The sequence below is a fragment of the Euprymna scolopes genome, chromosome 19 (assembly GCF_053919585.1).
Source record: "Euprymna scolopes isolate OS-2025 chromosome 19, ASM5391958v1, whole genome shotgun sequence".
NCBI lineage: Eukaryota > Metazoa > Mollusca > Cephalopoda > Sepiida > Sepiolidae > Euprymna > Euprymna scolopes.
In genome coordinates, this window is record NC_136500.1 from 131,717,569 (window position 1) to 131,789,657 (window position 72,089).

The window sequence follows — 72,089 nt, forward strand, 5'->3', positions numbered from 1 at the left end:
CGAAACTTGAAATTACAATTCAATGAAAATAATTGTTTGAATTTTCTGCGAACTGCTTTTCCTGTCGCCATGTTAAATGTCGATTTCGAAAATCGTTTCGATTTAATCTTATAAACGTTTATTTGTAGAAAACAAGTTGCAATACAAGTATTAGTTGAATTTAATTGCTTTTTGGGGTTCTTTTTTTTATTATTATTAATGGGGCGCGTCCAACCCATTGTTTCTCTTTTGTTTTGATATAAAAATGAGTTTACAATCAATATTTGCATACAACACCAACAATTTCTGGGTTTGTACTGTAAACATAGATTAGAAAAAGTTGTCAAAAAAAAAAAAAAAAAAAAAAAATGGTTAACCTGTACGGACAGGGTCCCGACGTCCCGCCTCGTTCTGAGTTGGAGGAAAAATCGTCTGACGTGTCGAGGCGACAAATTACCCCTTCAATAAAGTGCCGAGTTGTTAACTTAAGAAAAAAATAAAACATAAAAAAAAACAGTTCAAATAATTAGATTTTTTTTATTTTTACACTTCAAATTAGAATTAAAAAAAAAATAAACAATTCAAATAATTAGTATTTTTACTCCCTTATAAATTCCACAAATAATTACAATTTTTGGTATATCGAATTTTTTTTTAATTCGACAGTTCAAATAATTAGAATTATATATATATATATATATATATATATATATATATATATATATAAACACTTCAAATAATTAGAATTTAAAAAAAAAAAAAAAAAAAAAAAAAAAACTTCTGTCGTATTGCGCCCTTGCTTGGTTGTATTTTCTTTTCGTTCCGACACTGACTTTCATCTATCTCCACAATTATTCCGGAGCCCCTTAATTTTCTTGGGGTTGCTAATAATTTTTCCATGGGAAGGGCACCTCCACCAATAATTTTCGTTCCTTCTTTTCGTAAGATGTTATTTTCTCGTAAGAAAAATTTCGCCTCATTGTAACAACTCCAAAATTTGCTCATACTTGTCAAATCCATGCTGAAGGGGTTTTAGGGTTAGGGTAATTTTCTGCCTCGACACCGCTTATGTCAGATGGCTTTTCCCCGAACTCAGAACGAGACGGGACGTCGGGACTCTATCCATACAGTTTAACCAAACAAATATATAACAATTAAATGTTATCAAAGACAAGATGAGTTACTTATCTACCTAAATGGATAATTTTTTAGTGTTTTTATTTAATGTAACGACTTTTCATTATATTTATTTAATTTTTTTTTTTTTTTAGTAATTTTGAAGGTGATATAAAGGGGGAGGACTTTTTATTTTTCCTATTAGTTACTTATTTATTATTTATTCATTATTTTTTTAATTGAATTTTTGGGAGTTTGATTAGCCAATGAAAAAGCGCTATCTAAATAGAAGCAGACGGCATTCAAATTGGAAGAAATCGACTAAACCAACAAAACAAAAAAAAAAAAAAGAAAAGCTGACAAACTAATATATTTTCAAACTCGCCAAACAGAGAAATGCCAGGCAAGAAAATAAATCGATACATGTTAGAAAAAGAAATGAAAATATCGATGCAGACAATCTCATATTGTCACAAGAAGAAATTGCTGTCCCCCCAAAATGAGGAGCAACAATTGTAAACACTAATGTTTACTTAAAAAGATCGTATGTAAAGGATGGTTTATCCTGGAGATGTACAAGTGGACAGTGCCACGAAAAGATCTTGACTGAACAACTAGCAGTGTCAGAAATCGCCAGTAAAAATCTGCGGTAAACACTGTAATATTTAGACTTACTATCCTTCGAAGTTTACAACTTCTTGAAAAATGTAATTCAAAACCTAATTTTTCTTTAATTAAAGGAGCAAAAACCAAAATTTAAACAAATAACAGGTTTAATAGCAAATTATGCAATATTTGTTTTTAAATCGTTTTTTTTTAAAAGTAAATCAACGAAATTTTACTTCCTTTGATTATAAAAAATATATATAAATTCAAAAAAAAACTTACCTATAAAAATTATTGTTCATTGTTAAGAATTTATCCATATTTGTACTTATATTCCATGTCCTTTTTAAATAAAATACTTTTTTAAACAAGGATAAAAAAAAAACCCCAAAAACACGAACTCACATTTTTTTTTTAACTGTTCAAATAAAGGGAGACAGGTCTGATTTTATTCATCTTGATATTTCGGTACCTTAAAGGGACATAATTTATATGTCTTTATAATGTGCGCTGTAAACGCAAATTAGTATTTTGGTCCTCCGTAGCCAAAAAAAAAAAAAAAACTGAACACATTCACTTATAAGTTTTTATTGTTAAACTAAAAAAAAACAGTTGACCTATTTTGAAAAATTTTTGGATTTTTATTACTGTACACATAGATTCGAAAAAGTTGTCAAAAAACAAATATATAACAAATAAATGTTATCAAAGGCAAGATAAGTTACTTTTCTACCTAACTGGATATGTTTTCAGTGTTTTTATTTGATGTAACATGTTTATTCAGCTCGAAAAACATACTGTGTTTACCGATGTATTGGAAAATTCAAAATGGCACCCGATTCTCTCTTTAACACGGTAAGTTTGGGAAAAGGTGCTATAAATATAAAATGAGACAAAATACTGTTAGAAACTCACTCAATATATATTACCATGACATAAGTTGACATATATTCGGTGGGATTTTAGTAGTATTTTGTCTAGTTTATTATTTATAACTCCTTTCCCCGAACTTACCGTGTTAAAGAGAGAGTCGGGCGCCATCTTGAATTTTCATACATCGGTAAACAATGTATGCTTTTCGAGCTGAATAAACATGTTACATTGAATAAAAACACGAAAAATATATCCAGTTAGGTAGAAAAGTAACTTATCTTGCTTTTGATAACATCTATTTGTTATATATTTGTTTTTTGACAACTTTTTCGAATCCATGTGTACAGTAATACAAACCCAAATTTTTTATTCTCTTAATGAAATACATGAGTTTTGGATTGATATATTTTAATACTTCTTTATGGACTGAATTTTTTTATATATCTAATAAAAGAAAACATTGAATGAAATAGAAAAAAATTGTCGTAAGCGCCCATATTTACTTGACATTCTAAGCATAACATAAGCTTCCACTTAAAAAAAAATCAACGTGTTTAAAAAAAAAAAAAAAAAGGTTTTAAACTTTGGATTTTACAGGTAAATTTCCGAAAAACACTTCTTTTTTTTTGGTTTTAAATTTGAATATATTATTTATTGATCCTTTATCTTCAATTTGTGATATATAAAACTTTGGTGAGTATATTTAATGTAACATGTTTATTCAGCTCGAAAAACATAGTGTTTACCGATGTATTGGAAAATTCAAAATGGCGGCCGACTCTCTCTCGGAGACGGTAAGTTTGGGAAAAAGTGTTATAAATAAAAACCCGTCAAAATACTGTTAAAAACCCGCCGAATATATGTCAGCCTATGTCACGGTAACATATATTGAGCGAGTTTCTAACAGTATTTCGTTTTTTTTTGTTTTTTTTTTATAACTCATTTTCCCAAACTTACCGCCTCAAAGAGAGAGTCGGCTGCCATTTAAAATTTTTCAATACATCGGTAAACACTGTATGTTTTTCGAGCTGAATAAACATGTTACATTAAATATAAACACTAAAAACATATCCAGTTAGGTAGAAAAGTAACTTATCTTGCCTTTGATAACATTTATTTGTTTTTTTACAACTGTTTCGAATCTATGTGTACAGTAAAACAAACCCCAACAAGTAAATAAATTTTAGTGTTTATAAAATGGTAGGTGTGCATTAGGCACCTCCAAAAGTCACCACAGAAGTAAAGTACCCCCCATATGTAAAACGATGTAACTTTATTATAAATTAAGGTGCTAATGCACTTACTTCTCCGCGCTATTTTTTAAATCGTATTTCCAAGTTTAATTAAAGTTTTATGATATGTTTTTTATTCACTTGTAAGGCTAAAGTACAGAATAGGTACAAAACATCCTCCCCATGTTAAGAATGGCTTTTTAAATAATAACATTATTATTTCAGCATGGATCAATAAGTGCATGCATGACTGCATGAGTACCTAAATTAATATTATCAATATAACATTTGTACCATTTAAAAGAAGGGCAAAATAAACTAGTAATAATTAAAAAAAAAATTTTTCATCGTACGAAAATAATGAAATTGCGAGACGAAAATCGTGTTTACATAATTAGCAGTGGGCACTTTAAAATAACGTTCCCATGTAGTAAGCATTTCGAACCTGAAAACATACCCGTATTTAATAAATCTAGCAAACATCAACTAATGGTCAGATTTTCGTGAAATTTTCGATACTTATCCATTTTAGAATGAAATTACATATAAAATGCAATTTCTGTAAAATATATCAGGGGAATATGTTTTTTTTTAGTGCGTGTCCCACCCCCTATATTTATTTTTTTCGAAATTTGAACAAAATATATTTAAATCTATCGAAACGTCTATTTATTATGAAACCTAGGTACGGGCAAAATGAATGCCTATGCTCAAAATGTATAAACAATTTCGACCCCTCCATTTACTTAAAAAAAATTCATCAAAAATCAGGACATTAACCAATTTTAATGTCATTTTAAGTGTTTATCAAATAATGATCGCGAAATATAATAAACTAATTATTTTTATTTTAATCTTAGTGGAAATGTATTATTTTGTTTAAACAAAAAATACCTTTACTAAAGTTATGGTTTTCAGTAGTAAATAAAAAACGCAAGAATTTATTTTTGCTTTTTTATGTAAATAAAGCATCGTAATTTGCAACAATAATAATAAAAAATAATTTTTACAGGAACATTACGAAAAATATGGATGCACGCATGGGGGGGGGGGGAAGAAATCTGACACCCCTACTTCCTTTTACTATCATGACTTCATTTTGAAACGTTTCAATTGGCTGAAATTTTGGGTTTTCTTATAATCGTGTTTACAAACCTTTATTTGTTACATTTTTGGCGAATGGTAAATTACTTGCTTTTTGAGGGCTAATTAAGTTATTGTTTGCACAAACAAGTTTTTTTTTTTTTTAATTTATTTAATTCAACATCCTAGGACTTTATTAATAATCTTTGAAATAGACCCAGAAAACTAATATTTATCTTTTAAAGGATTTTTACAATGAATTTATTTAACTTCAAAATTTAACTGAATTGATAAGCTCGCCGTGAAAAAGTTTTCACACCTTTTTTTTTTTTTCAGGTGTACTAATACTGGCAAATGGAGGTTGTAGTCCGAAAATTGCCGCGAAGTTCGTTGGAGCAGACTGAAAAAAAAGGATTCACTAACGACACAAAACAAGATGTAGAAAAAAAATATTAATTATTAAAACAATAAAATTTACAAGTTTGCAAAACTTATTGTGTTTGCGGCTTTAGAGAAAGTCTAGCTATAAAGTTCTTTTACGTCCAAAGAATTAGACGGCTCTTGTAATGTTCGTATAGACACAAAATTTTAGGAGAGGAATTTTCCTACCTGTTGCTTCATGGACGAGCTGTGGTTAAAAGAGGAAGAGACTATTGTTCTAAAAGCGAACCCGATAAACGGGGGTCCCTGATTGGTTAATTAGACAGACCCTATTTTTAGATTGTTAGTGTATTAAAGGGAGGAAAGTGGGAATGATACCCCCCCCTTTTTATAGTACACATATTTTCTTCCTTTTGGAAATTAACTTTGTCTTTAATCTTTCAAATACAATCAAAAAGTAGTCGGACACCTACAAAAAATTATGATAAATCGGCTTTCAAAACTATGTCCCCCTATTTTTGCTCGCCTATTTTTGTCCGTACCTAATGAAACATAAGAGTTCAAATAAGTAAAACATATTTATTGTTAAAAAAAATTAAATACACGTAATCAACAAAAACTTACCTTGAAGTACCAATTAAAAAAATGATATAAGTTTTTTTTAATAACGTTTTTTTTTCGAATTAATATAGACTATAATCAGTTAAGTTGCCAAGAAGAAAATACTTCCTAAAAAATTAATTAATTTTAAAAAGATTAAAATGATTAAAATTCCGTTATATCAAGATGTTTCCTTACAGCATAGATTTTTAATTAATTGTGTTTAAATTTCTTTTTAAATATTAAGTTTTTAATGGCTTTTGTCAGCCATTTTATCGCCAGATTAAAACCGATTTGAAAATATTATTGCACAAATATTAAGCATTTTGTAGCCCCCCTCATATTTTGCTTGTCTCTTTTTACGAAACAAAATATGGAAGCCGGTAGTTAACCAAATCAACATTCAGTAAAACCGTATTTCATATTTAATATACAATTGTTTATAATATTATTAATCATTAAACTGTGTAAATCTTAAAACCTAACAAAATTATAACAAAGATTAATTATTAATTGCAGTTTGACGAAGATAAAAAAAAGGTTTTAAAAAAATCATTAAGTCGCTTCTGCTTTTCCATAGTTCGTATAGTTAACACAAGTCTGACGTCATGGAAGCATGCATTTTTTTTTTTATATTTGTTTGGCAATGCCTATTGTGCATAATTTGAACCAGATGTAACTCAGCGTCCGATCAGCTTTGCTCGGAACATGACTTTGTGCATTCGGGTCTGATTTTAATCTGACGTTAGAAGTCAATCAGTCAATCAATGCGCTGGAAACCAGTAGACGAACTTTTGAAAACAAATTGGAAGATGCCCCCCCCCTAATATTTTAATTCAATATGCAACGAACGTTTGCAACGTATGTCCTGCTAATTATCTAAATATCTTCTCGAAAAAAAAAAAAAGAAAATGAATATTTCCTTTCTGGAGAAAGTATTGCTGACATCCGAAGCAATAGTAGCACACTGCCAAGAAAAGAATTTAATCGCAGAAAAAAATGCGTTGGCTGTGGCAAAACGTGCCTAATCGCAAAGCGAAAATCAGTGAAGGATGGCTGTGGGTGGTGAAACATTATGTAAAAGAATACCAAAACATGAGATTCATTTATGAGAAGCGGAATACGGTCTCCATTTTTTATTGAACTCCAGTTCCGTGTCAAACGGAAGTGAAGGTATATCCGAGACTTCTTTACTGAAGAGTTCTTTTCTTTAAGGGAAGGTAATGGCTCATACTATCACATCCCTCTTCTTTCAATAATTGAAATGGAAAGAGAAAAAAAGAGGAATTTATTTACAATGATGAGATAAAAAATAAAATAAAAAGTCAGTTAGTAACTTTCTCATCTCTGAATCTTTTGGGGAGACTGACGACACGTCCAGATCTGGTGGTTTGAACTGTCGTATGGTTGCTATAGGTGCCCGTGTCTGAGAATCCATCTACTAGTGCCATATCTATTCCAGGGCGATATACAATTGTCATATCATACTCCTGCAAATGTAGTAGCATGCGTTGGAGGCGAGGTGGAGCTGCAACCAAATTTTTTAAGTTGATCATTTCCAAGGGTTTATGATCACTTTCCACTTGGAACGCACTTCCATAGATATAAGTCCGAAATCGTTCGCAGCCGAAAACAACTGCAAGGAGCTCCCGTTATATGTTGGCATAGCGTTGTTCAGTTTCTGTTAAGGACTCGGATGCAAAAGCTATGGGTTTACCTCCTTGCAGGAGTGCGGCGCCGAGTTCTTTACTTGATGCATCGACTTAGATAACAGTTTGCTTGAAAGGGTCGAAGTATGATAGTAGCATGTCTTTGCAAATTAGATCCTTGATTTGCTGGAGGGATCTCTGGTGACTTTCTGTCCACTGGTATTCCACTTCTTTCTTTAGGAGATCTCTCAAAGGTGCTGTGAGATCGGACAGATGTGGAATGAAAGGTGCCATATATGTGATGATTCCCAACACCCTCTGCAGGTCGGTAGTGTTTGCTGAACTAGGTAACATTTTTATTTCTGTTACCTTGCTGGGATCAGGGTGCATACCATTCTGATCATAGATTGCGCCAAAAAAACAAATTTGTTTCTTATTGATGACATACTTTTCGCGGTCGAAGCACAGTCCTTCCTTTTGAGCAATTCTCATTAGAATGTGGAGGTTCCTATCATGCTCCTCTTCGGTTTTTCCAAACACAATGACATCGTCAACTAGCCTTAAGGTGCCAGAGCACTTCTCCAGAATCATGTCCATCCTCTGGGCAAACACATCCTGAGACATCACCAGACCAAAAGGCATCCGCTGGAAATAGAATCTTCCAAAAGGGGAGTTGAAGGTAGTCAACAGTTGTGAGGCTGCGTCTAGTTTGATGGGCCAATATCCATTCTTGGCATCCAACTTGGAGAAATATTTGGGACCAGAGAGTTTATGTGCAATTCTTCCATTGTTGGGGTCTTGTAATGGCATCTCATGATGGCCTTGTTTAAATCTTTTGGATCTAAACACAGACGGAGCTTTCCATTGCCTTTCCGCACATAAACCAAGCTGCTGACCCATGGTGTAGGCTCGGTTACTTTCCGTATGATGCCTTGTTTTGTCATATTTTCCAATTCGGTCTGGATTTCCTCCCTCATATGTATAGGACAGTTTCTTTGTGCATGTATGACAGGGGTGTTGTCTGGTTTCAGGACAATGTGAAATTCACCATAAAAATTGCCGATATTGTTAAAACGGTTTGGGTACATATTTACCAGATCCTGTATTGAACGTACTGAGACTGGTGTTTCCTGGATTGCACAGTGTAAAGTTAACAGTCTCAGGTCTCTGATTGAAGGTAGTCCTATGATGCTAGGCCCTTCTGTTGTCACTACAAAGAATTTGATGGTCTTCCATATCCCTTTGTGTGAACAAGTTATTTTAACGGATCCATGTTGGGTAATATGAGAACCCTTATAGGCTGTTAGAACAGTTGGTTCATCCTTTGTTGCACTGGGGAGTAGCTGTCCTACTGCACTTATTAGGTGTGGGAACATCTTTCGGAAGGTACGTAATGGAAGCATGTTGCCTTCGGCTCCTGTGTCAACCTTAGCTTTCAGAAAATGGGTGCCTGAGAGGTTGGGAAGCTTGATTACAAGGTCTGTGAAAACCTCTGTCCGACTGTCGCCTTGTTCTTGAATAAAGTTGAAAGACATTTGTTCAAACTTGTTATAAATCCCTTCATTATCCCTCTGAGAGGTATTTACCAAGTGCATACGGTTGCCGTGTTTCCAGTGTTTGTACTGGTCCATTTGTGCTTCTCCGTGTTCTGGTTTATTACCTCCGTCTTTCCATGTTGTGCGTGTCGGAAAACGTCCTGCTGCGTTTTTATTTTTATTTGCGCAGACCTTAGCCCAATGATTTTGTTGTCCACACGCGGAACATGTGGTACCCCATGCTGGACATTTTTGCCTCGGATGGGAGCCTCCGCATCTGTTACACTGTTTGTACTTGATTGCATCTATTTCATGCTTATTCTGCTCTAGTTCAGCCAACTGTCTCATGTGGGCTATGGAAACTTCATGTGTCCTACCACATAGCTTCCGGCAGTCTCAATTGTTCGCCTTTCGCTAGAAGCTGCTTTTGAAGTTCTGGGTGCTTTGTTCCTGATATAACCTGCTCGATGAGGCGTTCCTCCATTTCCTGGATATCCCGGTACTTACATTTCAATGCCTGCGATTTACACTGGGCCAGAAAGTCATCGAAATTCTCTGATTCCTTTTGATTATACTGGCATAGATAAAAACGAGCGATTCGGAAGTTTAATTGCGGCTGCAGTCTTTCCTCGAATTTTTCCCAAATTATTTCTGGATTATTCCTGTCGGCCTCGTTTTCGAATGGCCAAGTATTGTATCTTTTAAGGCCTTTTTCTCCGGACAGTAGCAGGATGTGGTCGACCTGTTTTTCCAACGAAATATTTTTAATTGAGAAGTAAAGATTACAACGTTGCTTAAATAATCGAAATACTTCGGTTAGGTCTGTGGACGACCAATTCATCGACGGATCGTTTATAGCCATTGTATTTATTTATTTCGTTTAGTTCCAGACGATATAAATTCAGTCTTCCGTTTATTTATTTTATTTTATTTATTTATTTATTTTTTAAAAATAAACTGACAGAACAAATATACATGTATATGTGTTTTCCGTGGAAAACTTAAAGTCTGAGAACTTATACATATACTTCCTAATGTATGTATATTTTTTCTTAATGACAGTAATATATATATATATATATATATATATATATATATTTATTTATTTTCGTTACATTTGAAACACGAAACACGAAAAACAATGCTTACTCACAGTTTGATGCTTGGCGCCAAGTATTAATTTTTCCCATGTGGTCTGAACGTGGCCAATTTTATTCATTTATTTATTTTATATTTCTTTTACTGTCGTGTGTATATAATTGGGACGACCTGTTTGTAAGGTTTCCCAAATGGGAAACACCACCGCTTGCCACCATGAAACATTATGTAAAAGAATACCAAAACATGAGAGTCATTTATGAGAAGCGGAATACGGTCTCCATTTTTTATTGAACTCCAGTTCCGTGTCAAACGGAAGTGAAGGTATCTCCGAGACTTCTTTACTGAAGAGTTCTTTAAGGGGAGGTAATGGTTCATATTATCACAGATGGCGTTTACACACACACACACACACACACACACACACACACACACACACACACACACACACACACACATGCACACACACACACACAAAACCCTTTTGTTGCAAAAAAAATTTCCTTTTGAAATTTATTATTCTTATTTTCTAGAAAAAAAAGTTACAAAAAAAAGCAAATAACAAACTACTTACCTGTTTCGTTTTGAACTGGATAAAAAAAACAATTGTACATAAAAAAAACTTATTTATTGAAAAAAAAACTAGGTTAATTTTTACGACGTGCCCCAACATATTTTAAGCACCCAAACGTCCCCATGTTTAGAACGGCTTTTGGAATAAACATCCTCCAACCTCGAAAACCGTTCTTCAAATGAGGGGGTTGGGGTGTGTTTATTCCGAAAGCTGTTCTTAACATGGGGAGGTTTGAGTGCTTATAATACGCTCGGGCACGTCGTAAAAATTGACCCAAAATAAATGAAGTTACCTTTTTCTTGAAAAAAAATTTCCCTTTGAAAAGAAATACTATTTATTGTCCTTTTTTCTTGAAAATAAAAATTACAAGAAAAAACCCCCCAACAAACTGCTTACCTAGGTGTATCAGAAAGCGGCCATTATAAATGATGATAAGAACTTTAATAATTCAACTTACTATCTTTTGAAGCTTATAACTACTTAAAATATGTAATTCAAACCTTTATTTTTTTTCAATTTAAGGAACAAACACAACATATAAAAATATAATAGGTTTAATAGCAAATTATGCAATATTTGTTTTTTTTAAATCGGCTTTCTTTTAAAAAATTCTAAAGAAAATCAACGTATTTTGACTTGCTTCGATAAATATATGTATATTCCAGCTGTCTATAATATGGTTGTCTTCAAGTCCAACGTGAACAAGTTTCTGATGAGCCGTTCCACTTAAGTTAACAAATTTACCGAACTTCCATTACTATCGATTACTATATTGTCCTTTTGACTACTCTACACTCTTTAACCCTTATCCTTGAGTGGCCTATCGGCCTTGATAAGTGGTGACGCCTATGTAAAATATATATATATAAATGAAAACAAATTACGTACCTATAAAAATACTATTAAATGGGTAGTTCCATTCTTCATTGTTAAGGATTTATCCATATTTATATTTTAAATTCCATGTATTTTTTTTTTAAATAAAAGGATTTTTTAAAACGAGGGTCGTAGAAAATCGCATTTTCGTAAAATGTTTTGCGCCATAAGATTAAAGGCTGCTACTGCTACATTGGAATTCATCAAATATGGATTCGTCAAAGGGACATAATTAATGTCTCTACTTTATTGCATGCTGTTAACCAAAATTAGTATTTTTGGTCCTCCGTAGGTAAAAATCACACATTCACTTGTAAGTTTTTCCACTGAAACAAAAAATCCAGTTGACCGATTTTCTTTTAATTCTCTTAATAAAATACACGAGTTTTTGATTGATATATTTTAATACTTCTTTATCGACTGCAATTTTTAAAAAAATATCTAAAAAAATAAAACATTGAATGAAATAGAAAAAAATACCGTCAGCGTCCGGTATTCTCTTGACAATATAACATGAGCTTTCATTTAAAAAAAAAAATCAACGTGGTTTAAAAAAAATGGTTTTATACTTTGGACTTTACAGGTAAATTTCCAAAAACACTTTTTTTGTTTTAAATTAGAATATTTTATTTATTGAACTTTTATCTTCAATGTGTGATATATAAAACTTTGGTACATAAATTAATTATTTAATTTTTAATAGACATTTAAAAATGGGGGGGGGATTTAAAAAACAATCTTTGTCTAACATATTACATTCGCTTTATTGGAAAGAGCATAACATTTCACTTTGACCCTGAAAATATCGAAAAAATTGAACTAATAGAAAAAATTTTAATAGATTTTTAAAGTTTAAAAATTGAAAAGAATTAACTCGTACAATTCAATTGATTTCATTACGTAAAAAAAAAAATGGCTGCATGAAGTCGTACCGGCATTTTTAAAACATTTTGTAAACACTGTTTTTTTTTAAAAATAAACAATAATATTTCTATTATGTTTTAAACAACTTTAATAGTTTATTTTGGAAGTCTATTCCATACAGAAAATAAACAACCCACTTTAAAAAGAGAAATTACGAATTTTTATATTGGATAAAAAACAATTTTGCATAAAAAAACTTAGTTATTAAAAAAAAAAAGAAATACATAAATAAAACTTGTTACGGTAGGTCGGTGTTTTTATTTATTTATTTATTTACTTATTTTTGTCTATTTCTTCTGTAAAAATATGTTCATAGGTTTCCTTCATTTTCTTTTTTTCACTTTGTTTTTTAGTGTTTGTTTAGGTGCGTCAGAAACCGACCTTACGAATGTGTCAAAAAATATGGAATAATTTAACCTCCTATCTTTCCAAGCTTATAACCACTTGAAAAATGTAATTCAACCCCTAATTTTGTTTTTAATTAAAGGAGCACAGACAATTTTTTTTTAAAAAATAACAGGTTTAATAGCAAATTATGCAATATTTGTTTTTTTTTTTTTTTTTTAAATCGGTTTTCTTTAAAAAGATTTGAAGAAAATAAATGAAATTTAACTTACGTCGGTTATAAAAAATCGATATAAATTCCAAAAAATTACTTACCTATAAAAATCAATGTGTAGTTCCATTATTCATTGTTAAGAATTTATCCATATTTATATTTTAAAATCCATTTATTTTTTAAATGAAATAATTTTTTTAAACGCCTATTTGAAAAACGCACGATGACGCAAGTAGTTTACGTTTTTATCCCAAACTGGAAGTAGTTTTTTTATTGTTTTGAACTACGGATGCGCATGAGGGAAGTAAAAACCACACGTTCGCGTTAGTCGTCTAGCCATGTTCGTGAAGAATATGTGTTCCCATAGTTTTAAAATAGTCAAATTTTACTTCTAAGATTTTGCCTGTAAAAAAAACAAAACAAACACTCATGGAATTTTTTTTTCTTTTCTCGAAGAAATACATAAATTTTTGATTTATTATATTTTCATTCTTTTTTGTCGAGTGAATTTTTTTTAAATATCTAAAAAAAACAAAACATTGAATGAAATAGAAAAAATTGTCGTCATCGTCTATTACTTACTGGACAATATAAGCAGAACATAAGCTTCCAATTAAAAAGAAAACAACGTGGTTTGAAACTTTGGACTTTACAGGTAAATTTAAAATAACACTTCTTTTTTGTTTTAATTTACAATATATTATTTATTGATCTTTTATCTTCAATTTGTGATACATAAAACTTTGGTACATAAATTAATTATTAAAATTTTAATATACATTTCAAAATAGGGGGGGGGTGAATTTAAACAAAAAAAACCTTTGTCTAACATATTACATTCACTTTATTGGAAAGAGCATAAAATTTCACATTGACCTTGAAAATAGCGTAAAAAATTAACCAATAGAAAAATTTTGATAGATTTTTAAATTTAAAAATTGAAAAAATTAACTCGTAAAATTCAATTGATTTCATTACATAAAAAAATGGCTGTATGAAGGCGCACCGGCACTTTGTAAACACTGTTTTTTTTGTTTTTTTTAAATAAAAATATTTCTATTTTTTAAACAACTTTAATAGTTTATTTTGGAAGCATATTCTGTACAGAAAATAAACAACCCACTTTTTAAAGAGAAATTACGATTTTTTTTTCATATTTTAGTCGCAGTTTTGTTTAGGGGTGTCAAAAATTCCCCCAAAATTCTGATACACCTAAGTGAAGTGAAGTGTTTGTTACACTTTTGGCAATGGGCGGCGCTCAGCGACACTCGCCTGTTGTCGTTACGTTCCAGGCAAAGCCGATCGGACACTGTGTTACGTCTGGTTCAAATTATGCACAAGTACCATAAAAAGATATGACACTGTTGCATTACATGGACGGCGCCATTGTTAGGGGCTGATAATGTAAAAATTTACCAAATTATCTTGTTTGTTATTTATTTTCCGTGTTGTTTGGCCTTGAAGAAATTAGGGATATCAGCCCCTAACAATGGCGCTGTCCGTGTAATGCAATTGAAAACCAAAAGATTTGCTGTATAATATATAATTGTCAAATTGGACAATTTTTACATTAGGTCCACCTCCACAATTTTTTTTTTAAATGATGATTTAGATAGATTTTCGAATGCTGAATATGAAAATCGCATTGAAATTTTGCGCAAATAAATAGTTATTGAGATATAAAAAACTGTATTATACATTGTATTCTTTGGCGGCCATCTTTTTTATGCGCGCCATAAACAAATCTTCTTATCAATGACCGACACTGCCATCTAGCGAAAACAAAATGCACTTTTCTGAGACTCCCCCTTCTCTTTCACCCCTGCCACCTAGCGGGGAAAACCTGTACGAGAGTGCCCACCCCCTAAAAATGCGTGTTTTACAATTGTTTTAAAACTTTTTTTTTGACGATTATTATAGATTACAGATCTACTGAAAAAAATTTTGAAAAAAAAAAAAAAAAAAAAATTAATGAATTTTAAGAAAGGGGTTCACTTTCTCATTATAAAGTTCTACTCCATTGCTCCCTGACTTACGGTCCATTTCTTTACCGATGTGTCACATAATTAGAACACCTTCCTCTTAGTCATTTAATTTATTTTTGTACAACATCATACTTAAGTCTGTAATTTATGATAATCGCCGGAAAAAAAAAAAAAAAAAAAAACTTAGAAAAAAGGTGAAAAACGCGGATTTTTAGGGGGTGAGAAATCTCGTTCAGGTCCACCAAAAATCCACTTTTCTGAGACTGGCACGCCACTGCTCCCCGTCCAAAGAATTGATCATTTTTTTTTTTTTTTTTTTTTATATCTCAATAACTACTTGTCTCTGCAAAATTTCATCTACAGCTTAGTTAAAAACCTATAAAAGTTATCATTTAAAGAAAATTGTGGTAAATAAAATAAATTAAAAAAAACATTCAAATTAAACACTCACCTTTTAAAATTACTTTTATTAGTTTCAGGTATGCTGAAAACGAATATCGCATGTAGATGATCGTTTCTCCTTTCGTTGAGCCTGTCAGATCGAACACGAATGAACGGACATTTTTTACACGAGGAACAAAATAATGATTACACCTTCTACAATAACAAATTCATTGCTTGTTTTTAGAAGTTGATTTTCTCTTTAAATAATTTCACGTTTAAATCGTGTTTTTATCTTTTAATTTTGATTCTTTTATATTTTCATATATTTTATTTCTTAATTACTTGGACATACATAACAAAAGTTGTATCAACAAACAAAGCAGATTTTCTGTTTTTCACACAAAAGAAACAAAATCATTGTTTGTTTTTAATTATTTGTTCGCATTGAATTCCTGGAATGAAAGGTAAATTTTTATTTTATTTTATTTTATTTTTTTACACTTCAAAAAGAATTCCATTAAATCACGGTACTTTTACAGTTTATGGCCGAAAATGGAGACGCCGTGTTTTTGGAGGGCACCCGTTATTAGAATCAGAGGGAGAAATCAGTATTTTAAAATATGACCGAAGTAAGTAGTAAATAAATAATTAAAAAAAATTAAACTAGTTATTAATTACTTCCGGAAAGAACTATGAAAAAAAAAAAAAAAAAAAAAGTAAATAAAATGAAAGAGAACATATATCCGATTTCCATTTAATTAATGAAAACGGAAAAGTTTTTCATGAAACGTATATATTTTTTTTATTATTAAAAACAGAAAATAAAAATGACGTATTCATAGTTATTTAAACTGGGTGAGCATTATTTGAAAACAAAAACATTTATCGTATAAAAATTCATCAAAATATAATTGTAAAGACATTTACTGAAAAGTCTGCGTAAGAAAATATAACTTTAATAAAACAATTTTGTATTTTTTTTTTTTTTGTTATTTATTTCCGAATTCGGTCATAATTTAAAATACTAATTTTGGTACTCCATGCTGAGAGTGATCCGGATCCGTGCTGAAATAATAATTTTATTATTTAAAAAGCCATTCTTACCATGGGGAGGGGAGGGTGGTTTGTACCTATTCTATACTTTAAGCTTACAATTGAATTAAAAAAAACATATAAAATTTTAATTAAACATGGAAATACCATTTACAAAATAGCGCGGATCACTCTCTGCAGTAGCACCCTAATTTCTCCCTCTGATTTTAACGACAGGTGCCCGAAAAATGTCGTTTCTATTTTCGGCGATAAACTGTAGAAGTACCTAAATCACATTTAAAATAATCGGAAACATAAAAGAAAAACGTTCATTTGTATTGCAATCTAATAAAATATATTGGGCTTTGCTTTACTTTGCCATCCATGTTGTTCTGCGAGACTGTGAACATGGCGGTGTATGCGAAAAAATCGTCCCCGGCAATGTTTTAACTTAAAACTTTTAAGTTAAACGTCACTGTTAGTTTTTTTTTTTTTTTTTTTTTTTTTTTTTTTTATAAAATAGAAGAGATTTTTTTTTTTGTTTCTGTTTTTTGAATTTCATTACACATTTTAAAATTTATTTAACCAAAATATATGCTCAAAAATCGTCCCCGTTTTTTTTTTTAATAAAGATTTTTCGAATCGCCTTTTTTGGAAATGAGATTTACAATAATAAATAAATAAATAAAGTTTTTTTCTTTTCTTTTCGAGATGCTTTTTTTTTCCATTTGTCACTCAGGTATTGAATATCTTTTTTACGATGCTTGATTAAAATACATGAGACATGTACAAAAAGAAACAACTTTTGGTTAAATAAATAAAAAAAAATTATATTATAAAAGATCGATAAAGTCTATTTTTACCCATGTGAAAGTTTTTTAAAAGTACAAATAAAGTTTACAGCAGTATCAGAAATTTGGGGGAATTTTTGACAACCTCAACACAAAACTGCGATGGAATATACTTCCACAATAAACTATTAAAGTTGTTTAAAAAATAATAGAAATATTATTTTTTAAAAAACAGTGTTTACAAAGTGCCTGCACGCGTTCATGCAGCAATTTTGTTTACGCAATGAAATCGATTGAATTTTACGAGTTAAATGTTTTTCAATTTTTTTCACTTTAAAAATCTATCAAAATTTTTCTATTGGTTCAACTTTTACGATATTTTCAGGTTCAATCTGAAATTTTATGCTCTTTCCAATAAACCGGTTGTTTTGAAAAATTCACTCCCCCCATTTTGAAATGTCTATTCAAATGAAAATAATTAATTTTCTCACCTCAAATTTATATATCACAAATTGAAGATAAAAGATCAGTAAATAAAATAAGCTAATTTAAAGCGAAAAAGTACACATATTTGCAAATTTACCTGTAAAGTCTAAAGTTTAAAACCCTTTTTTTTTACACCACGTTGATTTTTTTAAACCTTATAATCTTGCTATATTGCACAGAAAGTTTCTTTTAATTACGAAAATTATTTCTATTTTATTCAATTTTTTTTTTTAGATATTTAAAAAAAAATTCACTCCATAAAAAAGAAATAAAATATATTAAATCAAAAACTCATGTATTTCTTTAAGAGAATAAAAAAAAATGAAAATTTTGTCGACTGTTTTTTTTTTTTATCGGCAAAAACTGATAAGTGAAATGGGACTATTGTTCAACTAATGTGGCCCATATCTACTAACTTTTGTTTACAGCCAGCAATGAAATAGACACTAATTCTGTCGCTTACAGGCCACCATAGTTAATAACACTAAGAAAGGGAGACAGTTATCTCCCCTGTTTTCTAATTGTTACGAGCTGAAGTCGCAAGATTTTTTTAATACTAGCATAAAAAGTATATTATTTAAAAAGGACATGGAATACGAAATATAAATACGGATAAATTCTTAATGAAGAATGGAAGTACCCATTGAATAGTATTTTTTATAGGTAAGTGATTTTTTGGAATTGATACATACATATACTTTATCGACGCAAGTAAAATTTGTTGTATTTTTTAAAAATCTTAAAAAAAAAACAATTTAAAAAAGAAATATTGCATAATTTGTTATTAAACATGTTATTTTTATAAAATTTGGTCTTTGCTCCTTTAATTGAAAAAAAAACATAGGGTTTCAATTACATTTTTTAAGTAGTTATAAGCTTCGAAAAATAGGTCAAATTATTCAATTTTTTATATCACGTTTTTAATGGCGTTTTTGTGACATAATAGAAGAGCAGTCCCAGTGAGAGTAGAAAATATATTCTACAAAAATGAATAATATTTGATTATTGTTTTGCATGATTAGAATAAAATATATTTATTGATTTTTTTAATATATTTTTATAAACTAAAAACAAAATTTTAAATAGTGAAAAAACTGTAAACATTTTATTTTATGCAAAAAAAATAATCAAATATTATCTATTTTTGTAAAATAAAAACTGAAAAAAACGAGACAATAACAAAAACACCATTTTTTTCTATTTTTTTAAATAATAAATATTTCATAATATTTTTTTTTATAATACTAAAACAAAATTTAAAACTAAAAAAAACAACTGTTAAATAATAACATTTTTTTTTTATTATTACTTATTTTTATAAAACCTATTTTCTAAATAAAAATTTGATCAATACCGTAACCTTATTACATATTTCGGGTTTGTCTTACTGTACACATAGATTCGAAAAAGTTGTCAAAAAACAAATATGTAACAAATAAATGTTATCAAAGGGAGATAATTTACTTTACTATTAAACTGGATCATTTTTTAGTGTTTATATTGAATGTAACATGTTTATTCGGCTCGAAAAACGTGTTTCCCGATATATTTGAAAAATGCAAATGGCGGCATGCCCGCTGTTGAACACGCTAAGTTTGGGAAGACGAGTTTAAATAAAAAATATACAAAATACTGTTAAAAACTTGCTAATATATGTTACCGTTACATAGCCAGACATATATTCGGTGAGTTTCTAACAGTATTTTGTATAATTTGTTCGTTTGAACTCATTTTCTCAGACTTGTGGTGTTCAACAGCGAGCATGCCACCATTTTTCTTTTTAAAATATACTGATAAACACTATGATTTTCGAACCGATTACAGGTTTTAACGTGAGTAAAACCATTAAAACTTTTCCAGATAGGTAGAAGAGTAATTTATCTTGCCTTTGGTAACATTTATTTGTTATATTTTTGTTTTTTGACCACTTTTTCGAATCTGTGTATTGTAAAACATACACCACATTTTTTTTTTACTAAAACTTGCAATCCATCATTATCTAATGGTGGAACTGTTTTGCTTTACACTGGTTTTTACTCCCACCGGGACGGTTCTTCATCCGTTACACCAACTAATTCGAAGTTGGTTAAATTGTGAGACAACTAAGCATAAAAACTGCCTTTTTGATATTTAATTTTTTTTTTTTTTACATTTTTAAGTCTTTTTTGTCTACCTATTATGTCGCTAGATTTTTGATGTTTTAGTATTTTATCCAATTTTTTACATTTTAGAATGGGGATCTCTTTCTTTTATAAAGTTTATATAAAATGAACACCCATTTATTGGCCATCACCGGTTAGCAAAACCAAAAAAAAATTCTTAAATCTTTATAATCAAGCCCAGCATAGATTACCGCCTAAAAAATTCCAAATCTACTTTTTGAGGCTATTACGTTTCAACAGACTTTTAAAAGTTGTCAGCAAAGAAAGAATGGAAAAGATATAATAAATATTTAAGATATTAGACCAAGGGGTCATTTTCTTATATAAATTTAATGTAAAATGAGCACTCACTTCATGGCTAGTAAGGAATCAACAAGATATGTAGTCTTTTTTATTTTGTACAAAGAAATCACCACTTATCAAGGTTCAGAGGTCACTCGAGCATAAGGGTTAAAGAGTGTACAGTGATCAAAAGGACAATATCATAGTAATCGTTAGAAGTGTAAATTTGGTGAATTGGATTACTTGAGGGGAATGGCTTATCAAGAACGTGTTTACATTGGACTTGAAGGCAGCCATATTGTTGTCAGTTGGAAAGCAGGTGAATGTTCCACAGGTGAGCAGTTCTTAGAAAGAAGCTTTGTTCATGGAAGCTATGTTTAGGTTTAAGTGCAGATAAAGAGTGGGGGAAATTATTGATAGTGTGTACAGCCAAGTGAGTGTTTTTCGTGAATGTTTGGGGAGGGAGCTCATAGATTGGAGCTCAGGCGCCATGAAAATAATGATAAAACAGAGACATGTTTGCAATGTCTCTTCCATGAGAAAGAGGTTGCAGGGAAGAGAAAAAGGGCATTCCTTACTAGGCTATGAAGTCTGTGACAGGGCCAAAAGGAGCAGGTTGTCATATATGTTTTTGCTTACTCACGTTTTTTATTTGGGGGGGGGGGGAGGTGCAGAGCTCCCATGTGGTTAACTATTCTGAACTTTGACCAAACAATTTACAAGTCACTGTGACATATATTGGGTTGTTTTATACCCGCATTTTTTCTAACTTTTTATTTTGAGTGGTTATTGGAACTCCCCAATTTAACTAGTTCAGTCTTGTTCTAATATATTTGGCAGCATTACTTTTTCAATGTAAATAAACGCTTCAAAATAAGTTAAAAACAAAACTCTTCCAGGTAGTCAGAAGAGTTACTTGTCTTGCTTTTGATAACATGTGTTTGTTATATTTTGTTTTTCTACCACTTTTTCGTTTTTTTGGTCCATACTTCAAAATGCTGTTTTTGTTTATTAAATAGTTAAGTAAAAGTACACATTAGTAGACAAGGACCCCCTTCCCTATATTAAGAATGGTTTTCTAAGTATTAACTTTATCATGATTGGTAGGAGGATTCTTTATTTGAAATATGACAAAAAATAAAATAGATAAGTAAAAAATAAATTTGCCCTCTCCAAATCTAAATGTAACATAGCCATTAACCTCAAACAAAATCCTCAAAACTATTGTCAAAAACTTGTTACATCACGTCATCTCTAATGTTTCAACTTTAGGAAATTTAATTCTTTGTCTGTATTTTCTCAGAAAAGTTTCGATTGTTGCTATTTACATTCACCATCTCTATAACCGAGGATAGTGAGCACCGCAAATGTTTAGTGGGCATTTATCTTTCTACCACAGCAGCAATACAAGCTGCTGTGCCTTATCGTCATAAGGAGTTTCAGTTTTAAAAATAATTTCCTTCCTGTCAAGTGTCTATTCCACCACACAGTTTTGCTTGCCATTTATTTTAAGATTAAAATGACATTATATTTTCCTTTTTTCTTTTTTTACATGGAGGTCACCACTTATCAAGGCCCGGAGGCCACTCAGGGAGAAGGGTTATTGTGTGTACAGTGATCAATGAGATGCTATTGTAGTAATCATTAGTATTGGAGATTTGATAGAGTGTCTTACTTAAGAGGGCGGTTTGTCAGGAATTTGTTTATGTTGGACTTGAAGACGTCCAAGTTGTAGTCAGGTGGGAAACAGGCAAACAGAAGAGAGTTCCACAGTCGTGCACTTCTGAGAAAGAAGCTCTGCTCATGGAATCTACATTTGGATTTAGGCACAGATAAAGAGTGGGGAAAATTATTGACAGTAGTTTTAGCCAGATGGGTGTTTCTTGTGAAAGATTGGTGAAGGTGGACGAGAGATTAGAGCTCAGACGAGCCTTTTCCATGGAAATAACGATAAAACAAAGACAGGCTCGCAACGTCTCTTCTGTGGGAAAGAGGCTGCAGGGAAGAGAAAAGGGCATCACCCACTAAGCTACGAAGTCTATTTTGTACTCTGTCAAGGCAGGATAGGCTGTTTCTAGCAGCTCCTGCCCAGATGTGGCAGCAGTACTCCGTCCTTGGACGTACTTGGCTTTTATACAGAGAGAGAATTGCATCAGCAGTGAGATATCTTCTGGAACGGTAGAAGGATCCTACCATTTTCCCAGCGTCCTTGGCGACAGACCTGATGTACGTGTTCCATTTCAGATCAGGAGTAAAGGTCAAACCCAAAAGCTTGTCAAAACATGGAGCCTACTCAAGACGAGAGCCATCCATTTCAATTGATGCCAGATGGGTATCAGAGCGTTGATGATGTAGAGATAGAAGCTTGGTTTTGGATGCATTAAAAGTAACCAGCCACCTCTTCCCTCACTGTACCATGTGCGCAAGATCAGAAGAGAGAGAATTAGAGAGAACTTTGTCATTTATGGCCTTTAATGTGTTGCCATAGATGGTCGTGTCATCAGCATAGATGTCAACGAATGATTTAATTATGTGTTTTGGGAGATCATTGATGAAGATCAGGAAAACAGTTGGGCTCAGGATGGACCCCTGAGGGACTCCAGCATTAATACTGTGGGCCTCTGATTTCTGCACATCAGCCACTACTCTTATGAACCTATCGTAGAGAAATGATTTAATGAATGAGAAAACATTACCAGTGATTCCATAGCTGGAAATCTTGTGAAGTAGGCCTATATGCCATACCTTATTGAAGGCCTTCGATATGTCAAGAGCAATTGCCCTAGAAAGGAAACCTTTGTCAAGATTCACTAATTCTATGTGATATAACCGTTAGCACATTTGCTGTATATCTAGCAGAACGGAAACCATATTGCATGTCACTAAGAAGGTTGTTTCTGCTGAGGTGGTTGATTACTTCTTTATTTAATATGGATTCCAACAACTTACTCATGACACACAGGAGACTTATTGGTCTGTATTGAAAGGGAGATGACTTTTCACATTAATTCTTAAATACAAGGCATACTGATGAGGTTTTTCAGGGTGTTGGAAAGCACTTCTCTTTAAGGCAACGCTTAAACAGTTTTGTAAGTATGGGGGCAAATTGTGGTTGGAGCTTTTTCAGCACTATAACTGGAATGCCGTCAGGGCCAGTTGCTTTACTGGAATCAAGGTTCTTGATTAGCTTGGCGACCTCATGCAAAGATATTTGTATGTTGCATAGCGTGTTGTCTGTTATATGAAGAAATGCAGGGAATTGTTGGCCTTTGTCATATAGGGTAGAATTAACTGCAAAGTTCTTTGCAAATAGTTTGGCCTTGTCTGATGCTGACAAGATGACCTCAAGTCCATTGATGATGCTTGGGATAGAACGCACACTTCTGTTCAGGATCCTGTTTGCATATAGCTATCTTGCATTTTTTATTACTCTTTTACACTGGTTGCTCGCAGCCCTGAAAGCAGCTTTAGTCCTAGTACATCTATTACGTTGGTAGCTATGGAAAAAGTGATTTCTGTGCGCGATGGCAGTAGCACATTCTGGGGAGAACCATAGCTGGCTATTAGGTTTTTGTTGGAATTTTTTAGATGGTATGAATCGGTCTATGCCTACAATTAACCATTCAGTCAGGTCTGATACCATAGAGGATACATCCTTTTTAACCATGGAATGCAGAGGTAGATCAGATATGAATGTACAGAAGCTATCCCAGTCAGCCATAGAGTATCGATATACAGTACGGTGGAGAGGTACGTCTGAAGACTTATTACTTTCATTTTTATCTTAACTGTGACAACGGACTGGTCGAAGGATCCCAGAGGAGATAGAACGGAATATGAACCTAGCTCAGGGGAAGTTGTGAGGAAGAGGAAAATGTCTAGAAGGCTTGCATACTGACTGGTAGTATCGGGCACACGGGTGGGTTCGTGAATAATCTGAGTGAGGTCATAGGCAATGGCAAAATCATGACAGAACCTCCCCTCGTCATCGGTCTTATTTGAGTGGGGGCAGCCATTCCAAATTATAGACATTCAAGTCACCGCAAATGTGAATGTTAGCCGAAGGATGAGCAGACAGGATGTGGTCAATTTTCTCAGATATACTCTTAAAGATAGTAACCCCACTGATAGATGGCAAATGTATGTAAGCTAGTGCAACACGGCAGCACATATAAGGTAAAGAAGGGTCTTCTCTTTTTAAGAAAATGTTCTCTATATTTATTCTATAATTTTACATACTCGTCTATTGATATGTAAATGTGTTTACTTGAGAAAAGCAGAAACAATTGTATACCGTAAAAACTTTTTGATGAACCTATGGAAATTTTGTGTTATTAAAAAAATGATTTTTATATATATATATATATATATATATATATATATATATATATATATAGATATATATATATATTTCTTTAGCTACAAATATATCTAGAAGTGTAAGCCATGTTTAGTTTCAGAATAATTTCTGATGGTTCGTTTTTCTACACAAGTCCTGGGAGGTGACTGGTTCGCAGTAGACAGTTCTTGAGTTGGAATCCACAAAGCAAAAGATTCTTCATGTGTTGACACAAAGATAGCATATGCGAAATTGCTACAGAAAAGTTTAATATTTATGGAGCAATTCTGGTTTCTGATTGGTTTCTGGCAGAACGTGAATTAATTTGATTCGTCAGTTCCTAGCAGCATCGTTTATAAATAGAATCTCCTGACTGTGTGGGATCATATCCCATTGTAGTGCAAAAATATTGTAACATTATATATATAATATTCAAATGAATTGTGGGTATATGGTCAAACTAACTGTAGAATTAAAAAATTGAGGAATATAAAAAATGAAAATATATAATTAAATAAAAAGTAAAAAATATAGAATATTCCAGTAGTTTTTGTCTATGGCAAATTGAAGGTGTCTTTGGTTTAATATTCACATACATTGGGGTAAAGGGATCTATTTTTCAAACAAACTGTAGATTTAAAGAATAGGATTGACAAATTGAGTAATATATGAGCGGAAAACACAAAAATATAGTTTAAAAAACTAAAACGTCAAGAACATTAAAGTAGTTTTTCCAACCAAATAAAAGATTTTTTGGACACTAAAGTAACCCCTTTTAAGAATATGTCAATATTTATTTTTATAAATTCACATATTCATCCATTGAACATTATAACAGTTTTGCAAACCAAAGTAATAACATTTTGGGCAATGAAATTAATCTCTTTTAAGAAATTGTAGATATATTTTTTAAAATTTTATATATATATATTTTTACTCTTATTATAATTTTGAATGTCTCCCACACTGAGACTTCAACCTTTCAATAGGTGTAAATTTATAACTAAATGTTACCAAATACTCTATCCATTATGCCACGATCCCTTGCAGGCAATTCTCGTTTACATTTTAGGAGCCTTAACCTAAAGTTGTTTTCTAGATGAAAAGTCTGACTATATATATATATATATATATATATATATATATATATATATATAAGAGTAACTAGTAAAAAATATGTTAAAAAACACTTTGAACAAGAGTTAAACACATATTTAATTTGAAAAGGAAACACTGAATAAGTGGATAGTCATTAATCCGCGGGGTTTCGAAGAAATACTTTTCTTTCTCATCAGAGTGTAGGATTAAGCAAAATGCGGGATCGGATTTTGCATACAAAAGTATTTGATGAAACTGCAAGTAACTCAAAGATCTTACTTGATAGCAAAAATTGAAGCAGAGAGAATATGGTGAAGAAAAAGTTGATTACACGTGAATGGATAGCATGATTGAGGAGGGAAGAAACAATTGTATGTAGTGAAAAATTTTTTTGATGAACCTATGGAACTTTTCTGTTATTATAAAATGACTAATATTAAGACTTGTATGTATATGTATGTATAAGCGGCACACGTTTTAACTTCAGAGAATTATTATCTAGAGTATATACTGAGAAACACCTGTATCAACTGGTTCTGTGTTAAGTTAAAAAATATTTGCTAATTTTTCTAGTGTCTCTCATATGACTTTTTAATATAACTTATCTAGAGGTTATGAGTTCAATTCAATAATATTAATAACACTAAACAAACAAAATACTAAGTCAATGCCACTATTAAAAATATTGAATTTCATTTTTTTACAGATGTTCCTGCTTGAACCTACTTAGTGAATGTAAATGGATCATCGTTTTCTTAAAAGATTAAAAAAGTAAGGGAAAACAATTTGTGGGAAGATTTTTATACTTTTGTGCAATATCGAAGATCAGAGTAAATTTTGTAATACGTGTGTTTAATGTTCAAAAGATTGAATCACAAATTGCAAAAGGGTATGTGACTTTTGAAAAGATAATATTTTTTAAAGGACAAGAAACCAGTAAAAAATATCACTTAATGAATAAACACCAGATAAATGCTTTACACTTGAAAAGTAGCGTTTCTGTTTTCAAATCAATTCTGTTTCCAGATCAATTGTAAAAATGCAGGTACAAAGTGTGGAAAAGACAAATTTTTTTGAAGTGTGTGGATATTCTAGTTCTCAAAAATCAACGTCAGCGAGGCATATGAGAACTAACATTGTAGAAAACCCCCATTCTTGCGATGAGTGTAAATATACTTGTTCTAAAAAGTCAACGTTAGTGAAACACATGAGAACTCATACTGGCGAAAAGCCACATTCTTGTGAAGTTTGTGGTTATTCTTGTTCTCAAAAATCAAACTTAGTGAAGCATATGCGAACTCACACTGGAGAAAAGCCACATTTTTGTGAAATATGTGGTTATTCTTGTTCTCAAAAATCAACGTTAGTAATACATATGAGAACTCACACTGGGGAAAAGCCACATTCTTGTGAAGTTTGTGGATATTCTTGTTCACGAAAGTCAAATTTACTGATGCATATAAGAACTCACACTGGAGAAAAGCCACATACTTGTGAAGTATGTGGATATTCTTGTTCAGAAAAATCAACATTAGTGAAACACATGAGAACTCACACTGGGGAAAAGCCACATTCTTGTGAAATGTGTAGATATTCTTGTTCTAAAAAATCAGATTTAGTAAAACATATAAGAACTCATACTGGAGAAAAGCCTCATTTTTGTGAAGTCTGTGGATATGCATGTTCTGAAAAATCAGCATTAGTAAAACATCTAAGAACTCACACTGGTGAAAAGCCACATTCTTGTGAAATGTGTGATTATTCTTGTTCTCAAAAGTCAAGATTAGTGACACATACGAAAACTCACACTGGAGAGAAGCCTCATTCTTGTGAAGTATGTGGTTATTCTTATTCTCAAAAATCAACGTTATTGACACATATGAAAACTCACACTGGCGAAAAACCTCATTCTTGTGAATTTTGTGGATATTCTTGTTCTGAAAAATCAAGGTTAGTGCAACATGTGAGAACTCACACTGGGGAAAAGCCTCATTCTTGTGAAGTTTGTGGGTATTCTTGTTCTGTAAAATCAGATTTAGTTAAACATATAAGAACTCACACTGGGGAAAAGCCTCATTCTTGTGCAGTTTGTGGATATTCTTGTTCTGTAAAATCAGCGTTAGTTAAACATCTAAGAACTCACACTGGAGAAAAGCCACATTCTTGTGGAGTGTGTGGATATTCTAGTTCTCAAAAATCAAATTTAGTAAAGCATATGAGAACGCATAATCTCTTGAGCTGAACTGTAACAAAATACATATAGCAGCCATAAAGGGAACAGCAAGTATTATAACAAGAGCCCTTAGATATAAATCCTAATCTCAATGAAATCAAGTGTTAGAACTAGGATGGAGTCCCTTAATGTCATAAAACACCAAAGTAAAATGATAAAAGTGAGATCTAATATCAATAGGTTAGATACTAAAAGATGGAAATTACTACCATTACATGAAATAATGTACCGAAACAAATGCATAACCCAAATATACTTACCATGTAAAAAGGTAGCCTTGGCATCACTGAAATAAACCATGCATACTGAGCCACCATAGTAAGCATGGGGCAGTACATAAAGGGTTCAACAGATATGATAATAAAAAAGTGAGAGATCACTATAAATACTTGCCCCAAAAACCTCAATCACAAAGCTTGTTAAAAATTTAGAGGTGCCACACTAAAGAATACTGCCGAAGTATATGATCACTGAATAACACAAATGGCAAGATCTTCTCGATTACCCAAAGAAAAGTATCAGGGACAACAATCAAAAACTTTGTTTCGATCGTTTCACAGAAGAATAACTTTAATTCTATCTCATCAAAGATGTGATAGAATTAAAGGCTCTTGATGAGGCAAAGGTTAACTTTGGTCAAAGAGGCACAAGGAAATTTACACAAACAGGGAGAACAAATTAACGTTTTCTGTTATACTAGCAGGGGTACCCGGCGTTGTCCGGGTGTTTGGAGGTGTGTGTGGTGTTAAATAAAAAAGAAACCGGGGGGGGGGGTTAAAAGTTGGTAGGATTGAACTTGAAGCCCTGAGGCGAAGTTTGAAAATAAAATCAGCCAGCCAGAATGAGTTACTGAAAGATGTTTGAATTTATTAAAGTAAGAACCAAATTGACAGGAGTCCACACGGAAGTTGTCGAGCGTTACGATGACGACGACATAAGCATTGTTATAAGAGAAGTAAAAAAAGAAAACAATGTTAAAAGTTAAGCGGGGGGGGGGGTGTAATCAAAAAATCGAAAAAGAAACAAAAAAAACTAACTTAAGGCAAATGAATGATGTTAAATGTGAAAATCGAAAAAACAAAACAAAAAAAACAGAAAAACAAACACGTGAAAAATGGGTAAAATAAGCCTTTTCCGATATTAAAATTTAAAAAATCGGTGGGTACCCAGGTGTTTTTGGGTATGTGGTCGGGGGGAGTGGATAAGCGAAGTAAAAAAAAAACACAGAAAAACGAACATTGTGAAAAATGCCTTAAATAACACCGGTCCAATATTTAAATAAAAAAATTGAAAAAAAAGAAGACGTCTTACACCACGATTCGAACCCAAAACATTTAGATAATGAACCAATGTGCTAACCAACTGACCTAACGTGACGTAGATTAAATTTAGTTAGTTTTTCAACTATTTAAAGTAAATCAGGTCATGACGTCATCTCACGCATGCGTAGAACCGGTCTTCGTTACTAGAGGACCATTTTTGTTGACCCCCCCCCTGTCGAAAATTGTCGATTTCGGGGTGAAAAAAATGAGCGCTTTTGGCTAATTTTTCGATCTTTTTCGAGCGAAGGATGGAGCTTCAATATGATACCGAGTTTGTGAATTTTCGTCGTGTCTGTCGAAAGTTTTTAGCGGACACACAAACACACATACAAACATACATACACACATTTTCGCTTTTATATATATAGATAAAAGCCCAGGAAAAATATTTAAAAAAGGGAATAAACTTAAAACAGAGTATTCCCTTCAAAAGATCAAACATTTCAGCAACTTTAAAAACCCAGAAATTGAAAAGATAAAAAATTTCTGTCTGAAAAAGCTCACGACACTTCATGATCACTAGCCCAGGCATTTAATAGAGTTGTCTCTTGTGAGGAAGACTCAATAAAATGGCTAATTATTGGCAAAACGACTCTGATACCCAGTAGCCAAGTAACTTATTTGCCCAATAAATACAGGCCTATCTGTTGCCACTCAACCACATACAAGGGGCTGACAAGAATATGCACAGGCCCTCTCTACCAACACCTGACCGATGGTTATTACCTTGAGAAAGAGCAAAAGGGGTGTACTAGAAATACACTTGGTACACGAGATCAACTCCTAAATAAAACACTTCTTGAGGACTGCAAAAACCACCAAAGAAACTTATCAATAGCCTGGATCGACCACAAAAGAGCATTTGACAGTGTGTCTCTCAGATTCTGCAATATTTTGAGATGTATACTGTCCATGAGAGCATAAGGACAGCGAGCTTTCTTCCAAGGAGATAGCCTGTCATCATTGCTTTTCTGCCTTACAATTTAGCCATTACGCAACTCCTTAAAAAGGTGCTGCTGGAAAAAATCTTAGAAGAGGCAGAAAAAAATAAGAGTAAACCATTATGAATGCTCTTTATAAACGATCTCAAAATCTATGCAGAGACAGAAAACACCCTATCTCCCTGATAGAAATCTTTCACAGGGAAAGTCTACATCGAGTTTGGATTTGGCCAATGTGCTAAATGGACAATAAAAAGTGAAAGAAGACAGCATCGGAACATCTTCAGTTTAATGCCTCCAACAAAATACATATAGCAACTATAAAGGAAACAGCATCTATTCTTAAAAGAGCCCTCGGATATACAGAGACAACATTTGACCATCTTCAGTTCAACAATGGCTTTATTGAAGATATAGGTGAGAATGCTACATACAAATACTTTGGTATAGAGGAAAATATAACTGTGGACCATGAGAAAAAGGCATAAAGGGGAGCAAGAATACATGGTACAACTTTAAAAAGATACTCAACTCTGAATTAAGCCCCCAAAACAAAATAACTGCGATAAATCAGATTACAATCCCTGTCATCTCATATGGGTTGCGTATTAGTATTATTGACTAACCTAAATGCAATACCAATAGATGCAAAACCCGGACACTCCTAACCTTACATGAAATAATATACTGAAACCAATGTATGGACAGGATATACCTATCATGAAATGAGGTGCCCTTGGTCTTACTGAAATAAACCATGAATATCGAGCTACCATGGGGCAGTATATCAAAAGCTCAACAGATATGACAATAGAAATAGTGAGGAACCACCATGAACGTCTACCCCAACAAACCTTAATCACAAAGCTTGCTGAAAACTTTGGGGGTGTTATACTGGAAAATACTGCCGAGGTATATGATGAACCAGCAACACAGATTGCAAAAAAAAAAAAAAAAAGAAAAGAAATACACGGAAATCGAGATAGACACAGGAAAACAATGATTGGAACAACATAAAAGAGCCGGAAAGTTCCTGTGGTAGCTTAACCAGTAATTTATAGATGGGGATGCTTCTCTTCAATGACTCCAGAGCGGAGACTTCCATTTAATGAAGACGCATTGTAGCCAGTCAAGATCAGAGCTTACTTACAAATGGACTTAAATAATGGCTGGCCTACAAGCAAATGATCAATGCAGCTTTTGCCAGTCAACGATTGAGAACTCAAGCCACCTAATATCTGGATGCCCAATCTTATTGGCATATGGTCTTTGCACTGTCCGCCACAACAAAGCATGTAAATACCTCGATTAGAAGATCTGTGGAGAGATGCAACGTGACAGATCATAGAACATCTGGGAACATGAACCACCACCGATAATATCAAACGGAAAAGTGACTGTATTCTATTACAAAGACATACAGGCAGGCAGATACATAAAAGACAAGCCCATCAAGCCAGATATGGAACAACCCCGAAAGAACTGCGGTTATTCTTTCAACAAATGATTTTGGCCTTAATAGAGCTGAACGGGAAAAGATAACAAAATATCAGGACCTAAAAAATTATCTAAAGATGACATGGTCTTTGAAATAAATAAACATTATACCGGTTGTGATAGGAGCAACTGGCTTAATAAAAAAGAGTCTTCAGAAATACTTAGAATCCCTGGAAGACCAAGCTGTAACTAAATACAGAAAGCAGCCACAAAGAGAACAGCATCTATTCTTAAAAGAGCCTTCGGATATAAATTTAAATCATAACAGAATCAAGTGCTAGCTCCAAGAGGGAGCCCTTGGTCTCTTAAAACTTACTGAAGTTAAATAAATCAAAAAAGGGAAAAGCCACATTATTGTGAAGTTTGTGGATATTCCTGTTCAGAAAAATACGATTTAGTGATACATATGAAAAATCAAATTGGGATCAGTGTTTAAGAGATAAAGAAATTTAATAGAATATTCGAATATTTATGTATCTCATATAGAAATCAAGTGTTAGCCCCAGGTAGTGGGTCACTTGATTTCTGAGAACTTCGGCTGAAGTAAAATAAAACCAAAAAGTGAAAAGCCACATTCTTGTAAAGTGTGTGGATATTCTTGTTTGAAAAAAATCATATTTAGTGACACATATGAGAACTCACACAACGAGGATACTAAAAAGGGCTCTCGGTTGGTTTCAATAAAAAGCAGGGCAATGTTGGCAGCTGATTTGGCTGCCCCATACCCAGCGTTACAATCGTCGAAGGAAGAAAACTTAAAAAAAAAGGGGGAAAGCCACATTTTGTGAAGTGTGTTGATATTGTTTTTCTGAAAAATCAAAGTTAATAAGACATGAGAACTCTCAGGAGGGAGCCCCTTGATCTCTTCAAACTAACAAAAAGTAAAATTAAAATAAAAAGAGAAAAAACATTTTTGTGAAGCCTGTGGATTTTCTTGTTCAGAAAAATCATCGTTAGTGACTCATATGAGAACTCATACTGGGGGGGAATAACAAAGTATCAAGGACTTATGTATGATATGAAACGAAATTGGAAACTAAAAGACGTTTCAATTATACCAGTCATTATAGGAGCAACTGGGCTTATGAAAAAGAACATTTAAAAGTACATAGCAAGCATACCCGGTGAACCAAGTGCAAGTGAAATACAAACGATTGCACTGAAAGGGACGGCTAGAATCCTGAAAAGATCTCTTGGTTGGACTCACTAAAATAGGAGTAAATGTCAGACATCTGGTTGGATGTCCCACCCCCTAGAAAAAAAAGTTTAAGAAAAATGAAAAAAAAAAGAGACTAACTCAGTGCTTGAGAGATAAAGAACTTTAATGGAACATTCGAATATCTATGTATTCATATAGACTTCAAGTGTTAGCCCCAGATTGTGGGCCCCTTGATTTCTGAGAACTTCGACTGAAGTAAAATAAAACAAAAAAGGAAAAGCCATATTCTTACACAGTATGTAAATATTCTTGTTCTCATAAATTGAGTTTAGTGATACATATGAAAAAAAAAACACAATAATAGCCACATTCTTTCAAAATATGTTCTCAGCATTGAGAATTCTAAGATTTATTACAATAAAAAAGAAAAAAATCATGAACTATTTCAAATAACTATTGCCATAAAAGGCAATATAACAGGAAACAGAACTGAAAGAACTCGTGATTGACAGACTATGGTAAGGTATGTTATGGTATGGGTGCCTGTGCATGAAATTTTTGTGGCAAGAGTTGCACAATCACCAACCACACCTCTCCTGAGTCGACATTGTTAAATACCAGTGGCAAATGGAGGTTCAGAATCTCCGCAAATAATGCCGAGATTAGCAGAAAGCACATACAGCGCCTAGAATTATCAACTGGTCACCCATCTGGTACTAACCAGGCTCAACGGTGCTTAACTTTGGTGATCTGACGAGAACTGGTGTGTCAACGTAATCATGCTTTACCTCCATAATGGAGAAGTCCACATTCTCCCGCATATTCCAAATGACTTTTGCTATAATAGAGTGAAAGCCAAGAATAAAACACAATATGAGGAACTCAATAATTGTTTAAAACTGACATATTCTTAGAAAATATATACAAATTTTGTCTTTTGTAGTAGAAAATGGCCTAGTAAAAATCTTACGAAAAAACATTTTTTAGACAACAGATAGTAGCTAATAAAGAAACGGCGTCTATCTCTAAAAGAGCATTCTTGTTATGTAATTATAGAAAACGGTAAAAGTTTTAATTGAACAATTAAAAGCCAAGCACATGTTACGTGTATTTATTAATTTTTTGTTTTGTTTTTATATTGCATTTTATCTGTTGTCAGCAAAGGAGTTTGCATATGGGAGAGTGACGGGATATAGGCAGGCTGGTGCGAGAGGATAGGCCAGCTCAAGAGAACTAGGCTTGTAAAAACCCAAGTAAAATGAACACTATCTCTTCTCCTACCAAGACAATAGTAAAAGTGCGCCCTCATGATGAAGCTTCTCCCCTTCCTTTAGACATGGGCAGCTGATAAAACTGAAAGGATTTTTGTTCTTAGTTAATTTTTTTATTTTTTTTATTACATTTTCACCCCAAACAAGGCACATTGCCACTTTGGTGTAGAGGGCTACTATCAGGGGCAACAACTACTGGGGTACTATGTAGGGATTTGGGCAGCAAGATGTCGGTTCACATTACACTTTAACTTCTGCATGTCAGTACAGTTGGGAGCAGACTAGCGACGAGGTCAAGTGTACAATGCATCGGTCTCAGCGACAGAATAACTACACAAGAACATGATTGAAACATGTTTGTTGTATAATATACATAGCTGAAAGTTTGTGGCCGAGAAGAATAAAAAGCCACAAAATATGCAGGAGGGACGCTTAATAATGCTACGACAACCGCAGATGATAAAATGACATAGCAGTGAATTGTAAGCTACTTCTTTTACCATATTTCTCTCTCTCCCTATGCTGACTAGTGACTCTGATATCGCAAACATTTTATTTACTTATGTTTAATACAGACGATGTTTTGTGCTCAATTCGTTCGTTTTGTTGTTTTGCTTTGCATGTTCCAGTTTTTTTTTATTTCTTGACCTTTTTTCAGCTAGTATAAGTTTTATCTATAATTAAAGGTTCTAAAATTTAATTTCTGCATTTGTCTTATTTCTGTGTTCCATGGCCACGTGCACTCTCTATGTATCCTGACAAGAAGTATCCCATTCTCTCTCCATTCCTATTGGTTTTAAATTTTTATTTTATACTTTGTTACATCTATCAGTCTCATGCCACTCCCAGTATATTCCGAGGCGTAACAAATTTGGGGGCTCCCAATTCGGAAAATATTTTCCAAAGACACGTTAGGTGAATGAGAACAGGGTGAAATAAAAAAGACTATATAGTTTCAAATGTCAGGTGTACAAACGTTCCTAGAGTTTCCTTCATTTGAGGAGCTATGTAAATTGAGGAAAGACAGTATACTATCAATAGCAAGACACTACGAGTTAGACAAGGCCAGGCATGCGGAGAACCCAATTAGTTAGGATAGTGAAAAAGCACCCCATTGATAATTTTATAGTTGACGAAGCCGTGTTTAAGGAAAGGAAAGAGGAGTTTGACATCACGAAACATGTCCGGCTCGTACCAGTGTTCCATGAGGCAAACAGACGTGGACATTCAGCACTTCAAAAAGATAGCTGAAGTTTGAAGTGGCCCAAGGAAGTGTGGTCAATCCTCCTACAGACAGCACTGAAAGGAAGTTACAATGAAATAACTGAGACATATACACTAAGGTGTGTCATATCAGAAGGAAGGAAGCCAGACATATATCAAATTCTTCCGTCAAAAGGAGACTTATTTTAATAGGTGGAGTTTAGCTAAAGGTGCGGACTCAGATTATAGCAGACTCCAGCAGATGATCTTAGTGGACGAATTTTAGAGGTGCGTCCCTGATGTTCCGAGATGAGAGGCAAATCACCGTAGCATACGAAATTGAAACCCTTGGCGATAAATATGTCTTAACACATAAGCAATGCAGAAATAGATCTATGAATTAATTCGAAAGTGAAACCCACACAAACCTATAGAAGATGCCCCAAACTTGAGATCAGGTCCAGAAAATAATGTATACGGACTTTCCAACCTAAGGAAAAAGTCCCCGAGTAACCTGATTTGATCACTCACCTACCAAAGGACAGACGAGTGGAAACCCATACCGCGCCACTACCGCAGGAAAGTAAGACACATCGCACTAAGCTGTCTGGTAAGGAAAAATTCTGACCCTATAAATGGGTCAGCATTTTTAATAAACTGCAAGTTTCATCACTTCCTGCAAACCCCCTGCAGAACATGACAATAGTAAGGGCAGGGAGGAACATGGACCATTTGTGTCAGTAGGGCAGGTCGATTTTGGAACGCCGGTGAGGCAATGGTGATGATAGTTGGGGTTTGACATAAAAAAGACCTACACAAAATATTTTTTCTCAAACTCGTTATCTTTGCTTGAGGAAATGACTTTAAAAGTTGAAAAATTGAAGCGATTAAAAGTTTTTTCGGTGAATTGTCAAGAACGCCCGTCATTAAAACAATCCGTACTGTTAAGAAAATGGAATCATTTTTTAGAATATATTTTAAACTACAGTTTTAAATAAAACGAGTGAGGATAATGAATTAATAAAATAAATATTAAGTGTAAAGATAAAATTATGTTTTTTAAATAAAAACGACCAAAGTTCGCGTTTTCATTTCAGGAACTTTTTTTGGGTGGAAACATTTTAGATTCCACCGTCACAAAACACGCTCGTTATTGATATTGACACTTAATTATTAGTTTATTATTTAATTTGAACACATTACGATTTAGGCTTAATTATTTCAAAAGGAAAAACGAAAAAGACTTGTTTAAAATATATATTATTATATTTCAATTGTCTGCAGTGAATCTAAACATATTTGTTTTATCTTATTTAATTTGTTTTTCTATCAGGTTAGTGCCAAAATAATGGCATTTTTTGACGTTCAAATGAACGTCAAAAACATTGTTTTTGCACCAACCTAATATTTCACATCATATTCTATTTGAAATTTTTATTAAAATATGGTAATACTCCAGTTTTATATTAAAAAAAAATAGTCCATACAATTTTATTCTACACATTCTTTACGAAACATAACCACGTAAATTTCCAAGTTTTTCTTCTTAATAAAAAATACTTTGCAGAAAATTAGTGTCAAATTTTAATTTCTTTTATTTTTAGGGAGTAGTTGTTTTTAAGCAGTGTTTTTCTTCTAAAATTATAGTTTTAAAATCAGATAATCCACAAAGATTAATACGAGTAAATAAGGAAACTCCTTTAAAGGATTTTCGTTATTTGTGCATCTATGTTATTGTGCTAAAATAACTTTGTTATTTAGAAAGCCATTCTTAATATTGGAAGGAGGGTGTATTGTAACTATTCTGCACTTTCACCTAAAAATTTAATAAACAAAAATTCCATAAAAATTAAATTTAACTTGAAAATACTATTAAAAATAGCATAGTAACAAAGATACACAAGCACTGGGTTTTCAAACTCTAAACACTAAACACTCGTTTAAAATGGTACAGCTACAGCAAGAATGAATCTCTTTATGGATAAATTCATGTTATCGAAAGAGGAGCTAAAATCTGCTGAAAATGTCTAAACTAAACACCACTATGCCTCTGATTTGGTTTGGTCCTCTCTCTTCAATACATCTAATTCAACTCTACAAAGTGTTTCATTATTTCTTATAACTAGCACTTATTTTGTTATGTATGAAACTGGAAAATAGCCTATTACAGTTTTCTTCAGTTATATATAATCCATTTATTTATTTTAATTTTCAGATTAGAATGTCAGTAAAAGCACGACGTTCAGTTTTAACCCGTGGTTCACAAAATTTGCTGGTCCACCTTGTCATTTGGATGAAACAGCACCCCCAACTTCACGACAAGTCATCCAGTTTAGTTAGTTCCTCGAAAACAGTTATCCCCACTAAAAAATAGTGAGATTTCTAAGTTAATTACCAAGTAAATAATTAATATTCGGCAAGCAGTCAATCCACAATTGCCCTTGTTAAGGCAATATTATATAGGACAGAAGGTCAAAATATTTTGCTATAAGAGAGCCAAACAGATTGACAGGAAATCTCTTGCAGCAATCAAAGTGAAAAGAATGAAGGAATAGCTAGACAGACAGATATATTTTCTTGTAGCTGTAAACTTTCTGTCTTGAGATGTGATGACTTTGCAGTAAAATGCAAGACAGAAAAGTATCAAACAAGGCACATAGTCTGCACTTGTCCTCCTAACAAGGAGGTAAAATTAATTCTATAGATTCACCTGCAATTATGTTCCTTTTTTGTGGAAAATAAAATAATATATTGGCATTTATTATGTAATCTGGCTCTATTATTAAACATGCAAATTTTCCAATTTTCAGGTTCCACTAGAAGAACTGCCATTTACAGCAATTTTTAAATTAATTGATGGAGCAACTAAAAGCCTAACAACATTTACTGGTTCTTTGGGGGAAACTTTGTATTAATAATTATCAAGATTCGCCTCAAGTAGAATTCTAAAAAATTAGTGTCCCTCCCGATCATCATTATCTGACAGCAGAAGAAACAAATAATTTAAGTATGAAGATCAGAGGCTACTTTTTGAGTATGTTGTTGCCATTTCTTGTGGAGAAGTTAACTTAGAAAATTGGGCTCTTGAATCAAGGAATATGGCTAACATAAGCCACAAGATTAATGTGTTTATGGACTAGAATTGTCTATCGTAAAACACTATTATAAATTAAACATTTTGGTCAAATTTATCATCCAAGTGTATGCAGTTAGTTGGTTTGAGATAAAAACCGACAATATTTTTTTTTAACCAACAACAGTATGATTTTTTTTTACACAGTGATTACCACTTATCAAGGCCCGGAAGCCACTCAGGGATAAGGGTTATTGCAAGTACATTACGTTAGTGTGGAGATTTGAAGAAGTGTTTACTTAAGGGGGAGGTTCATTAGGAATTTGTTAACGTTGGACTTGAACACATCCAAGTTGTAGTCCGGTGGGAAGCAGGCAGACGGAACAGAGTTCCGCAGGCGTGCAGTTCTAAGAAAGAAGCTTTGTTCATGGAATCCGCGTTTTGATTTAGGCACAGATATAGAGTGAGGGAAATTTTTCACAGTGGATTCAGCTAGACGGGTGTTTTTCGTGATAGATTGGCGAGGGGGGGGCCAGAGATTGGAGTTCAGACGAGCACCTGCCATGGAAATAACGATAAAACAAAGATAGGCTCGCAACGTCTCTTCTGTAGGAGAGAGGTTGCAGGGTAGAGAAAAATGTTTTAATATGATTCAGAACAAAACAGTTAAGTAAAATCCAAATTACTGTCTTAAACTGTTCAAAATATAGTGATTTTACACTACTTTCGAAAAATATAATAATATCGAACTCAGAAATTGAATGCGAGAGAAGAGGGCATTCAAATGATTTTGTCGATTAGGTAAATAAATATTTATCCATTAAATTTTATTAGTTTTCTGAATTTACCCAAACAATAGTTAGCTTTATTCATAATACATCGCAAAAATATTTAAAAAAATAAGTGTTTTCAAATAATTGTTTTTTGTGTGTGTTGTTTTTTTCTAGAAATAGTGAATATTAAAAAAAAAAAATGAAAAAGATTACTGCTATCAATTTTGCAGCCACACACTAGTCAAATTTGATTGATTTTTCTCAAAAAGTTGTATATGAGCAGGAAGCAAGACATAGACACATTATTACAAAGTCATCGTGCCAGCAAATTTGACCTTCATTTTCCTCAAAAGGAAATTATACAGAACAATTTAGTTCTATTATAAATTTATATTATTGCCTCTAATAAAAAATTAAAATACATGGTTCTCTAACTTGTATCAAGTTGTTATATTGTGTAATACATCTCCATATATCTTTTTGAATTGTGAAATTTAAAAGACTTAGTTGCTAATTAGCTTTTTTTACAATTTTTTTTAATCAATACAGTAAAAGTTTAGATATTTTGCTAGTTGTGATTCATAATTAAAATTATAATTCATGTATTTATTTTTCTTTCAATGTATTTCATATAAATATATCAATTTTAATTGAATATTTTATAAAAATAGTGAAATTTCAAAGTCAGTGTTGTGAAAAATGCTATGAAAATGAAGGATTTTTCAGCATTTTTCTACATGATTTTAAAAATTAAATGCTCAATTTTCTGTTCAAGATGGGAATCTAATTTTTGGTATATGTTCTTATCACATCAAATCCCAACTATCATCACCAGTGCCATATTAATTTTCTGAAAAAAGTTTCAAATCGACCTGCCCTACTGTGTCAGATGGCCTAATAAATCCAGTAGGTGACTGCACAAATCAACGACAAATAAAAAATCCTTCCAGACACTAAAGCGCCCCAGTCTTTGATTTTATGGAGGAAGATGCCAGTTTGACCAAGAGTAGCCACATGAATTCTTCATCATCCATGGAATTGGCAGACACTTTATCAATGTCCAACTTCACACGCCTTTCTTGATTCAACCATTGTACACAGTCCCGTGGTGGCTAATCTACTGATGAAAGGCATTTCAATAGGGGTGTCAGAAATTTCGTGTAAAATATTGAATAATTCCACCCCCTGTCTTTCCAAGCTTATAACTCCTCGAAAAATGTAATTCAAGCCTTATTTTTTTTCAATTAAAGGAGCAAGGACCAAGGTTTCATAAAAAAAAAACAAACAAACAAACAAACAAACAACATGTTTTTTTTTTTTAAAAGGTTTTAAACTTCGAACTTTACTGGTAAATTTCTAAAAAAAACGCTACTTTTTTTGCTTTCAATTTGAATATATTACTTATTAATCTTTTATCTTCAATTTGTGATATATAACACTTTGGTGAGTAAATTAATTATTTACTTTTTAATAGACATTTCAAAATGGGAGGCGTGAATTAATTCGACCCCCTGTCTTTCTAAGCTTATAACTACTCGAAAAATGTAATTCAAACCCTATTTTATTTTCAATTAAGGGAGCAAGGACCAAGGTTTCATTAAAAAAAAACCCAAAAAACAACGTGGTTTAAAAAACAAGGTTTTAAACTTCGGACTTTACAGGTAAATTTCTAAAAAAAACCTACTTTTTTTGTTTAAATTTGAATATATTATTTATTGATCTTTTATCTTCAATTTGTGATATATAAAACTATTCAACATAAATTAATTATTTACTTTTTAATAGACATTTGAAAACGGGGGGGGGGCGTGAATTGAAAAAAAAAACGTTTGTCTAAAATATTATATTCGGTTTATTGGAAAGTGCATAAAATTTCACATTGATCCTGAAAATATCGTAAAAATAGAATCAATAGAAACATTTTGATAGATTTTTAAAGTTTACAAATTGAAAAATACTGAGCTCGTAAAATTCAATTAATTTCATTACTTTTTTTTTTTTTTTTAAATAAAAAAATAATATTTCTATTACATTTTATACAACTTTAATAGTTTATTTTGGAAGTATAATCCATAAAGAAAATAAACAACCCACTTTTAAAAGAGAAATTATGAGTTTTTTAAAAATATTTTATTCAGTTTCGTGTTAGGGGTGTCAAAAGTTCCTACAAAAATTCTGATACACCTAGGATTTCAATGTTGTTAGGGTGAAGTGACTAGGCTGGTGGAAGGTCGTCCCACATCTGAGGGTTGTGACCGAGCCGAACCTGGTAGAACACACTAAAAGGATTGAATTAAAAAGAAAATAGTATATATGTCGGTAAATAATTAAATTCAACTACAACTGTAAGATACTCTACACTTTTACCAAATAAATAAACAATTTTAAATTAAGGGGAGTGCATAGATCGTATTTTAATCCATAGTATCTGGACATTCCACCCCGATTAAAAGTACTTGTAAAAAAAATAAGATGTTTAGCAAGTGTAAGAATGGTTAACCAAAAAAAAAAAAAAAAAAAAAAATGGGGAAAAAAACAAATAGTCAATAAATAATTGTTACGAAAGGCAATAAATGCTACATTTCTGAATGTTAGGTACGGACAAAAATGGACGAATAAAGATTTGAAAGCCGATTTTTCATTTTTTTTTTTTTTGTAGGGTTTTGACTACTTTTGGATTGTATTTGAAAGATTAAAGACTAAAGCTAATTTCCAAAAGGTAAAAAATATTTGTATACGTGAAAAAAAAAAAAGTTATAAAAATTGTTTTCACAGCGAGCTAACGAATTCAGCTAAATTTTGAAGTTAAATAAATTCATTGTAAAAATCCTTTATTAGTTTTCTGGGTCTATTTTAAAGATAATTAGTAAAGTAAAGTCCTAAGATATTGAATTACATAAAAAAACACATTATTTTTACAAAAAAATAGCTTAAGTAGCCGAAAAAGCGAGCGACTTTGCATTTTGCAAAATCGCAACAAACAGAAGTTTTGTAAACACAGAATACACGTAAAAAAAAAAAAAACGCGCGTTCATTTCGGGTTTGTATTACTGTACACATAGATTCGAAAAAGTTGTCAAACAAGGTGTTATAAATAAAAAAAACTAGAAAAAAATATATGTCAAGCTATGTCACGGTAACATATATTGAACGAGTTTTTAACAGTATTTTAACCAGTTTTTTATTTATAATACCTTTTCCCAAACTTACCGTGTTAAAGAGGGAGTCAGACGCCATCTTGAATTTTCCAATACATCGGTAAACACTGTATAGTTTTCGAGCTGAATAAACATGTTACATTGAATAAAAACACGAAAAATATATTCAGTTTGGTAGAAAAGTAACTTATCTTGCCTTTGATAACATTTATTTGTTATATATTTGTTTTTTTGACAACTTTTTCGAATCTATGTGTACAGTAATACAAACCCACGTATTTTAACAAACTGAAAATATGGATATAAAAAAATGATTTTGCATGTTATTTTTGTTATGTGGTGAAATAATCTTAAATAAGAAATATGATTTTTTCTTTAGGTTAATTTTTTTACTGTGCAATATTTCATGAATTTATTAAAAATATTTTTTTTGATTTTGAAAAAATATTGTGGTTCATTTGCATTTAAAAATATTGTGGTTCATTTTGATTAAAAAATATTCATTTTGATTTAAAAAAAATATTGTTCATTTTGATTAAAAAATATTCCTTTTGATTAAAAAAAAATCATTTTGATTTAAAAAAATATTGTTCATTTTGATTTAAAAAATATTGTTCATTTGATTAAAAAAATAGTTTAATTTTAATATTTCAAATGTTTTGCTTGTGTTCTGCTTCAAATATTCATAATCTTACATGCATAATTTTCATTTAATTATATTAAATAAACTTCAAGTTTACTACAAATCAAATCGTGTTCCTTCACTTTTTAAAAATGTAATTTATAAGTAATTAAAGAACGCATTCTAATCTTTAAAATCTATAATACAACGAAATATTCAATTGCTTATAATACTTAAACAAACAATTTGTGTTTTATTATTTTTTTATTATTAATATTAGATGAGTTTCAGTATAAATCAAATCATCGTGTTCTTTCTTTATTTCAATCCAATTTTGAAGTTTTGTAACGCTGTCTGTAAAAATTACTGTTCATTATTGACAGTCTAAGAGTTCCACATATCTTGCTTGTTGGGCCCTCGGCGATGACGTCATTTTTTCAGCTGGCCGGCCATCTTTATAACGAAGGCCACGGTTAGACACCAGGATCGTTTTTTAATGCGGAGAAAAGGAACAAAAATAAAAATTGTCTCGGTCGTGAAGGATTTAAAGAGAGATTGAGAGATTAATTTATCACAGTGTTTAATATATGTTTTGAAGTATTTTCAAGTGGTTTTCTTTATTTTTTTTAAAATCTTAAATTGCAGTTTAAATATCTCTAGATCTTCTAGAAAAAAAAACAGTAGTTGCTTGATCAAGATTTTACCCACTAGATTACAAACGGAATCTCCAGATCTAGCGGGAAAGCTCCCAAATTGGCAACACTTATTATTTCCCTTTGCCGTATAAAATATAAAGTAAAATCTTCTTCTATATATATAAAAGGCAAAAATCGGTGTGTATGTATGTATGTATGTATGTTTGTTTGTAACGCTAAAACTTTTGACAGACACAACCAAAGTTGACAAATTAGGTAGCATATTGCACCTTGATCACCCGGATGACAAATATCGAAATTTCACGTCAAACGGACAACTAGAAGGGGGTTAACTGATCATTTTTCTCCCAGGGGGGCCCCCCAAAAAACCTGTCATTTTAACATTATTCATTAGCTGTCACGTGACGTGACGTCAGCTCAGTAAAATGTCGGCTACGCTGAGCCTCTGACGTACATTAAAGCTGCCTGCGAGGAGTATCATTGATACTATAACACAGTTAAATATTAGTTTAAGAGTCGAACCGTTATTACCAACGGATTTATCGCACTTCAAAAAGAAGAATCCCAAAATTACATAAAAATTGACGTAGGGAAAATGTTTTTATTTTTGCTTGAAGTTTTTTACCGGCGAAGAAAGATGACTATGCTCTTTGCTATAGTTTACCATGTAAACAAGGCTTTAGCCATTTTGTTTTTACCTCCTAACTCTGTTAAACTGGAAGGGGGAGGGGTGGCTATCAGTATAAGGCCGCTTAAATACACGAAAATTACTTTTATACGAGTTTGTTTTCTTATGAATGGAACCGCGTTTATAGGGGGGAGGGGGGAGGAGGCAATGTGCACAGTCTCCCAAGCATTACCTACTATAAAAAAAGATGCACATTTACCCTCTTCTCTCACCCTCTTTCTCTCTCTCTCTCTCTCTTTCTCTTCTCTCTCTCACTCTCTTTCTCTATCACCCTCTTCTCTCTCTCTTTCTCTTCTCTCTCTCATCCTCTTTCTCTCTCTCTCACCCTCTTCTCTCTCTCTACCTTTTTCTCTTCTCTCTCGCACCCTCTTCTCTCTCTCTCACCCGCTTCTCTCTCTCTACCTCTTTCTCTTCTCTCTCGCACCCTCTTCTCTCTCTCACCCGCTTCTCTCTCTCTACCTCTTTCTCTTATCTCTCTCTCTCTCTCAACCTCTTCTCTCTCTCTCTCTTACCCTCTTCTCTCTCTCACTCTCTGTGTACACCTTTTTCTCTTCTCTCTCTCTCTGACCCTCTTTCTCTCTCTCTCACCCTCTTTTTCTGCTCTCTCTCACCCTTCTCTCTCTCTCTCTCTACCTCTTTCTCTTCTCTATCACCCTCTTTCCCTGCTCTCTCTCACCTTCATCTCTCTCTCTCTACCTATTTCTCTTCTCTCTCTCTCCCTCTGCTCTCTCTCACCCTCTTCTTTCTCCCTCACCCTCTTCTCTCTCTCTCTCACCCTCTTCTTTCTCCCTCACCCTCTTCTCTCTCTCTCTCTACCTCTTTCTCTTATCTCTCTCTCTCACTACCCCTCTCTCTCTCTGTCTTACCCTCTTCTCTCTCTCTCTACCTCTTTCTCTTATCTCTCTCTCTCACTACCTCTCTCTCTCTCACCCTCTTCTCTCTCTCTACCTTTTTCTCTTCTCTCTCGCACCCTCTTCTCTCTCTCTCACCCGCTTCTCTCTCTCTACCTCTTTCTCTTCTCTCTCGCACCCTCTTCTCTCTCTCACCCGCTTCTCTCTCTCTACCTCTTTCTCTTATCTCTCTCTCTCTCTCAACCTCTTCTCTCTCTCTCTCTTACCCTCTTCTCTCTCTCACTCTCTGTGTACACCTTTTTCTCTTCTCTCTCTCTCTGACCCTCTTTCTCTCTCTCTCACCCTCTTTTTCTGCTCTCTCTCACCCTTCTCTCTCTCTCTCTCTACCTCTTTCTCTTCTCTATCACCCTCTTTCCCTGCTCTCTCTCACCTTCATCTCTCTCTCTCTACCTATTTCTCTTCTCTCTCTCTCCCTCTGCTCTCTCTCACCCTCTTCTTTCTCCCTCACCCTCTTCTCTCTCTCTCTCACCCTCTTCTTTCTCCCTCACCCTCTTCTCTCTCTCTCTCTACCTCTTTCTCTTATCTCTCTCTCTCACTACCCCTCTCTCTCTCTGTCTTACCCTCTTCTCTCTCTCTCTACCTCTTTCTCTTATCTCTCTCTCTCACTACCTCTCTCTCTCTCACCCTCTTCTCTCTCTCACCCTCTTTCTCTCTTACCCTCTTCTCTCTCTACCTCTTTCACTTCTCTCACCCTCTTTCTCTCTCACCCTCTTTCTCTGCTCTCTCTCACCCTCTTCTCTGCTCTCTCTCACCCTCTTCTCTCTCTACCTCTTTCTCTTCTCTCTCTCTCACCCTCTTCTCTCTCTCTTACCTATTTTGTAATATATATATATAGATATATATATTGTACAAACTATTGTACAAACTATTACCACTTATCAAGGCCTATAGGCCACTCGAGGATGAAAGTTTAAAAGTGCACAGTAGTCAAATTCGGCAAAGATGACGGAACCGCTTTAAGAGGAGGATGAATTATTCAGTGACTCCAACCTATTTTGTTACATATATGTATGTATATATTTTTGTAAAAAATATATATTACTACTTATCAAGGCCCATAGGACACTCGAGGATTAGAGTTGAAAAGTGCACAGCAGTCAAATCTGGGAAAGAGGATGGAACCGCTTTAACGGGAGGATGAGTTATTCAGCGACTCCAACCTATTTTGGTATATATATATTTATATCTATATTTATTTTTAAATATATATTACCACTTATCAAGGCCCATAGGCCACACGAGGATGAGAGTTTAAAAGTGCACAGTAGTCAAATTCGGCAAAGATGATGGAACCGCTTTAAGAGGAGGATGAATTATTCAGTGACTCCAACCTATTTTGTTATATATATGTATGTATATATTTTTGTAAAAAATATATATTACTACTTATCAAGGCCCATAGGACACTCGAGGATTAGAGTTGAAAAGTGCACAGTAGTCAAATTCGGGAAAGAGGATGGAACCGCTTTCACGGGAGGATGAGTTATTCAGCGACTCCAACCTGTTTTTTTATATATATATTTATATCTATATTTATTAAAAAATATATATTACCACTTATCAAGGACAATAGGCCACTCGAGGATGAGAGTTGAATAGTGCACTGTATAAAAAATACGGTAAAGAGGATGGAACCGCTTTAACGGGAGGATGAGTTATTCAGCAACTCCAACCTATTTTTTTATATATATATATATATATACTTTTATTAAAAAATATATATTACCACTTATCAAGGACAATAGGCCACTCGAGGATGAGAGTTGAAAAGTGCATAGTAGTAAAATTCGGGAAAGAGGATGGAACCGCTTTAACGGGAGGATGAGTTATTCAGCGACTCCAACCTATTTTTTATATATATATATATATATATATATATATATTTATAACAAAAATATATTACCACTTATCAAGGCCCATAGGCTACTCGAGGATAAGAGTTGAAAAGTGCACATTAGTCAAATTCGGGAAAGAGGATGGAACCGCTTTAACGGGAGGATGAGTGATTCAGCGACTCCAACCTATTTTGTTATATATATATATATATATATATATATATATATATTTTGTACAAACTATATATTACCACTTATCAAGGCCCATAGGCCACACGAGGATGAGAGTTTAAAAGTGCACAGTAGTCAAATTTGGGAAAGAGGATTTAATCGCTTTAATAGAAGGATGAATTATTCAGCGACTCACACCTGTTTTGGTATATATATATATATATTTATAAAAAAATATGTATTACCACTTATCAAGGCCCATAGGCCACTCGAGGATGAGAGTTAAAAAGTCCACAGTAGTCAAATTTGGGAAAGAGGATGGAACCGCTTTAACAGGAGGATGAGTTATTCAGCAACTCCAACCTATTTTGTTATATATATATATATATATATATATATATATATATTTTTCATAAAATATGTATTACCACTTATCAAGGCCCATAGTCCACTCGAGGACGAGAGTTGAAAAGTGCACAGTAGTCAAATTGGGGAAAGAGGATGGAACCGCTTTAACGGGAGGATGAGTTATTCAGCGACTCCAACCTTTTTTTTTATTTTGTAAAAAATATATATGACCACTTATCAAGGCCCAGAGGCCACTCGAGGATAAGAGTTGAAAAGTGCACAGTAGTCAAATTTGGGAAATTTGTTATATATCTATTTTTTTGTTACTTAGGCATTTCCACTTATCAAGGCCCAGATACATCTCGAGGATAAGAGTTAAATGTGCACAGTAGTCAATTGGACAATAAGGCCCAGAGGCCACCCGAGGATAAGGGTTGAAAATGGCAGTAGTTAATTGGACAACATAGTAATCGTTAGTAATGGAAAGTCGGGAAATTTGTTATATATATATTTATATTTTGTTTAGATAGGCATTACCACTTATCAAGGCCCAGAGGCCACTAGAGGATAAGTGTTGAAAAGTGCAGTAGTCAATTGGACAAAATATAGTAATTGTTAGTAATGGAAATTCAGTAAATTTGTTATATATATATTAATATTTTGTTAAATACGCATTACCACTTATCAAAGCCCACAGGCCACTCGAGGATAAGGATTGAAAAGTGCACCGTAGTAGTCGGTTGTAATGGAAATGCGGGATATTTGTAATATACCTATTTTTTGTTACTTAGGCACAACCACTTATTAAGGCCCAGAGGCCACTCGATGGTATTACCACTTATCAAGGCCCAGAGGCCACTCGAGGATAAGCGTTTAAAAGTGCAGTAGTCAATTGGACAATATAGTAATCGTTAGTAATGGAAATTCAGTAAATTTGTTATATATATGTATATTTTGTTACATACGCATTACCATTTATCAAGGCCCAGAGGCCACTCGAGGATAAGGATTGAAAAGTGCACAGTAGTCAATTGGACAATATAGTAATCGTTAGTAATGGAAATTCAGTAAATTTGTTATATACCTATTTTTTGTTACTTGGTCATTTCCACTTATCAAGGCCCAGAGGCCACTCGAGCATAAGAGTTAAAAAGTCCACAGTAGTCAATTGGACAATAAGGCCCAGAGGCCACCCGAGGATAAGGGTTAAAAAGTGCAGTAGTCCATTGGTCAATATAGTAATCGTTAGTAATTACTACTTCTCAAGGCCCAGAGGCCACTCGAGGATAAGGGTTGAAAAGCGCAGTAGTCAATTGGACAATACAGTAATCGTTAGTAATGGAAATTCAGTAAATTTGTTATATATATATATATTTATATTTTGCTAAATACGCATTACTACTTATCAAGGCCCAGACGCCACTCGAGGATAAGGGTTGAAAATATTCAACAAATTTTTTATCTACAGATTAGAAAATTTGTATATAGGGTATTCAGACATATGGAATATATCTAGCATAATCTATCTATTATATCTATAAAAGTCAGAATGTTTGTGTGTGTGGGTGTGTGTGAGGTAGAGAGAGAGAGAGAGAACAATTCTTAACCTATATATTCAACAAATTTTTTATCTACAGATTTTAAATTTGTTATAAAGGGTATTCATACATATGGAAATATATCTAGCATAATCTATCTATTATATCTACAAAAGTGAAAATGTGTGTGTCTGTGAGAGAGAGAGCAATTCTCAACCTATATAATCAACAAATTTTTTATCTACAGATTAGATAATTTGTATATAGGGTATTCAGACATATGGAAATATATCTAGCATAATCTATCTATTATGTCTATAAAAGTGAGAATATGTCTGTGTGTGAGAGAGAGAGAGTAAGAACAATTCTCACCCTTTATATTCAACAAATTTTTATCTACAGATTAGAAAATTTTTATATAGTGTATTCAGACATATGGAAATATATCTAGCATAATCTATCTATTATATCTATAAAAGTGAGCATGCGTGAGAGGAGAGAGAGAGAGAGAGAACAATTCTCAACCTATATACTCAACAAATTTTTTATCTACAGATTTGAAAATTTGTATATAGATTATTCAGACACATGGAAATATATCTAGCATAATTTATCTATTATATCTATAAAAGTGAGAATGTGTGGGTGTGTGAGAGAGAGAATGAGAGAGAACAATTCTCAGCTTATATATGCAACAAATTGTTTATCTACAGATCCGAAATATCACATTTGTATAGAAGTAGAAATCTGGATACCTATTCTGATACCTAATAAAAGAAAGGACACTCTTTGGGGCGGATTTTGATGATAACAAGTCACTAATAAGAAATTATAATAAACATTGAAATAATTTAAGAATTTTATCAAAATAAAATTGCATGGTAATCACCCAATTTCTGCCACAAAATTTTGATTGGCAAAACTCATAAACAGAAAATATTTATTTTCTAATTTCATCTTTTTTTTTATATAATCTGATTTGATGTTTTCCTTAATATTCAAATCACTATATTTTGCTGCTTAATATCAAATACAGCAAATGAGTTATTTTTTATGCATCAAACAATTACATTTTCTCATTCATCCAAACTAATCACTGAACATCAATTTCATATTTTCTTCACTAAAATATTACTGTGCTTGATGTCATCAAGTGGAGCGGATCATTTTTTTTTCATTTGTTCACACATTTTTCCAATTTATATATATTTTGTCTAAGATTCTTAGCCTATGTCATTGCATACCAAGCTGTTTATTAAAAGTTACGGTTCACTGTAAACACATACGTTACACCAAAATAAAAACGCTTCAGATAATGTCTTGATATTCAATTAAGTTTCTCACATGACATCTTATGAAGTTAGTAGAAATGTTACAGACTTTTGAATCTCAAACACTTTCAATACTGTGCACTGATATTTTCTTTTTTGGAATATAAGCACATTCATGATTTTTTTTTACAAACGTCAACAAATTTCACAATGTGTAGCAATGTACTGAAACAATTATAAAAATATTTGTTTTTATTTTGGATGATGCAGGGCATCCGAAGAGAGATTTTTCTAACAAAATGAAAGTATAATTTTTAGCAATAGGTATCTAGGAAAAGGCCACTACATACGTTATAAATTCCAAATTTCCACAACCTGGCAAATACTGGTACACGCTAGCAAATTTAGATTTGCAATTACAGAATATGATTCTAATTTTTTCCTTTGCTCTTTATTCTAACACTACACTAAGTTTACTGTTTTATTTCGCTACAGTTGATATTGTGTAGAACAATAAGAAAATCATAGTGAACAATGCATTCAACAAAATTTCACACACATTTCTAGATACCTATATCTAATAAGTTCAAAAGAAAGGACACACTTAGGGAGGTATTTTGGTGGTCAAGTCACTAAATAGAGATTAGCTGGTTTCCCGGCATAGCCCAGGATGTAATAAAGATTGACTGAAATACATGTTCTAGCTGGTTTCTAGGCGTTGCCAGGGATGTAATATAGACACATTATGTTGTATATTACCTGTTCTCTTCTCCCTAAGGTAAAACAATTTCATATACATGCTGTAAATTACCTATGCTAGGGATAAAACATGAACAATACCAGTCCGGGGGTAGATAAAACAAATAATACATAGAGATGAAAGATTCGTCTCCCCTAAGAATAAAACATATGTTCAATATCTGCTTTTGTTTTTTCATTGTTTATACGGTCCCGAGCAACGCCGGGTAGCCCTGCTAGTCTTCTATATATATAAATCCCAAATGTCTGTGAGTTTGTATGTTTGTATGTAACGCTAAAACTTTTGAAAGACACAACCAGACTTGATAAATTTGGTATCATATCGAAGCCCCGTGTCCCGGATGACAAATATCGAAATTTCACGTCAAACGGACGAGGAGAAAGGGGTAAACGTATCAGTTATCTCCAAGGGGGTCCCAAAAAAAACTGTCATTGTAATGCTTTTTATTACGTAATTCTTGAATGATCCAATGTAATTCATACGTAAAAAAAAAAAAAGCTTAGTCATGTCACGTGACGTGACGTCAACGTCCACTAATGGCGAACAATTGTTAATAAAAAAATCTTTCTCCGATACTTTTGCATTTTTCTCTTCGGCTCAGTTATATCTTTTTTTTTACTTTATGCCAATGTTTCCATCGTTATTACCTGGTTAAAAATATTATTTATACACGAGTTTTAACGAAAAATGTCAGGAAAAAATGTACGGGAATAAAAAAATTCACCTTTCAAAATATTAGACGATAATAAAAATATCGTAATATTTATGTAATATAAAATAATTAGCCATTTTGTATATTACCACGTGACCTCATACCTCTTAAGCTGGAAGGGGGGGGAGGAGTAAAACCAACACCGTCTCTCTCTCTCACACTTACTCTCTCTCTCTCTCACTTTCTCTATCACCCTCTTTCTATTTTTCTATTCGTTTAAAAAAACTTCACTGTGCACCGGTTTGGTTACTATGGAAACACTTAATTTTTGTGCTGCTTCGAAAAGGAACAAAATTCACTATACACCGCTTTCTCTTCCCTCCCTCTCTCTCTCTCTCTCTACACCCACTTTCTCTTTAAAACCAGTCGGTGTGTTTTTGATGTTACGTACGTATTTTTTATATTTTTATCTCAGTTATTTTTATTATATTTAATAGCATTTTCTTTTTTTTTTTTCATGGGAAATTATTTTTCTATTCGTTTTAAGAAAATGCTATTAAAAAATAAAAATGCGATAAATTCTGGCAACAGTTATTTATTTATGATATTCGCAGCCGGCCGGAAGAAACGCGCTTAGACATTTTGTAAACATTGTTTTTAAAAAATAAAAAATAATACTTCTATTATGTTTTAAACGACTGTAATAGTTTATTTTGGAAGTATATTTCATAAGGAAAATAAACAACCCACTTTAAAAACAGAAATTACGAGTTTTATATATTTTATTCGCAGTTTTTTTTTGGGGGTAGTCCATTATGTCTAACAGTTTGTTGAAAAAGTGTAGAATTCAATTAAAAAAACAACACCGTCTTTTTTTTTTTTTTTAAATAAAACTAAAAACTTTATTTTTAAAATTTCGATGTTTGACAAACAGTCCATTATGTCTGTAACAGTTTGTTGAAAAAGTGTAGAATTCAATTAAAAAAACAACACCGTCTTTTTTTTTTTTTTTAAATAAAACTAATTTTTAAATTTCGATGTTCGAAAAAGAGTCCATAAAGAATAAAACAGTTAATAAATACAAAAAAAAGTCCATTAATTTGAACTTAAAGCCTGTTTGAATAAAACTTATATAAAAAAAAACCGTCACTTCCGGCAAATGGCTATGTAAACAACTGGTGGCATTTTTCGAATACATCGGTAAACACTGTATGTTTTTCGAGCTGAATAAATATGTTACATTGAATAAAAACACAAAAAATATATCCAGTTGGATAGAAAAGTAACTTATCTTGCCTTTCCTAACATTTATTTGTTATATATTTGTCTTTTGACCGTCCACTAATGGCGAGTTTTTTTTTTTTTTTTAAATAAAACTAATTTTAAAATTTCGATGTTAGAAAAACAGTCCATCACATGTCAATATAAAAATTCTCTTTTTGTTTGATAAAAAGAATAAACAGTTAATAGATACAACAAAAAAGTCCATTAAGTTCAACAAACTAAACTCTTTTATTTATAATAAAACTCTTCGACAGTTTAAATGCTTTCAAAATCCTATGTAAGTATATCGTTTTTACTGTACACAGATTCGAAAAAGTTGTCATCAAACAAATATATGACAGAGTTGAATAAATATGTTACATTGATTAAAAACACTTCTTATTAGCATTTTCTTTTTATATGACAACGTTAATGTTCATGAATCTCTCTTTTAATCATTTTTATCGACTATCAGCCAAATAACCGGGGTCTAAAATTTGGGAAATTATTTTTCTATTCATTTAAAGAATATGCTATTAAAAAAGAAAAAGTCGATAAAAGTTAGACATAAACAGTAAAAAAATAGAAGATATTATTATTAAATAACAATAATTATTAAAAATAAATATTAACATTTACAATAATAAAATGAGTTAGTATTAAAAATAATTATTAAAATAAAAATGAGTTTATTATTAAAAATACATATTAATATTCAAATGAAATTGTTTTTATTATTAAAAATAAATATTAATATTTAAAGTAGAATAAAATGTGTTTATTATTATAAATAAATATTAATATTTAAAATAATATGTGTTTATTATTAAAAATAAATATTAATATTTAAAATAATATAATGTGTTTATTATTACAAATAAATATTAATATTAAAATAAAATGTGTTTATTATTAAAAATAAATATTAAGGAAGGTCAACAGGTGGAGGAAAAATAGTCAATGCAGGTCATACCACCTGACCAGCTAAAATCGCCTTTTTATATAAGGCAGACAGTCAGACTATTTGCCTTGAGGGCGGGCTAATCCCTCCTACCCCCCCCCCCCCCCCACCCCAAAGCTGAGAGCTGGGGAAACTTCTCTCAGAAGGGGTATGGGAGGACAGGGAGACCTTCCCTCTTTCAACTAAGAGATAGATATCCTTTTGTATGGTTGATTGACCCCCCCCCCTGTCGGTTCTGCTTACTCCATTCCGAAAGAGATCAACCTTACACAAAAAAAAAAAAAATATGGGGACAGGGAAGCCTTCCCGGGCCCCCTTTCTGGGAGGAGAAGTTCCCCGGCTCCTACCTTTTTGGGAGTGCTCAGCCCGTCCTCCAGTCAACCACAATATTTGAAGAATAAAGATATTTTTGTTTTTGTGTTTTAGGTGGTGAAGGTGATCTGGGGAGTGTTTTTTTTTTTCACAAAAAAGGTACTTTTTACGAATGGGTATCCAAGAAAATTACAGTATTTTGTCAGAAATTAAGATTTTCATTGACCACTCTCAATACTATCAGAAATGAACAAAGTTAATTAAACAGTCTACACAATATAAACTAACTGTTTTGTTGGCTTTTTATTCTAACTCCAAACTAACCCATAACTACATTTTTCTTTTATTTTGCAAATTTGATTTCCTTTAGTTTATATTGTGTAGCTGAATCAGAAATTGATTTATCTTTTGTCATTTGTAGTTAACATGCTATCAGCGCAATTACTACAGTGTAATCACACATGATCTACCAAAATAAAAACACTTCAGATAAAGTCTTAAATAGAATTCAGTTCCTTACATGACATCTGATGAAGTCAGTACAAACGTTACAAACTAATACTTGAAAAACAATTTGACATTTACTGTACTACAATATCACATTTGTATAGAAGTAGAAATCTGGATACCTATTCTGATACCTAATAAAAGAAAGGACACTCTTTGGGGCGGATTTTGATGATAACAAGTCACTAATTAGAAATTATAATAAACATTGAAATAATTTAAGAATTTTACCAAAATAAAATTACTTGGTAATCACCCAATTTCTGCCACAAAATTTTAATTGGCAAAACTCATAAGCATAAAATATATATTTTCTAATTTCATCTTTTTTTTTTTACATAATCTGGTTTGATGTTTTCCTAAATATTCAAATCACTATATTTTGCTGCTTAATATTAAATACAGCAAATGAGTTATTTTTATGCATCAAACAATTACATTTTCTCATTCATCCAAACTAATCACTGAACATCAATTTCATATTTTCTTCACTAAAATATTACTATGCTTGATGTCATCAAGTAGAGCGGATCATTTTTTTTTACATTTGTTTACACATTTTTTACAAATGTTTTTGAGAGTCCATACAAAGTTATAAGTGTTCAACATTTTTTTTCATTTGAATATATTTTGTCTAAGATTCTTAGCCTATGTCATTGCATACCAATTTGTTTCTTGAAAGTTAAGTTCACTGTAAAAACATCTGATACACCAAAATCCCTGATACCTGTTTCTTATAAGCGCCAAATAACTATCACTATTTCGATTTGTGTTTCATGAGAACAATTCAATATTGATACATTATAAGAAACATTTCCAGTGCTTTTCTCTTTTTAGCAATAGTTGGTTGATAATTAGAGGACACAACTAACCCTATACTATGCTTTACTTTGTTTTGTATATATATTTTGTATTGTGTGAAATTAACAAAGATTCATATGCAGGAATCTGTTGATACATTCCAAGAATCCCAATGCGACCAACAAACTTGAAAGACTACAATTTCTTTTTACTATGACCAATAAGAAAGCTCAAGGACTAAGTTGTTGGACTCATCCTGATCACCATTTTAAATTATTGTTAACAGTAAGTTTAACATTTTAAGTACAGAATAATATTCCTTTTGATATTTATAAATTACTATTTTCTGTGACAGATGTTACTTTTTCAATATTGATTGTACCCTCTTTTGTGTTTTTAAATTTTGCATACAATAATATTAAGCACACCATACCAAGACCACTATTTGAGCATCTAATAAACTGCCTACCAAGACCAATTTTTTCAAGTGACAATGGAGAGTATTCATTTTATGTTTCACATTTTTATGTTTTGAAATATTTTGCTGCTTAATATCAAATTCAGCAGATGTTTACTTTGTTTTGTGTATATACTTTATATTAGGTAGAATAAACAAAACTTAATTTCGCTACCATCATTATTTGTAGTGACATGCACTGTTAACATAAATAAAATCAATGGTGACAATCCCTGATACCTGTTTCGTATAAGCACCAAATAACTATGATAATGTGTTATTGTTGATACATTATAATAAACATTTCCATTGACTGGTCGTTTGCTTAGCTTAGGTTTACATCATTTTTTCACAATGTTTCTCTACTTGCTTTCAGCATGAGAGCAGATCATATTCTGCACATGTTTCATGCATATCACAAAAACTTATAATATTTGATCAACATTTGACTAACAATTTTACAAAAAAGACCTACCACCTTAAGGGGGGTAAAGGTAAGGCTCCCCACATAACCATAAAAGAAAGCCGCCCACCCCCCATACAGTGGGAAAGAGCTCCCTTCCCATTCTGGGGCAGAGAAGGGGCAAGGAAAACTCTTAAACATAAATGGTCAACGGAGGGTATACACCCTGGGAAACTAAAAGTCTATATGGAATCTGCATAAATTAAAATATCCTGTTTAAGCGTATTGTATGACAGGGAGGGAAGGTCAACAGGTGGAAGAAAAATGGTCTACGCAGAGCATACCGCCTGACAAGCTAAAATCGCCTTTTTATATACGGCAGACAATCAGACTCTGATTGCCTGGACGGCGGGCTGAGCAATGAATGTGGAAGCCGGGGAACTTCTCTCAGAAGGAGGATGGGAGGCCCAGGGAGCCTTCGCTCTCCTCCTAAGAGAGGGATATCCTCTTACTCCCTTTGGAAAGAGATCAACCTTACACAAAACAAAAAATATGGGAAGAGAAGCCTTCCCGGGCCCCCCTCCCCCTTCTGGGAGGAGAAGTTCCCTGGCTCCAACCTTTTTTTTTGGGGGGGGGGGGCCTAAGCCTGTCCTCCAGGCAACCAAATGAAAAAGAAATTTACCCATCCCACCTTTGTAGGAAGTGTGCTCAGCCCACCTTCTGAGCCACTGTGAAAGTTTCCTTCCACCAAAAGGGAAGGGAACGAGGAAGGAAAAGTCTCTGAGAATCTTCATGCAATTTCTTTGACAAAGAAACTGTTTTCACTTGATTCCACACAAAATTTTTATTGCTTTTTCATCTATTGTCTTATATTAGGATTTCTTTATGCATGTTATTTTATTTAAGAGTACTAAATAGCTTTTCAGTTTCTTGAGACTCTTTCAACTGTCTGGATTCTGCAGCAACGTTGTGGAGTGATATGTAAAACATAAATTGGTACTTTATAACAATAGGTATGTAGAATTCTAACTCGCCAGTGTTGATCGTTTCAATTATTTACAAATTCACCAGGTCCTGGATATGACCATAAACTGTATCCAAACATGGGGCTTTGTGAAGTGTGAAGCCACCATTTAATTGCTATTGCTACCAGGTCCACTCTGATCTGGAGTAGTAGTACCTGTTAGGGTCCCAATTATGAGTTAAATAGAAACCAACATTAAATAAACAAATATATTCTAGGAAAAAAAAATGTCACTAGATTGGGCATGAAATAACCTGATATAGTGTTGATATGTCATAAAACAAAATGAACCAACAAATTCACCAATCGACACAATATCAACAAATGTATCTTTCTTTTCCTTATTCTGTGCTTATTTCTTGGTACTAAGCTTATCATTAACTAACCCTGACATTTCTTTTACTTTGTTTTGTGTATATATTTTATTTTGTGTAGAATAACCAAAAAGACATTTAGCTACCACATTTGCAGCGAAATGTTAGCATACATAAAATCACTGGTGACAACCCATGATGTTTTTTCTTATGAACACGAAATAACCAACACGCTTTCCATTGGTTTTTCATGATAACAATTTAATATTGATAAATTATAATAAACATGTCCATTACTTTTCTTTTTTTATCAATAAATATACTTGGTTGATAATTAGAGAACACAATGTTTATTGTAATAAAACTTGTGATCTATAACATCCAATTCTAAAAATTAAACTTTCCTTTCTCAATTGAAACAAACAACATACCCCACACTATGTTCCTAAAAATGAGGATTTTACTATTGCGTTTACATAATTTTTTAGCTATGTTTCTCTTACTTTCAGCATGAGATCATTTTCTACACGTGTTTCATGCATACCACACAAACATTTTACCTCTGACATTTTTAATCTTTTTCCAATTTCCTTTCACCATGAACATTATCATTAGTACAGTTTTCATTTAAAATGAAGCTGTACATGGTTACTATTACTTGGAAAGCAGATCTAAAAAAAAAAAAAAAATATCTGTTTTCACTTTGAAAATTTACGATTTATAGATCTCGGATTTGGCCCTTCTTCACCTTTTATCTTACATTTGTAAATATTGTATATATAAACTTTTTTCTTATTTCTCCAATGTTATTTCATTCATGCAATTTCATAATCCACCAACATTGTATAAGATTCAATTCCATTTGACACTTGAAAACAACTTTTTATATAGTAAACAGCATTTATTTCTTTTCAGACATATTCTTATTTTATTTTATTTCCAGTACTATGTTTTATTTCATTTTGTGGACACTCATTTAACTCTCTGGGATGCTGCAGGGAACATGTAGAGTGATATATCAAACAAGAAGTGGTACTTTATGACAATAGGTATCTAGGATTTACACATACCAGTGTTGATAGTTTGAAATATTTACAGACTAACATTTTACACAATATAAACACATGTACCTTTTTTTTCTTTTCCTTTGCTTATTTCTCGAACCTAAACTTATCATTAACTAACCCGTAACTTTGTTTACTTTGTTTTGCGTATATATTTTATATTGGGTAGAATTAACAAAACTTAATTTCGCTACCATCATTATTTTTAGTGACATGCACTGTTAACATCAATAAAATCACTGGTGACAATACTTGATACCTGTTTCGTATAAGCACCAAATAACTATCACTATTTCGATTTGCTTTTTCATGATAATATGTTCATCTTGATACATTATAATAAACATTTCCATTCACTGGTCGTTTGCTTAGCTTAGCTTTACATCATTTTTTCACAATGTTTCTCTACTTGCTTTCAGCATGAGAGCAGATCATATTCTAAACGTTTCATGCATATCACACAAACTTATAATATTTGATCAACATTTGACTAACAATTTTTTGCCAATTTCCTTCAACATTCTCATTACCATTACTACAGTTTACATTTTGTCGTTAAAATGAAGCTGTACATGTTTCCTATTACTTGGAAACCAGATTTGTAAAAATCCCATTTTTTTTTCACTCTGAGAATTTTCATTATATTTCTTTGACAAACGATTTATTTTCAATGAACTTCAGCACATGATTGTTACTGCTTTTTCCCCTTTTGTCTTATATTTGTTTTTCTTCATGCCAAATATTTTATATATCAATTTTTTGCTAATTTCTTAAATTTTATTTCTTTATTTCTTAGTCCACCAATATAGTATAAGTTTCAATTGCATTGAACGCAATGTTTTAGATAGTAAACATCAGCATATTTCACTTTTCAAGCACTTTTTCATTTTATTTCAAATACTATGTTTTATTTCATTTTGTTGACACTCATTTACCCCTCTGGGGTGCTACAAGGAACATGTAGATTGATATACCAAACATGAATTGGTGCTTTATAACAATAGGTATCTATAATTTTGCTTAATTCTCTAACCTAAACTTATCATTAACTAACCGTAAATTATGTTTTAGTTTTGTGTATATATTTTATATTGTGAAGAATAAACAAAAATTCATTTCACCACCACATTTGCACTGTTAGCATACACAAATATCACTGGTTACAATCATTGGTAGCTGTTTTTTAAAAACACCAAATAACATTCACGCTTTCCATTGGTTTTTCATGATAACAATTTAATATTGATAAATTATAATAAACATGTCCATTACATTCTCTTTTTATCAATAAATATACTTGGTTGATAATTAAAGAACACAATGTTTATTGTAATAAAACTTGTGATCTATAACATCAAATTGTATAAATTAAAGTTTCCTTTCTCAATTGAAACAAACAACATATCCCACACTAAAAATGAGGATTTTACTATTGCCTTTTAGATCATTTTTTAACAATGTTTCTCTTCTTACTTTCAGCATCAGAAAATATAATTTTCTACACGTGTTTCATGCATACCACACAAACGTATATGTGACCAACATTTTACCTCTGATACATTTTTTTCCAATTTCCTTTCACCATTGTCATTATCATTAGTACAGTTTTCGTTTTGTCTTTAATATGAAGTTGTACATGTTTCTTAATACTTCGAAACCAAATATATCAAAAAATAATTTTTTTCACTTACAAAATTTTCATGATATTTCTTTGACAATCATATTTGTTTTTAATTGAATTCAGCATATGATTCTTACTGCTTTATCACCTTTTATCTTATATTTCTTTTTCTTCATGCCAAATATTTTAAATATCAAATTTTTGCTCATTTCTTAAATTGAATTAAAAAAATGGATTTTTTTATTCCACCAATATTGTATAAGGCTCAATTCCATTGAACACAGTGTTTTATATAGTAAACATCAGCATTTGTTTCTATTTTATTTCAAATACTGTTTCATTTCACTTTCTCGATAATCATTTACATCTTTGGGGTGCAACAGGGAACATGTAGAGTGATATATCAAACATGAATTGGAACTTTATAACAATAGGTATCTAGAATTTCCACATACCAGTGTGGATAGTTTTAAATATTTACAAACTTACAATTTACACACTATAAACAAATGTATCTTTTTTTCTTTTCTTTGCTTATTTCTCGAACCTAAACTTATCATTAACTAAACCTAAACTTTGTTTACTGCATTTTGTGTATATATTTTATAATGGGTGAAATAAACAAAACTTAATTTGGCTAATATCATTTGTAGTGGCATGCACTATTGACATATATAAAATCACAGGTGACAATCCTTGATTCCAGTTTCGTATAAGCACAAAATATCTATCATTATTTCGATTTGTTGTTCATGATAAAAATTTAATATTGATACATTGTAATAAACATTTCAATTGCTTTTATCTTTTTATCAATACATATACTTGGTTGATAATTAGAGGACACAACTAACCCTATACTTTGCTTTACTTTGTTTTGTATATATATTTTGTATTGTGTGGAATTAACAAAGATTCATATGCAGGAATCTGTTGATACATTCCAAGAATCCCAATGCGACCAACAAACTTGAAAGACTACAATTTCTTTTTACTATGACCAATAAGAAAGCTCAAGGACTAAGTTGTTGGACTCATCCTGATCACCTTTTTAAATTATTGTTAACAGTAAGTTTAACATTTTAAGTACAGAATAATATTTCTTTTGATATTTATAAATTACTATTTTCTGTGACAGATGTTACTTTTTCAATATTGATTGTACCCTCTTTTGTTTTTTTAAATTTTGCATACAATAATATTAAGCACACCATACCAAGACCACTATTTCACCATCTAATAAACTGCCTACCAAGACCAATGTTTTCAAGTGACAATGGAGAGTATTCATGTTATGTTTCACACTTTTATGTTTTGAAATATTTTGCTGCTTAATATCAAATTCAGCAGATGAGTTCTTTCTTATGCATCAAACAATTACATTTTCTGATATTCATTCAAACTAATTATTGAAAATCAATTTCATATTTTCTTTACTAAAATATTACTATGCTTGATTTCATCAAGTGGTGCGAATCTGTTTTTTACACTAACAATGTGCACATTTTTTGAAGAATAAAGTTGTTTTTTTTTAAGGTGGTGAAGGTGATCCGGGGAGTGTTTTTTTTTTTTTTTTTTTCCAAAAAAGGTACTTTTTACGAATGGGTATCCAAGAAACATTCAGTATTTTGTCAGAAATTAAGATTTTCATTGACGACTCTCAATACTATCAGAAATGACCAATCTACACAATACAAACTAACTGTTTTGTTGGCTTTTTATTCTAACTCCAAACTAACCCATAACTACATATTGCTTTTATTTTGCAAATTTGATTTCCTTTAGTTTATATTGTGTAGCTGAATCAGAAATTGATTTAACTTTTGTCATTTGTAATTAACATGCTTTCAGCGCAATTACTACAGTGTAATCACACATGATATACCAAAATAAAAACACTTCAGATAAAGTCTTCTTACATAGAATTCAGTTTCTTACATGACATCTGATGAAGTCAGTACAAACGTTATAAACTAATACTTGAAAAACAATTTGACATTTACTGTACTACAATATCATATTTGTATAGAAGTAGAAATCTGGATACCTATTCTGATACCTAATAAAAGAAAGGACACTCTTTGGGGCGGATTTTGATGATAACAAGTCACTAATAAGAAATTATAATAAACATTGAAATAATTTAAGAATTTTACCAAAATAAAATTGCATGGTAATCACCCAATTTCTGCCACAAAATTTTAATTGGCAAAACTCATAAACAGAAAATATATATTTTCTAATTTCATCTTTTTTTTTTACATAATCTGATTTGATGTTTTCCTAAATATTCAAATCACTATTTTTTTGCTGCTTAATATCAAATACAGCAAATGAGTTATTTTTTATGCATCAAACAATTACATTTTCTCATTCATCCAAACTAATCACTGAACATCAATTTCATATTTTCTTCACTAAAATATTACTGTGCTTGATGTCATCAAGTAGAGCGGATCATTTTTTTTTCATTTGTTCACACATTTTTCCAATTTATATATATTTTGTCTAAGATTCCTAGCCTATGTCATTGCATACCAATCTGTTTATTAAAAGTTAAGGTTCACTGTAAACACATACGTTACACCAAAATAAAAACGCTTCAGATAATGTCTTGATATTCAATTAAGTTTCTCACATGACATCTTATGAAGTTAGTAGAAATGTTACAGACTTTTGAATCTCAAACACTTTCAATACTGTGCACTGATATTTTCTTTTTTGGAATATAAGCACATTCATGATTTTTTTTACAAACGCCAACAAATGTCACATTTTGTAGCAATGTACTGAAACAATTATAAAAATAGGTATCTAGGAAAAGGCCACTACATATGTTATAAATTCCAAATTTCCACAACCTGGCAAATACTGGTACACGCTAGCAAATTTAGATTTGTAATTACAGAATATGATTCTAATTTTTTCCTTTGCTCTTTATTCTAACACTACACTAAGTTTACTGTTTTATTTCGCTACAGTTGATATTGTGTAGAACAATAAGAAAATCATAGTGAACAATGCATTCAACAAAATTTCACACACATTTCTAGATACCTATATCTAATAAGTTCAAAAGAAAGGACACACTTAGGGAGGTATTTTGGTGGTCAAGTCACTAAATAGAGATTAGCTGGTTTCCCGGCATAGCCCAAGATGTAATAAAGATTGACTGAAATACATGTTCTAGCTGGTTTCTAGGCGTTGCCAGGGATGTAATATAGACACATTATGTTGTATATTACCTGTTCTCTTCTCCCTAAGGTAAAACAATTTCATATACATGCTGTAAATTACCTACACTAGGGATAAAACATGAACAATACCAGTCCTAGGGTAGATAAAACAAATAATACATAGAGATGAAAGATTCCTCTCCCCTAAGAATAAAACATATATTCAATATCTGCTTTTGTTTTTTCATTGTTTATACGGTCCCGAGCAACGCCGGGTAGCCCTGCTAGTCTATATATATAAAAGCCAAACGTCTGTGTGTATGTATGTTTGTTTGTAACGCTAAAACTTTTGAAAGACGGAACCAAACTTGACAAATTTGGTATCATATCGAAGTCCCATCACCCGGATGACAAATATCGAAATTTCACGTCAAACGGACCACTAGAAGTTGGTCAACTGATCAGTTATCTTCGAGGGGGGGCCCCAAAAAAACCTGTCATTATCTCTATATATAAAAGACAAATGTTTGTTTGTAACGCTAAAACTTGAGATGAAAGATTCCTCTCCCCTAAGAATAAAACATATGTTCAATATCTGCTTTTGTTTTTTCATTGTTTATACGGTCCCGAGCAACGCCGGGTAGCCCTGCTAGTATAACATATAACGTAAAATCTTTCCCTGTAAAAATTCTTATTGATCATCCTAAGAGTATTTTAAGATCGAATTTTTTTTCGAGTTTCGATACTTATCGGATGAATTTCTGTACAAAACATATCTACGAACACTGCCAGACAGATAAATTACTTTTGTGTGAAATTTGTAATAGAGGGACTCTCTCTGTCACACACACACACACACACACACACACACACACACGTAGTCACGTTTATATAATAGTGGTTAGAAATAGAGATATTCAATCATTTGACTGAAACGCCAGAAATTTGGTAGAAGCATTTTAATTGTTTACATAAATATTAAATGTTTTTTTCCTAATCAACAAAATTAAAAAAAACAAAACAAAACAAAACAAAAAAAAAACAGCAAGCAAATTATATTGGACCAAGTAAAGAATAGATATCCTGTAGCGCACATTTCAACTAACACCGGTGATTCGACCTTGACATTGGCACAAGCACATGGGTGGCGTCGGTTGTTTGTAAACACGTCAAATAGCAAACATGCTCAAATATTCGCCAACAATTTTTTTTTAAAAACATATTTACAAAACTTTTAAAGATTTAAAAGAAAAAAAATGGTACTTATACAGTTTAGTGACGACATTAAAAAATGGAAATATTGGAAAAATTTTTTATTGTACGTAACTGTTATTGACTGAAGTTCTCCGAAAAAAAAATTTCACTTCATTTGATCAAGTAGTTTTTTTTTTTTTTTTTTTTTTACAGCGAAAAACAATTATTTATCACGACGACGTCACCGTGGCCATTTTGGAAATGTTATTGCAGAAGCGCCCAGGAATCCCCAAGGGCAGGTAACTGCCGTACATAGCAGAATACCTCCATTTTAGGCCAATCTAGCCCTTTTTTCCCCACCAGAATGAGATTTTTTTTTTAATTTGTAACAGAAGTAAATAAACGAAATTTCGAAATTTTCGAATTAAATTTTTTTTTCGAAGTTATCCATGCGACCATGCGTGTCCAGCTGTGCCTGTGCGTGCGCATGTTTCGAAAATAATCTCGTATAAAATTCTTCAATTCTTTGCATTCTTCAATTTCTTTTCATATTCAATAGTATTCTTATTTAAAAAAAAACAAAAGAACGCAAAAAAAATTGCAGATTTAAAAAAAAAAACGTAAAAAAATTGCAGATGTGTTGTGTGTATCTCATTCTGGCGAGAAAAAAAAGGCCAGATTGCGAAAATTGGCCTAAAATGGAGGTATTCTGCTAGGTACATTTCCAAAATGGCCACGTTGACGTAGTCGTGATAAATAATTGTTTTTCGCTGTAAAAAAAAAAACAAAAAAACTACTTGATCAAATCAGGTAAAATTTTTTTGCGGAGAACTTCAGTCTATAACAGTTACGTACAATAATTTTTTTTTTCAATATTTCCATTTTTTAATGTCGTTACTAAACTGTATAAGTACCCATTTGTTTTAAAATTTCTTTTTAAATGACGACTTTTATCTTTTTTAATAGCATTTGCGGATGGGTATGCTGACATTTGTTTTAATTTCTTTTTAAATGAGGGCTTTTTATCAACTTTCTTTTTTTTAATAGCATTTGCGGATGGGTAAAAAACGAAAAATAACTAAACCATTTACTGATAATTTCTCAGTTTTACAAATATTTTTAACAAATAAATGTTATCAAAGTAAGATACCGAGAAATTGTCAGTGAATGGTTAGTTATTTTTTTCGTTTTTTACCCATCCGCAAATGCAATTAAAAAAAAAGTCGATAAAAAGTCGTCCTTTAAAAAGAAATTAACAAAACAAATGTCAACATGCGCAAATGCTATTTTAAAAGAAACGTCGATAAAAGTCGTCATTTAAAAAGAAATTTAAAAACAAATGTCTGTAAAAGTGAGACATGTTTAGTAACTTTTTTCTTTTAATATTCATAAAGAGTAAAACTTTTTTCAAAATAAATAATGTGACAAATCATTGTTTAGTTACTACGACAACGTCAGTAAATAAAAAAAATGTTACGTGCGCTTGCGCCAGGAAGGGAGCGACGCGTGTTTTTTTATGCTGGTCGTCATGGAACTCAACGCTCAAGGAGTACCTAATATTTTTAAATATTACATTTTGACGAATATTCGCGAGCAAGATTTTTTTTTAAAATAAAAGATGTTTACATAAATGGGTGTCTTTCTGAGTGCGTTTTTAATATATTTACAGACCTTTTTAATAACTGTTTTATTCTTTTTATCAAACAAAAATAGAACTTTTATAATGACATATATATTATGGACTGTTTTTCAAACATCGAAATTTAAAAATCAAAGTTAGTTTTATTTAAAAAAAAAAAAAAGACGAGGTGTTCTTTTTTTAAATTAAATTATACACTTTATTTGAACTTTCAACAAACTTTTATAGACATAAAAAAATTGACTTTATAGATATTTTATAATAATTTTTTAAAAATATATTTAACGAAAAGTTTCATTGTTGAATAAAATTTCAAAGTGATAAATGGCGAAAAAAAAATATCACGAAAAGAAAAAACACCTCGTCTTTTTTTTTTTTAAAATAAAACTTTAATTTTAAAATTCCGATGTTTGAAAAACAGTCGATAATATATATTTCATTATAAAAGTTATATTTTTGTTTGATAAAAAGAATAAAACAGTTAATAAATAAATAAATACCCCCTCCAAAAAAAGCCATTAAGTTAAAATAAAGACTGTTTGAATAAAACTTATTAAAAAAAAGCTCATTCTTTAACACCTTATTATTTATTTATTTTGTTTTAGCCATTTTTTTCCGTGTACGTTTTTAATACAGTTCAATATTTATTTAAAGTGTGATCTATGTGGTCAGTGAAGGAGAAATCCTTCTAGGCCGAGGCAATTTTTATGCATAATAAAATCACTAGTATAAACAATCGAAATTTAAAAAATCTTGGTCGCAAAAATCCGAAACAGAAAGACACCCATTTATTTAAATATATTTTATTAAAATACGTTCGTTTTGTTACTTACTTAAAAAAAAATGTAAAAAAAAAAGAAAAAAAATTGCTGGCGAATATGCGAGCATGTTTGATATCTGACGTGTTTACAAACAACCGACGCCATGTGCTTGTAGCAATGTCAAGGTCGAATCACCGGTGTTAGTTGAAATGTGCGCTTGTCACCGCTAGGCGGTGTCGTCTGCTACAGGGTATCTATTCTTTACTTGGTCCATTATATTTTATTACAAGTCGATAAACAAAGGCTCAAATATTCGACACCAGCAGCGGAAGAAAAATATTCTTTTCAAATGATTTCATGAGTTCATTGAAGACTTTACACCGACAGAACTTGGTGAACGAAACTGATTATCAAACTACCAATAGAAAAGCAATAAAAAAAAACACACCAATATACAAGAAATAAAAAAAACCCACCAATATACAAGCAATAAAAGCACCAATATACAAGTAATAAAAACCACCAATAAAAGCACTGGTATACAAGTAATAAAAGACACACATATACGAGCAATAAAAAAACACGGATATACAAGCAATAAAAACCACGGATATACATGCAATGAAACATTAATATACAAACAATAAAAAACACCAGTATACAAGCAATAAAAACACCAATATCCAAGCAATAAAAATACCATTATGCAATCAATAAACAACACCAATATACAAGCAATAAAAACACCAATATACAAGCAATAAAAAACGCCAATATACAAGAAAAAAAAACACACCAATATACAAGCAATAAAAAACGGCAATATACAAGCAATAAAAGCACCGATATACAAGTAATAAAAACACAAATATACGATTAATACAAACACAAATATACGAGCAATAAAAAACACTAATATACAAGTAATAATAAGCACCGATATACAAGCAATAAAACGCATTAATATGCAAGTAATAAAAATAGTTATACAAGCAATAAAAACATTAATATGCAAGTAATAAAAACACCAATATGCAAGCAATAAAAAACACCAATATACAGGCAATAAAAAACACCAATATACAAGCAATAAAAAACACCAATATACAAGCAATAAAAACACCAATATACAAGCAATAAAAACACCAATATAAAAGCAATAAAAAACATCAATATAAAAGCAATAAAACACACCAATATACAAGAAATAAAAAACCCCAATATACAAGCAATAAAAACACCAATATACAAGCAATACAACACCAATATACAAGCAATAAAAACACCAATACACAAGCAATAAACAACACCAATATACGATTAATAAAAACACCAATATAGGATTAATAAAAACACCAATATACAAGCAATAAAAACACCAATATACAAGCAATAAAAACACCAATATACAAGCAATAAAAAAACACCAATATACAAGCAATAAAAAACACCAATATACAAGCAATAAAAACACTAATATACAAGCAATAAAAAACACCAATATACAAGCAATACAACACCGATATACAAGCAATAAAAACACAAATATACAAGCAATAAAAACACCAATATACAAGCAATAAAAACACCAATATACAAGCAATAAAAACACGAATATACAAGCAATAAAAACACCAATATACAAGCAATAAAAACACGAATATACAAGCAATAAAAACACTAATATACAAGCAATAAAAAACACCAATATAAAAGCAATAACGAACACCAATATACAAGCAATACAAACACCAATATAAAAGCAATAAAAAACACAAATATACAAGCAATAAAATACCAATATGCAAGCAGAAAAAACACCGATATACAAGCAATAAAAAACACCAATATTCAAACAATAAAAAACACCAATATACGATGAATAAAAACACCAATTTACAAACAATATAACACCAATATACGATTAATAAAAACACCTATAAAGGATTAATAAAAACACCAATATACAAGCAATAAAAAACACCAATATACGATTAATAAAAACACCAATTTACAAGCAATAAAAAACACCAATATACGATTAATAAAAACACAGATATACAAGCAATAAACAACGCCAATATACGATTAATAAAAAACACCAATATACAAGCAATAAAAAACAACAATATAAAAGCAATAAAAAACACCAATATACGATTAATAAAAACACCAATATACGATTAATAAAAACACTAATATACAAGAAATAAAAACACCAATATACAAGCAATAAAAACACCAATATACGATTAATAAAAAACACCAATATACAAGCAATAAAAACACCAATATACAAGCAAGAAAAAACACCAATATACAAGCAATAAAAAACACGAATATACAAGCAATAAAAACACCAATATACAAGAAATAAAAACACCAATATACAAGCAATAAAAAACACAAATATACAAGAAATAAAAAAAACACCAATATACAAGCAACAAAAACACGAATATACAAGCAATAAACAACACCAATATAAAAGCAATAAAAAACACCAATATACGATTAATAAAAACACCAATATACGATTAATAAAAACACTAATATACAAAAAATAAAAACACCAATATACAAGCAATAAAAACACCAATATACGATTAATAACAAACACCAATATACAAGCAATAAAAACACCAATATACAAGCAATAAAAACACCAATATACAAGCAATAAAAAACACCAATATACAAGCAATAAAAACACCAATATACAAGCAATAAAAAACACCAATATACAAGCAATAAAACACCGATATACAAGCAATAAAAACACAAATATACAAGCAATAAAAACACCTATATACAAGCAATAAAAACACCAATATACAAGCAATAAAAACACCAATATACAAGCAATAAAAACACCAATATACAAGCAATAAAAACACCAATATAAAAGCAATAACGAACACCAATATACAAGCAATAAAAACACCAATATAAAAGCAATAAAAAAACACCAACATACAAGCAATAAAATACCAATATGCAAGCAGAAAAAACACCGATATACAAGCAATAAAAAACACCAATATTCAAGCAATAAAAAACACCAATATACGATGAATAAAAACACCAATTTACAAGCAATATAACACCAATATACGATTAATAAAAACACCTATAAAGGAATTATTAAAACACCAATATACAAGCAATAAAAAACACCAATATACGATTAATAAAAACACCAATTTACAAGCAATAAACAACACCAATATACGATTAATAAAACACCAATATAGGATAAATAAAGACACGAATATACAAGCAATAAACAACGCCAATATACGATTAATAAAAAACACCAATATACAAGCAATAAAAAACACCAATATAAGAGCAATAAAAAACACCAATATACGATTAATAAAAACACCAATATACGATTGATAAACACACTAATATACAAGAAATAAAAACACCAATATACAAGCAATAAAAACACCAATATACGATTAATAAAAAACACCAATATACAAGCAATAAAAACATCAATATACAAGCAATAAAAAACACCAATATACAAGCAATAAAAAACACGAATATACGAGCAATAAAAACACCAATATACAAGAAATAAAAACACCAATATACAAGCAATAAAAACACCAATATACAAGAAATAAAAAAAACACCAATATACAAGCAATAAAAACACCAATATACAAGCATTAAAAAACAGCAATATACAAGCAATAAAAAACACCAATATACAAGAAATAAAAAACACCAATATACAAGAAATAAAAAACACCAATATACAAGCAATAAAAAACACCAATATACAAGAAATAAAAAACACCAATATATAAGCAATAAAAACACGAATATACAAGCAATAAATACACCAATATACAAGAAATAAAAAAACACCAATATACAAGCAATAAAAACACTAATATACGATTAATAAAAAGCACCAATATACAAGCAATAAAAACACCAATATACAAGCAATAAAACACCAATCTACAAGCAATAAAAAACACCAATATACAAGCAATAAAAAACACAAATATACAAGAAATAAAAAACACCAATATATAAGCAATAAAAACACGAATATACAAGCAATAAAAACACCAATATACAAGAAATAAAAAAACACCAATATACAAGCAATAAAAACACTAATATACGATGAATAAAAAGCACCAATATACAAGCAATAAAAACACCAATATACAAGCAATAAAAAACACCAATATGCAAGCAATAAAAACACGAATATACAAGCAATAAAAACACCAATATACAAGCAATAAAAAACACCAATATACAAGAAATAAAAAGCACCAATATACAAGAAATAAAAAGCACCAATATACAAGAAATAAAAAACACCAATATACAAACAATAAAAACACCAATATACAAGCAATAAAAAACACCAATATACAAGCAATAAAAAAACTTATATACAAGCAATAATAACACTAATATACGATTAATAAAAAGCACCAATATACAAGCAATAAAAAACACCAATATACAAGAAATAAAAACACCAATATACAAGCAATAAAAACACGAATATACAAGCAATAAAAACACCAATATACAAGCAATAAAAACACCAATATACAAGGAATAAAAACACGAATATACGATTAATAAAAACACGAATATACAAGCAATAAAATCACCAATATACAAGCAATAAAAACACCAATATACAAGCAATAAAAACACAAATATACAAAAAATAAAAACACTAATATACGAGAAATAAAAACACTAATATACGATTAATAAAACACCAATATACGATTAATAAAAACACGAATATACAAGAAATAAAAACACCAATATACAAGCAATAAAAACACCAATATACAAGCAATAAAAACACCA

The 72,089-nt window shown here is 31.6% G+C and overlaps 1 protein-coding gene across 1 annotated transcript; it reads left to right on the forward strand.

Moving 5' to 3' along the window:
• The first annotated feature begins 15,051 nt into the window (after positions 1-15,051).
• LOC145239984 (uncharacterized) lies at positions 15,052-34,715 on the forward strand. Its single transcript, XM_080103565.1, has 2 exons — positions 15,052-15,918; positions 26,351-34,715. Exon 2 carries the CDS (start codon positions 26,684-26,686, stop codon positions 27,884-27,886), a length of 1,203 nt encoding a protein of 400 aa, XP_079959691.1. The 5' UTR covers positions 15,052-15,918; positions 26,351-26,683; the 3' UTR covers positions 27,887-34,715.
• The last annotated feature ends 37,374 nt before the right edge of the window (positions 34,716-72,089 follow it).

Excerpts from the sequence above, each read along its gene's own strand:
- LOC145239984 (XM_080103565.1), top strand. The coding sequence starts at position 26,684 with ATGCAGGTACAAAGTGTGGAAAAGACAAATTTTTTTGAAGTGTGTGGA.